Consider the following 70,540-nt stretch of genomic DNA (forward strand, 5'->3'; position numbering starts at 1 on the left):
GGAGGAGAAGATAGCTGAATCTTCTTCTGTCCTTGACTGAAAATTGACAACCCAGGAGTACATGCCACAGTATATGCCATGGTATATTCCACCCCTGACACCTGGCCTGAACCTAAAACAGTCCCATTCCTCTCCCTCGGAATCCTCATCAGCCAGTCTGTCAGCACAGAGTTGGGCTGCCATAAACCCTCACAAGAGATACAGACCCATTGCACACAGCAGTGCTTACTCAGCTGAAGTACCCTCAGGGTATTTTAGGATACTCACAGGTCCCACACCATGGGGAAGGGAGAATGATCTATTACCAAAAGTCACCATCAAGGTAGGAGAACTGCATACTTCTTAGCCAAGTAAGAGAGGAAGCAAGTGGGCAGGTTTTGTCTGATTTAGAAAAATACCTTCTCTTCATGGAGATCCCCATTCAAACCACTTTCAGATTTCCACAGACTGATGCAACAGGGAATGAGCAGAAGTAGAAGACAAAGTAGCATGTGAGGCTGTCCGTAAAACAGGGCTCTCTATGTGTGGATAACAGATTACCAGATGTAAAGGGCACCTCACCAGCCTACTCACTCCCCTCCTCTTTCTCTTTTTCTCATGTGCTCACCCACTCTTCCTCGGGCTGGGCACCTTCTTGGGCACTGAGACAAGTCAATTAAAATCAAATAAAATCCATAAATATTACAAATAGGAAGGAGACTGCCCTCCCAGCACTGACAGCTGCCGCCGCCAGCTGGAACTGCGCAGGGGCATCGAGTGCTGTCCCTGTTGACCCTCCCTCCCACTGGCTCCCGCATCTGCCCGGTCTCATGATGTGGAGATGTCAGTCTCCCACCACAGCATACAAACTCTTCACGAGAATGACAAGGCAAAATATCACTTTCCACCCTGTCTGCCATTGTGGGTGGTCATGTTGGTGTCTGCTTGCATTTGCACAATACTGGATGCCATGGAGTGTACAAACTGTTCCATACGGCATGTGGACAGAGAGAGCACTGCTACCTGTACATTACAAAACTGCATTTATGTCACTGTATACACCCCCTGGTCTGTATTTATTTCAGGATGTCTGTTATAAGGACAAATGAGAAAAATCATACTTCTCAGTTCATGAAAATGTAGGAAGAGTGACTATTAGCAAGACTGTGCCCTTCATCTTGGGATTTCTACCTGTCATTTCTACCTTGGTACTTGCCACATGCTTAATTCTTTTAAGGTCTTCATTGTTCATTTGAATAAATTTTACTCCTTCTTCTTAACTTTCTAGGCCACCTACTTGTTTATATCTGATCTTCTCCAGCTAATTAGTTGACTGCTATTTCTGAGACACTGTCAAGCTGTTTACCTTGCTGAAGTGACATAAGTTTCTCCCCCCGCCTTCCCATCCGCCCCCTGTCTGTCTGGTTTCCCCCCCTGTAGTCTAGCCGAAGTGACAAACTCTCTCCCCTAGCCAAACATTTGTTTTTACAAGGTATTTTTATACCATCATCTCTCCCCTGCATCTCCCCACCTACCCACCACAAACATATGCTGTGGTGGGAGGAAATACTGGTTTCATATAATTTGCAATGTTAAGGTGACAAATTTCCCCACCTTCAAGTCATTTTTTTTTCAAGATCTGGTTTGAAAAATGCAAATGGAAAAGGGTTAGTTTCTCTTTGCCTTTTTTACCCTGTACATGGAGATGTCCTCGTTTGCTTAGAAGTAGTCAGAGGAAGAGAAAGCAAAACCCACTTGATTTATATTATTCAAAACCTACTTATGCTATACAAAGATACAAAAATATACAGAAACAATATTGTCTAGATTGATAGATTTCATTTATTCATCCCAAGGAAGACAGAAATGATGACAACTTCTGAGAATGTAGGCAAATGTAATCACTCTACTGACTTAATTAGTCCATCACTCTGTATTTTTCTCTGTATTAAAATACACATGCAGTCACATTCACACAGCAAAAACCACCTCAAATGTTCTTAGCATTAGGCTTGGAACCATGGAAAACACATAGACTGTGGCCTTCATCATACCCAGTTAGGTGTGCTTGTACTCTGCAGTGATTCTGGTGTAGAGGATAAATGTCTAAGCCAGCTTTAAAGTAGGCAGGAACAATCTAGTTAAAACAGCACAGAGCCCAAATTGGGCTCAGTCACTCCAAATATTTACCCTACTCTGAGCTAGAGGTTGCAGGGGCACACATACTACTAGAGTGGGAGAACTTCCAGTACCTACCTTCACCACTGCAAAGCACGGTCTGATGTGCTAAACATCCTGGTCACTCTAGCAGCATAGATGCATGGAATGGGCCAAAGGAAAACTGTTTATGAAAAGACTTAGTTTACATGGGAGGATATCTGAGAAGGCCTTTTTGTAGGGAGACTACTCAACACACACCATTAAACTTTTTCAAATGGGATAAAGTTTTCTTCCTTGTCCTAAAACGAAACTGAATATTATTCCAGAATGTAGTCTGCATGTTAACTCCTATTTTATGCAGAACTTTTAGTGCAACACAAGACAATCAAAAAAAGTACACATCAACAATGCATCCTTGTTAATTTAATCTTGTGATTTTGTCTCATATAAGAGGGGCAAAGAAGATAAATTTGAAAAACAAAACAGAGTAGGTCAACTCACTGCCAGCAGCAGAGGAACAAAACAGAAAAGTATTAAACAGTGAAATTTATTTATACTGCGTGGCAACAGGCTTCAGAGAACAAATTGTTAGCAGAAGGAGCCACTCATAGCACATGCAAAGCTTCCCTCAAATCAAGCAGTTACAGCTGTCACTGTGGGCAGCCAAGGAGCAGAGAGAATGAAAGAGAGGAAAAAACTCTCTCCCCAGACTGAAAATATTTTGTAGTAAAGGGACTCAGAGTAGAATACGTGTAGCGCCTTCTGTTTCACTTTGGTTCTAGCAAGGTCATTTCAGGGAAATGTCTGCAGAAAACCACCAGGAGTGAGCTGAGCAAAGGATAAGGGAACAGCAACAGTCTCTTAGTAAAATGTGAGCAAGTTGGAAGGACATGAATGGGTTGTCCATTCCAAGAATTTTCAGAGATTTCCTCCTTTTGTATGTTGAAAAAAACTGAGTAGAGGAACACCAGACCATTGGGGAAGAACTACCCCTCATGATGGCCTGGGAATAGTGTGGTGAGGAAGAGCCCTCCTCCAATTGTCCTGGAGCTATCAGTTTACTGGACTCTACTGGAAACTGTTGAATCTGTAGGCTCTTAACTCATCACCAAACCCCTGGCATGTACTCTGAACCAGGTGATATTTATTTGGCAGCATGTTCTTTACTAGGAAAAGAACGTGAAATCCTTGCATTAACACCCTCCTGCTGGCTAAAGATACAGTCTTTTTCTGTATGCCCCTGCAGACTAACAGGTAACCTCTGGATCTCAAAATAAGCATCTAGTGATGTATCTGCTGGTCTATGAGGAAACTATAAACACACATGAAGAGACTACCTCTCTCCCTTCAGGGTCACTCGACATTTCCCTGTATTAAACATTATCTGAACATTCACTCAACCGGTAGACAACCTAGCCTGAACCTATTTTTACTAGTGATAGTTACTTAGATTTTCACTTTTCCCTTTTCTCTCTCCTCAGAAGCAGCAGTAGAAAAGAGAAATTTATCTCTGGGACTAGATTTTTGTCTTCAGTCCAGGTTGCCAATTTTTTTTTCCTCCTAAAAATAGGACAAATGTATTTTTACACTAAAGTGACCACAGCTCATGTGTATCTACCTGAGACAGTCTTGCAGAGGCCTCCTCAGGTCCTACTACCAATGTAGCTGCAACAACATGAGCTCAGCACCAGTTGCAGAAACCATCTATGGAGCTAAGGAAATGCACAGCCAAGTAGCCACAGCAGTACCAAACTCAGTGTAGGCTATATGGATGACAGCATCCAAAACAGGCAGTAAAATCCTGGCTCAAATACATCTGCAAACACTGGCATTAGCCTACTTTTGTTAACACTTTCAAAATGTTCAGAGATTTTGGGTGGAAGATGCTGCATCAGCACAAAAGCATTCCCACAGCAGTAAACACACTTGGCTGGAGCACTGCCTTTGCTTGAGCTCCGATTTGCTTCATGTAAATGCAGTCATTTATTGTATGTTTCACCTTCTCATGGAACATCTGCTGTCTGTGAGGAGCCAAATAGCAGACAGACTCCCAGTCCTCCTGAGACACCTTTGGCAAAGAGCATGCATAGCTTTCCTCAGAGGCCAGCATGTCACTGAGCAGTTGGCTTACTCTAAACCACTGCATGCTGTAGGTGTTTCCAGCTGCCTGTTGAGGCATTTGTGTCAGAACCCATGTTGCTGAGGAGCCTGTGCAGTCTTACCCATGTTTTCTACCTACTCCAGGAGCAGTGTTTCTTATAAAACAGTTCTTTCCATAGACAGAGCAGAAAATTAAGAGAAAAATTACCTTCTTTTCAGGGAAGGTCAAGAGTAGGGGCTTTAAGAGCTCGTAACTCTGCTCAGCTTGTGATGTGAGCATCTCTGGGTACAGGGTAGGATATGAAGAAAATTATAAATAGAGAAAGACTACAAGGATAGGGGCAAAGTCAGAGGATGCTGGACAGTCAAGACACACACAATGAACAAAATGCAAACACTGACTGCAAATGCACAGAGGAATTTACATTTCACTCAAAACACCGTGACCCAGTAAAAACGTTCAAAGGCAAAGGTAGATATGGCAGGAGCCAATGGAATTCTTGCTGTAGGACTGTCAGCAGACTGAATGGAAAGTAAAAAAAAGCAGGACTGCAGCAGGCTGTAGGAATATGGCTTCAGGAAGTCAGCTCTGAATTATGGTGCTCACCACGTAGGAAGCAGTGCTAGAGATGAGGTCTGAGGGCATCACAAAGCTGCAAAAGAGAGAGAAGCTGCAGCAACCCTTGAGATAGATAATACACATTGCTCCTCCAAAATATGGATTAGGTTAAGGTAATGCCTAGATTACATACAATGTACTTTTTGAGAAGGTGAGTCAGACTTATGGATTTAGACATCTGCAGAGTCTGGTTACTTTCATTGTCTGCAAAGGGGCTGCTCTCAGTTTACACCAGCTTAAACCCTGTACCCCCACTGCACTCAGGATTACCAGTCTTAGTTTTAACTATGTAACAGCTTCAAGATAGAGCACAAAGTCATACTAGTTCAGCCAGGAATTCCTCTGTGCTCCCTCCCATCCAATGAAGTTTTGGATATCACAAATAATGACAGATGGTGACACACACAGACACCTGTGTTAAACTAAAGTCCAGCAGCTGAAACACTCCCTACATAACTGAGAAGGTAGGCTCACATCTATTCCCCCATTTCAGTTTTTGAAAGTTTGAGGAGAAAGAGGTGGAAGGTTGGGGGTTTTGGTTGGCTGGTTTTTTGTTTGGTTGGTTTTTTGTTTTATCTTTAGTCAGGCTGTTTTCTTTTATATGAATTTGTTGTATTTGCCTGGGCCATTCAGTATAGATACAGGTTTCAGGGTTCTTCACCCTTCCACCCAACTGTCTCAGGAAGCTTGGTGCACTCTACGAAGAAACAGGATTGATATATTGGTACTTTTTAGTCAAGGCTGAACAATGGAAGCTACATCCACAAGGGCAAGATAACCCAACTAGGCAAACCATTATATTTGGTCTATATGACAAGCAGAATCTTCCCCATCATCACTGGGCTCTGCCTCTGAGTGTAAGGCAGAAAATGGTTCTTGCACCTGCACCACGTTGCCAGTAAGAACACAGTCAGCTTCAGGCTTCACACCACTAAGCTGAGCTCCAAGGAATGGGGACAAAGCAGAGTATGCTTAGGAGCTGATGTGATGAACAACATACAGAAGAGTGATTGTGGCTAAAGGGAAACTGTGGACTCTATGTTCCTATGTGTTCAAGAAAAATCTTTTACTCCTTATAACAGGTAGCGTTCAGTGACTGACTTATTTTGAGGATCACCCTTTCTTTTGGTAAGTGCATAACTTGAAATGTTTACAGGAAGCAAGAAGCATGGGCAGAAAGCAAATGTGGCCAGCAACCATGGCCATTCCTGTAGTCTGTACAAGTCTGGTGCATCGATAAATGCGTGAAAGTGACAACAGCTTTTACAGGAGAGAATTGGCGAAGATGACCCAAAGGCAAGTAAGGTGGTGATCTTGTCATTGGCACACTCTACAGGCACATGGAAGACTACCAGGGACTAAAAGCTGGATCCTTGACGTCTCCATGAGTGTTGTAAACACGTAACTATTGGCTAGTTTGGGGGAGGGAACACACATTTCCATATTTTTGCACAACAAAACCTTCAAAAGATTTGTTTTCATCCCTGTGTAAAGAAATCATTTTAAATCTCAGAATTTCAAGGAACAGGATGATTGTTTACGCTACATGTTTGTAAAGAAAATAGTCCAGTTACGTCAAAGCACATGATTGACCCCTACAGTACAAAGGTAAAGAGCCTTCAAACTAGACTGTTGAACTAAGAGCCAACGACAGCTACATTTTAACTTTGCATTCAAAAAAAAAAAAAAAAAAAAAAAAAAAAAAAACTTGACATAACTATAAGGAGGCCTACTTGCTCCATCTGCTGGTCAATGGGAAGACTGGATTTACCCTGCAATTAAAAGCCAAGGCCCCGATTCGGGCGAATTCTCAGGGTCTCATTTCTGGCTTTAAACAGATGCATAAGTGCCATTGACAGTAGCATTTCAGTAAGCACATAAGTGCTCTGCCGAGCCAAAGCCTGAAGATGATTATTTAGCAAGGCAGAAATAGGGTTATGATTTCTTTATGACCAAAGAGAAAAATGTATTATTTTCAAGGGAAATACTAGTGCAGCCTGTTCAGCAACACTAACTTGTTAACCATGAAAAATTAAACAAATATGCCTTTTCTTGTTCTGAAGTGATCTCAGGTAAATTAATGCTATTAGAACAGCAGCCTGCAGAACCCTTGTCACAAAGCAGCCATATGTATCGCAGCTCAGTAAGGTCATCACAAGGTTACCATGGTATCTTAGGGCCTTTTAAAATAAGTATTTGTTTACTAAATAGCAAGCCAGAGTCCCTAAAAGCTTGTTTACCTTATACTTTTCTTCACTGCATGCAGTGCATCCGTCCTTCCAAGGCAGGTCTATTCCTTCAGTGAATAGGCTGATGTCTAGAGTGAAAATGTAAAGTTTGGGTTGACTTGAAGAGATTTTTTACGCTACCCCAGGTAGGAAGACTTGCTGGATTTCTCACTTTTAGCACATGCCTCTCATCATGTCCTTTGAGGGCAGCACTGCTAGTACTGTAACATCCCTCTGCTCCACAACCTCCCATGCTGGTTGCAAGTTCAATCAGGTGTGTCTGGAGAAAAGCTGCAGCCATCAAAGGCCACTAAATATCCTGGTAGCAAGCTGCCCTCCAGGCAACTCAATGTACCTGCAAGCTGACCCACCAGGAGGTCTTACACTCAACCATGCACTCTTCATGTGACTCCACAAACCTCCCACAGTTTGCTTAGGCAGATACTCACTATCCAACTATATTTCCTGCAAGACGCAGAAGCCTCCTGCTCAAAGGACTTCTGGGTCTTGTAGATTCCAAGTGAAGACAGGACTATCAGCATGTGGCTCAGGCATGAAAGCTCAGAGAGGAGCTATTGTCGCACCACAAGAGAGAATGGGGAAACATCCTCCTCAGCAAGCAGAGCCCAATATTGCCATCAGGAAGTAGAGGTGCAACCATCCGCTCTGAGGAGCTGTGCTACTGGTTACCCATGAAACTCCATGAGAAAAAACTGGTCACAGCAGGGAATAGACTGTAAAGGAGAAGAAGGAACAGCACCTCCACTGAGGATCATTCAACTCAGGTGATAAATTTGAGAAGCAATTAAGACTACATTTAAACATATCATTTCTATAGCAGACAGGGAATGAAATAATTAGCAGTAGATCTAGACCTCCTAGTATACCAAGTGATGGGTTGTATATGAAATTTCAAAAAGCACATGCACTACTCTGAAGATCTTCACAAAAGGTTTGCTTAGCCTCCTTCCAGAAGTATATTTTATGATGAGTTATTTCTTAAGGCTATGTTCAAATGTTTCTAAAACTGCTTGAGTACAAACTGTATAATGTAAAAAACAATGGACAACAGTTTCTTGGAGTAAATGTTTGCACAGCCTCACAACTGCAGTGTAAGCTGGGATCCAGCATTCCTAGCCGACATGCCTAGAGGCCATAAAAATTGCCAAGAGATTTCTCAGCTGAATATCCAGCACCTCAGTTACCTAGGGACTGGGATAGAAGAAATACTGTCAGTGTCCAGAAGTGTCTGCAAGGAAAGCCCACTGAAGACAGACCCTGAGTTCTCCAAGCATCACAAGTCTGCTGAGAGACTCCCCACAGGCACACAACTACTTGGCATTCTTGCACTAGACATCAAGGGAAGCAAAGAGCTGACAGCTAAGGTGTCACCTGGGACAGTGCACAGAGATGTGGACTACAGGCAGTGCCCAGAACAGCAAATTGGTTTCAAAGGCAGGTGTGTTTGGGGAGTCCTGTAGCTAAGCACCCCTGACTTCTACAGCAATTCCTCAGCTGCATGGGACAAGTAGCATAACTTAAGAGTATTTCAATTCTTCAGCCTATGAAAAACTGAGTAATGGAAGAGGGGCCAGAATTTATACTTGAAAAAACAGGTGCCAACTCTGCCTGGGCCTGTGAATTCATGCACAACTCTCCATGCATGAAGACCCACCCAGAGAAACACTCAACAGCTCAGAATTCCTCTCTCCTGTGAGGATGTGCAGCGTTGAGCTCCCTAAGCAGCCACACCCACAGCAAAACTTGAACCCTGTCGTGCTGGGAGGACCCACTGAGAGCAGCTGGTCACCAGGAAGCTGCTAGAGAAGAAGCCATAACAGATAGTTGAGAAAGAGGCAACACTGCTGAAGAAAGACACTAAAAGGATGCCAACCCATTTTAATAGCCATGGACTAGTACCACTCTCAAAAGCAGCTCCACGGACAAGAGTCAGACTTCATTTATTCTCCAGTTCCTCATGGTAGAAACCCTTGACAGGCCAAGTTCTGCCTTACTAGCCTGGGAAAACACACTCCATTCCCTATGAGAGGCCAGGTTTAGACATCTGACTTACATCATGGGCCCAAAGCTTACTGTGTCTATCCAAACTGATAAATAATCCAGAAACTGGCAAAAGCAAGTGTTTGGCGAGAGCTTTGAATACAAACCAGACTTCAATAGAAAGCTACAACCATGACTGCAAATAAACCATTCAGTCTTTCTTTTGCTGTTGCCATTGACACACGTGAGGCAACCCTACTTATCCCATTACTCTCCAGTCTCTGCCCCATTACCAGTGTTCAGAAACTATCTTCAATTGTTCTTTACGTGGCATTTGACAGATCAAGAACTCTTTTTTTCTGCTTACAGAACAAGGTGAATCAAATGTTCTTGTTCCAAGTTGTGAATAAGTCTATAATTAATTATGTTAGTTACATACGATACGCTTGAGGAGGAAAATGTATCACTGTTTCTTTTCTGGAAGAATTTTCTTGGTTACCTAACAGAACTAAATACAATTTGTCTTCCCTTTTACCTTCTCCCTAGGAAAAAAGTCTGCATTCTTCAGTTGCAATCACTCAGGCTACTGGTTGGTTTGGGTTTTGTTTGTTTGTTTTGTGTATTTTTATTATTACTACTACTACAATAATTATAATAATAATGTACAAGAAGAGTACGAAGACAGGGTTCCCTAGAGACTCAATCAGGTATTTTATATAAAAAGAAAATTTGTTTCACTGGAAAATAAGCAGCATGGAAAATACCATATGAGAAGTTTCATTCTACAGTCAGACACAGAGTAGGCAATTATCCAGCTGATTAGTCTGTTTTGAGCATACCTATACTTTTAGTCACAGATATTCTAAAATTCAAGGCACAAGAAACAGGCAAAGCAGCTAGTATATCATTTCTTGCTACAACCACAAACATTAAAAATATTCTTAAACATGCCACTCACTCACCAGGAAATAAACATCAGGAAATAGAAATCACTGCTTTGCTACCACTCAGCTTTGACACTGTCACTTTCCACCTCCTTGCAAAAGTCCAGCAGCACCTTTCCAAGCACCACCTGCATCAGGGCACACTGTAATGCCCCACGGGATCAGCCAGCTTGCTTTGACATAAAACTAGGCACAGGTGCTGGAATCAGCCCAGGGGCCAAGTCCCAGCTGTCACATCTGAAATGACTTCTGGCCCAAGGGAAATGAGAGAGGAGTGTTTGGAAAGACCTTGTGTAGAGACTTTTCAAATGGTAGTAGCCTGCCTTTAGAGAAATAGAAATACTGCTTAGGCTGAGGACCAATAGGTGGTATGGACTCTTTAAGGTGTATTGGAGGGATGCTTCTCTTCTTGCCCTAGACTGGGCTGGGCTGAGCAGCCCTGATTCCTTTCCTGGTGAGCTTGACCGTGGTTCTTGCTTTGCTGGGTGGAGGTGTGACTACCACTTATGTCCCACTGCATGACTGCCTTCCAGCTGCCAAAGGCCTCTTGCCAGTAAGGTTCAAAAGGCAGTATCACTGACCAGTTCACCCAGAAACAGCTCCTCACCTACCCTCTGCAAACACCTCTCCGAAAGCCTATTCCATCCATACTCTCATTAGGAACCACTACCTCATCTTTGGTGAGAGAAGCAAATAAAGCTCTCTAGGAGTGTTCATTGAACAGGCCCTGAGCAGGTCAAGACAGACTTCATCATAACCTACCACTTCCTTAAAAGTACTGCAGGCTGAATAGAGCCTCCTGGTAAGACAGACCAACTCAGTCACTGGCATATAGATCTCAGTATTCTCAAGAGAGAATGGCGGCTTATTCTAGCATTTGTTGATTATGTCATCTAACTGACACACAGCAAAGGGGCAAAGGTGAACCCTTTAATCACTGTAAGGAGGTTTTTTTCTCCAGGGCAGGGATGCTAAGTCTAGAGATGATCAATACTACAGTCCCTGGTACAGTCTAGTGGACTTTGCACAAAAACACATGATGATACTTCCACCTGCATTTCAGACAAGTCGGTATTGATTCTGCAGTGCTCCCAGAGGTGATGATCTTCTGTACTGACTAATCCAAGCTCAAGAGACTAGCTGCAAAACAACACATATTCCTGAAACACCTTCACACCACATAATCCTTAGCACCCTGATCTGACTCTGGAGTCAGGAGTAGAGAATTAGACGATGTGCCATTTCCAGGATACAGTCTGTGATTTTGTGATACCACTGCTTTTGAGACAGCACATATGTAAAGGAATGATGGAAAGACTGCTTCTACCTCAAATTTGGGATTAGGGGTTTTCAGTTAGAATTAACATCATCCTGGCAAAGATTCTTGATGACCCTTGTGATCAGTGAAATGCAAGCACAGTGGAAAAACACTGGACAGATGCCTAACACTCAGAGCAGAGCTGTGGCATTATGCTTTGACCTTATTTGAGGCAAGGGTATCCTTTCCTATTCCTCTTCAAAATTTCCCTGTCACTTTCTACAACAGCAAAGATACAGAGCAATATTGTACTAAAGATAATTCCCCAGACGCCCAGTATCTGCAAATATAAGTGGATATGACCCTTTTTTATTTTATATAAAGTATCACTGTGATGTTTTCTACATTAATACAAGATGGCAAAACTATTAGAATTAAGAGAAAGACTTTCAGTATAATAGTTAGCATTCAACACAGATACACTCCTATGCAGATGACTGTAAAGAATACACATTTAGAATATGCAGCTAATTTTAAGAGTGGAACCCTGCCATGTTTCTGAAAGAGAGGTTTAATGGTAACAAGATAGTCAACACATTAGGTAGCACTAGAGAACAGAGGGTACAACTTATATTCCCATCCAGGTAACATCAACAAAGCAAACACGAATATTATCACTCCTCTTGTATATAGTAGAGGTAAGTTTTCATAAGGTTTTTCACACAAAGGTGGCTATTCCCCCACAACATGTTCTTGAAAATGTCAGAAGTTACTTTTAGATAGTTGGAGTACGAAAACCCTACTTGGAATCTATTTCAGGACAGATAAACAATGAGTGAAGAAGACTGCTATACTGCAAATAGGAACTACAATATTTCCATGGATTTATCTCAAAACCTGAAGAGTAGACAAAATTGCTGAATCCTGAAAGAATTAAGTGGTTGAAACCTCATAGCTGTTGTGGATATTTTCCCCAAGAGCCATGTACCTAAGCAAGGCAGTCCTAAATGTCTCTTTGGAGTGAAACTGAATTTGTGTTCATGCATTTCTGTACCACCAGCAGAAAACTTAACATGGACACTTCTGATACTAGAGCTGTCTGCCTGCAAACATAGATAGGAAAAATAGTCTAGAAGGTGAGAAGCCTTCCACAAATTAAGGCCTAGAATCAGAAATTGGTTTTGGAGATTCACGATAGTTTCAACAAAAAGTCGCACACAAACTTATTTTATCTTGGAAGACAGAAAGAAAGAGGAATAAAATATCTTTTGCTCTTCTGAGACTTAGAAATGACCAGAACTTTAGCTAGACCTTGCCATCATGACAAGATTCCTGAAAAAGGGTGGGGGGAAAAGTGACTGACCAACTAGGGAATGAAATGAAATTAAGACGGCTTTAGAATTTCTAGGATCCAACAGTGCATATAGATCATAATCCAAGTAGTTCCCAAAGGATGCAACAGTTCACAAATGAATCACAAAATGCCATCAAGTATTACCCAATTAAAACTATTTGCACAATTGAAATATTATATTTTTACCTTTACTTGTATCTCTTCTGTGATTCTTAAGGATTGAAGCAAAGGGAAACTTCTTATGTTTTTCAAAGCAATCATTTTCTGGTTGTCATGCCTGCCTTTTCAGGAACCTTTCTGAGCAACAGGCAACCAATGACCTGTGGAAACCAGAACCAGGTGTAAATCCTTCTGAACTCCCCTAAATAAGTTTGCTAATGAATGCAGATGTGACAATTCATTTAATCACATTTTGTCAACTGGGCTTGCTCTCTGCCTTTCCTCTTCTTCAAGTCTGAGGAGTAATGGTTTTTCTGACTAAATAAAACCAGCCTTGTGTTCTTGTACTGTTACAGCAGTTTTCTACTAGCCAAGACTAGTTGTGGTGACTCAATAATCAATGACAAAAGGATGAACATGAACTTTTGAGCTTTTGAAAGAAACTGATAGCAGCAAACATCTCTCCTTCCTGTCTGGGCTGGAAAGGCAAATCATTCTTGCAACACTTAGTACTTCTAACAGACACAGTCTTCAGTTTTATATGCATCATGATGCATCCAGACAGAAGAAGTATAAGAATATCTGGGTACTTCTTTGGAAAACATCTGCCTACCTGTTCTTCTTTCCAGAAAAGCACACAAGAATCGTGGTAAACTGTGACATAATGAAAAGTGGGGATATAAATGAAAATTCCCAAACTAGAACATGACAGAGTATTAATTGTGCTACCTAATCAGATAACCAGCTTGTCAACATGACAAAAATTCAAGGGATATATTCCCTCCAAACTTTAGCAAAGCATTTGGAATGATGTCATGTGGGAAAAAAATTAGTAGCTGCAAGAACTGTAAGCCAAGCATGGAAGTAGCTAAAGCAGAAATGATGAATGGGAAGTCATTGGCCTAGAGGGATTTTACTGGTGGCATTCCTCAAAGAACTGTCCCAGGACAAATTTAATGTAATTGTTTGGCACAACATTGCAGCATAATGAAATATTCTGATGAAACAACTTGGGAGGCAATGTCAGAGCAAAAGAGCAAAAGAATAGCTGGAATGGTAGCTGTGGGACAAAATTTAACTGCAATGAACCAAAAGCTTGTCAGCTGAAAGCAACCAGGAGGAATTCTGAGACATGTTAGTAGGATTGCCAGACTTCATGTATGCGAATGTCTCCCTCAGATCCTCATAGTTCCTTACAGGCTGCTTCATTTAGGGGTGCTCCTGGCATTGTTGCTCTGATCCAGAGGCAGAGAAAGGCAGGCTGGCAGCAGAGGCCACAAAATCACACAAGCCATGTTAAAAACATACAGAAAATGCAGGGAGAAGAAATACACAAGGTGCTTACATGAGACACGGCAATTTGGACCGAACTATGAGAAATTCTTTGTTATATGGAACATCCAGCAAGCCTGTGTTAGCACTCATAGGATGACTACAAGAAGAACCAGGGGAATGGAGCTTCTTTCAGAGGAACCTACAAGCAGACAGCGAAGATTCTTTTACTAATATTCCCTGCTTTCCAGGCTTCAGGGGACTCCTAATGGTGCTGTTCAGCCAGAAATGGCACAAGTTAGAGTTCTCGTATGAACCTTCCTCATATCTGTAGATGGGAGGAGTTAGAGATCTAGAGCTGGCCTGCTGCAATCACTGGCACCCCAGAACTCATATATAATACACAGGGGAGCAAATACTTCTGGTTAACATCCATTGTGGTTTCTCTTCATTCAGAGTGGAAGAATACATTCCTAAACTGTGCCTGAGCCATCCAGTTGTGGGAATTAATGGGTTGCTGAGAACTCCTCCTACAGGAATTTCTGCCAAAGCAACAGGAATACCTTCCTCCCCTACCTTGACTGGTATTGCTGATACTCACCTTTCTGAATTATGGGAAGATGCTGATAGCACAGGAGGCACCTTTCCCTGTGACCTGGGGCCTGAAAGTTACTTTCCAGCATGAGGTCCCCTCTAATACATGTTATTCTGATTTCTGGCCTCTCAAGGCAGTCCAGAACAAAGGACAGGTATATAAGTCCTCCTTAGGTGCTCTCTGCTCATGATAAGCTTTGCCTTGCCTAGGAATTTTCTTTAGAAAGGGTTGCCTCCAATCCGCTGGGAAGGAAACACAAAAGAGGGAAAAATTTGTTCTGGGAGCAGCAGGGCCTATAAAGGCTGTACCCCAGTGGATTTATGTCCTACGTCCCTCATGCTTCCATTCAAAAGACCAGTATCCCCTGTCTCCTTCTCATGTCCTGCACTCTTCATATCCAGCATTCTTCCCTGCGATGTCTCCAGTTGTTCCTCACCTCCTTTACCTGTCACCCAGCCTCCTGCTCGGTACCTGAATCTCTCTTAGAAGGCTTTCACTAACTTTTTTGGTATGCCAAGGTCAGAAGGGAGGACCCATTGTTACAGATGACAAGGGAAATGGCAAGTCTAAATATTGAAAATTGCTGAGTCTCACAAAGTTGCTGAGACACCTGATCCAGCAACAAAACTATTTTCTGCCTTTTTGTACAGGCGTAGTAACATTCATGTTGGGTTGAATTTCAACTTACATGTAGAAGTTTGTACTCAAATTTGGAGATCTTCTCAAAAATACTATTATTGAGAAAAACAGAAGAGTTTTGTTTGACTCTCAAAATACAAAATTTTCATACTCAGAACTTAATATTTCAGCAGTGTAAAGTTCTGGGAAATTTCAGTTGTTTTCTTTTGGAAAAGATTCTTCAAAACATTTTAAGCTTTTGGAATTAAAAAATCTGATTCCCACACAAATCCAGATGAATTTTTCCTAAGCATGAAGAAAACCTCTCAGACAAGAAAATGTATTCTAGAGCATCAAAAACCCCCACACTCCTGTATTTACTTTCAATATACGCATTGCAAAGAAGGGGAGCAATATTATGGCTATTTTACAGATGGAACTGAAGCTCAAAGGCTAAATTACTTACCTGCTTCCAGAAAAAGCGTGGTGGAACATGGAACTGACTACAACAGTCCTAATTTCCCAAGACAGTGTCTTAAACACTGCACCATTTTTCTTGCAAGGCCCACAGAGTCTGCACTATGCACAGACAGACCTCGGATCATAGGGTACTAAGCTTTGACCTGAACTTTGTTTTTTGCTCTCTCATGTTATACATTGTGCACATAGAAACCGTGTATATTCTGCTGCACTTTCTCAGAAGCTGGAAAATAATTTCCTTCCACTAGCAAACATACTTTGTGTTGTGTGGCACAACAGAAAAAGCCAATACAACTTTTAATTTATTGCTGTGTCTGCATGTTAACATGAAGGTCAGTAGGAGTGTACACAGTACTGAGAAAATGAGTAGTTAATTATTGCTAGCCTGCAAGAAGGGAAAATACATACTTTATTCTGGTTTAAAGAAGAGCAAATCACGAGAACAGCTTTTTCTGTACTGTTTTTTTATAGAAGGGCATACGTAGAGTAAAATTTACAATGATAACTGAAGGCTATTTGATATACGTTGAGAATTACTGATAACAAAATCCCTTCTCATCATTTGGAATGATCTCAATAAAGAAGTACAATATTCAGCAAGAAAAACCCCATTTGATTTTTCAAAATCCCATGGGATTTTTCTTGATGAATATTATACTTATTTATTGAGATTATTCCTTCTTGTTTGCATCACTATCTTTTGCCATATGTACTCCTTCTGAAGTGTTTGTACTTGAGGGTTTCATTGCATCTTTAACAATCCATAATGCTTCAAAACTAAGCTGTGTTGAGACCAAAATGCCAGATTTTCTTTCTGTGGAAAAATTTTTAATGATTTCAAAACATCAGCACACAAGAGGCCTAAACTTCATGCAGCCAGTTTCTGTTCAGATGTCAAAGCACTGCTTAAAACTTTTCTTCAGTCCTTCAAAGGCTGAACTTACATTTGCTGTTCATAAATAAATAGGCTAGAATAAATAGGCAAAAAGTATTCATATTACAGAATAATGGCTTTAAAAATATTCTGAGAAGGCATTTCTATCAAATGTTTTGTCTCAACCTTACAATCAGAACAAACAGAATAGGTTGATCAAAACTAGCAAATCTAGTTCCTCTGCAAAAGGCGGGCATAGGCCCTTCCAATTACTAAAAATCACATAAAATTATGTGTAATTATAAATACATTTTTGTGTGATTGTGTTAAAAAATAATAGCTGTTGGAGCCTACAAAAATAGCAAAAAAATCTTACTTCCAGGTAAAGTAAGAGTTCTGGAGAGCACACTTTGCTATACTGAACTTTATCTGTCATGGGATAGCTGGGAGGAGGAGAGGCTTCTCTCCAGCATCCACGAGCAGAACAAAGCAGTCTCAAAGCCATCTGCAGAATTAGGACTTATCACATGAGAACTGGGCAAGTCTCCAGGCAACAAGCAAATGCCAGAGCAATCAGAAAATTTCAGGGTAAATTCTGGATAATTGTTGCAGTACATTCCTTGTTGATTTAACAGTTTTATCCAGACAGAATAGCAAAGCTCCGAAAAGGACATTCGCTATCCTGATGTTTTAAAGCTGTGGCCACGCAGCTCACTTTATTAGGTGGAACACAGTGAGTGGCAAGTGATCATCATTAAAACCAATATACACCATTTTCAGAGTTCAGATTCACTTCATCAGTACTCAATGGGTAAGAACTGCTGTAAATTCTGTACAGGCAATTACAAAACTCGCCAAGTTCTTCTGCACCAGAATGAAATAGAGGTCATGACCAACTGACATATATGGTTCTATAAATGCTAAATAACAGAGTTCAGGTTACTCAAATGTTTTGCAGCAGTTAAGTACGATGAAAACAAAAGGCTCAGCTCTGCCACAACCACTGTTCTGAAATCATCTAACATTTTTCTAGGGCAGATCCAGACTCAGCAAAGTAAACGAGTAGCAAAGATTGTCTTACCTCCTAATTCCTTGATTTTCAGCTTTATTCTTCTTTTCCTAACAAACAGTGAATCAGTTTTGTGACAATGTTGTTCTGTGCTATGTAGCAAAACTTCAAATGGAAAGAGGATTCATTTAGATGAGATATGAGGAAGAAATTCTTCACTGTGAAGGTGCTGAAGCACTGGAATAGTTGCCCAGAGGAGTTCTGGATGCCCAATCCCCTGGAAGTGTTAAAGGCCAGGTTGGATTGGCCTTCGAGCCACCTGGTTTAGAGGAAGGTGTCCCAGCTCATGGCGGGGAGGTTGGAAATAGATTTAGGTGCCCTCCAAACCAAACCAATCTGTGATCCCTTCAGTAAATGTGTGCACTCATTCTGGCTCCAACCATGATGCAAAATCATCTGAGAATTCAAAGGAATCAAATACAGCCACATTCTCCCAGCAAGCAAACTATAATTCTCATGCTTAGTGATAATAGAAGACTAAATAAAAATGTAAACTCAGAGGAAGAAAGGTGTGTCTGAGTGGGAGAGTAATGAGGACAGATAGAAATGGAATAGCAAGTAACAGAATGGCAACTTGAAAATGAATGCTATAAACATTGTGTCTCCCATCTGTTGTCCCAGTAAAACAGTATGATGTAAAAAAAAAAATACTAACTAACATCTGCTAACTTTACAAATAACACTCACTGTGCATATATTCTTCAAAACATATAGGATCCAGCAATGGTCTTTAAAATGTTATGTATCATAATGAAGTGCTAAAATTAATTTAGAAAAAGAATATAGTATATTCAAGCTAAACATACATGCTACCTGACCTGTACTCAAGAACAGTATTTCTTAGGTTATAGACTTTAACCATAGAGTCCTAGAATATCCAGTTGGAAGGGACCCACAAGGACAATTGAGTCCAACTCCTGGTCCTGCACAGGATACCCCAAGCATCACATCATGTGCCTGAGAGCATTGTACAAAAGCTTCCTGAACTCTGTCAGGCTTGGTGCTATGACCACTTCCCTGGGAAGCCTGCTCCAGTGCCCATGGATAGCTTGTATGGGTTATAGACTATTTCTTTCTGAAACCTGAAAACACATAGTTTATTCAAAACCTATTATTAGACAGACATTCAGTTCGGGCGAAGATTTTCAAAAGGGGCCTTTACTTGCCTTTTCCAATGATCACTATACTCATCATGAGAAAGTGCTTTTTAAAAATGAGTCTTTGAAACATCTGCTTTTCAACCCCAACATCTGATGTTAAACCTTCCATGTCAGGTGTCCCTGTACAGATTTCAGCAGCAAAGAAGGTGGGCTACAGGAGTTACCCACTGTGGCCATAGGCAGCTCCAGCTGGATCTGCAAGAGCTCCCACACTGCAAGACACGGCTCAGCCCAGCAGACACGTGAGTAGCACCTTTGTGAAAACATCCACACAAGCAGAGGAATGAGGGCAAATTAATGAGGAACAGCAGGTGAACACCAGAGTCAGAAAAGAAGGTAGAGGAGGAGGTGCTCTGGGCACCAGAGACATTAGTCCCTTGCAGCCCATGGAGACCCACCGCAGCTGGGTATTTCCTGAAGGAATTTCAACTCATGAAAAGCCCACAAAAGAGCTGGAGAAAGATGGGAGGAGTAAGGAGCAGAAGAAATGTTCAGAACCGACTGTAACTCCCCCACCCATGACTCGGGGGAGGAAACAGGAATCAGAAGTGAAGTTGATCATGGAAAAAGGGAGGCAATAAGATGATGTTGGTTTTTTGTTTCTCACTATCCAAATCTATTTTAACTGGCAATAAACTACATTAATTTTCTCCAAACTGAGTCTGTTTCACCTGCTAAAGTAACTGCTAAGCAATTTGTCTGTGTTTATCCAGACCCACAACTTTTGTCATTTTGTTTACTCCCTCTGTTCTGTTGAAGAGCAGGAGTAAGAATGGCCAGGGGGACACCTGGCAGGTGGCCAAGGTACCTCCCACATCCACTTGCAAAACACATGAAAAAAGTACACATTAGTTTAAAAATTTTAATGTACAAATTTACACTATCCATGTTGCATTTTATGTACTGATCTCTCTCATTATATACTTCTACCACATTTTCATCATAAAACCACAGAAAGTAACTTTCAAACTAAGGAGGAAACTGCAGCATCTACATAATTTATTCCATTCACAATTTATTCTACAAGTGTTCACAGATTAAAAAAATCCTTTTCCCTTTTCTCAAGGAAATAAATATTTCACTTCTATACTCAACACTCATTCAGCTCTCTGTTAGTCTGTGAGCTATGCACCAGCATCCTCTGTCAAAATAAGCATGTTTTCATCTCTTGGGATTCCAATCAGTAGCCTTTGTTGCTCCTCATGTGCCACATGGCATATTCAGAATTCTTCTCCAGCGACACCCTTCACATTCCAGTGAAAGAAGAAGCTGCTGAAGGTGTCCATCTCTTCAGTTTTGCAATACACCCAGCCACCAATATTACTTTCTTCCAAATGGATCAGACCACACTTTTAACCCTACAAATCAAGTATGAGAATACCAGCAGATCAGAATTAGAACATTGAAGAAAAAAGAATAGGTCTGCTACTCAATCCTTGTGTATTAAACAGTAAAAGAATCCAAAAATTTCTGTACTTAACTCACAACTCTGCTTAAGCTTGCAAAAATATGTAAAATACAACCTCATTTTGATCTTAAGCTTCTGAAAATCTATCACACTTAAAGGTAAGGTGCTCTAATATTGTTGGATCAATCATCTAGAATTCCACCTTGCACTTAAATTTGTCTAGATTTTCAACTAATGAATCTTGTAACTTCTCATCAGCAGCTAAATTTAGATGAAAAATATACTGAGGACAACTGCTCACCAAGCACCTGCAACTTAGATAAATGAGCCAGTCCAGTCCTCTTGAATGTTTAGTAAAAAAGACAGGTTTACCAGACTTCTATTTCACAATACCCTTCCTATTCCTCTTCAGCATTTCATCACTTCCCAGGAAAGCAAGTCTTGCACTAATGATTTAACAGATATGTGTAATAAGGACATGGCTTTAATTCTATTTGATTTTTCACTGCTGCTGGTGTTAGGCTTTTTCAAAAATAGGAATAAATTACCCTTTACATACTCAGATATTACCTGTTTCATCAAGATAAGCACTCTCAAGTCGTTAATCAAGAAGTGCCAACCTTGCATAATGAACGGCCATTTCATTTGCCATTATGAAAGAGTGAACTATCAAGGACAGTCTGCCATACTTGAATTTTACCTCCCTCATATGCTTTTCTACGCCTTCCACTGGCAACAGCGGAGATCAAAAAGCTGTTAGCATGGCATTCCAAATTTTTCACTATGTGTAGTGGATTTCAGCACAGCCATCCCCCCATGAGGCTGGAAGGCACTGCCAAAGTGCTCATAAACTGTGTTCCAGCTGAGTTGTAAAGCAGTAGTCCACAAAACTAGGGTGAAACAATGTCCTTTACTGCTACAGCTCAGCCCACCCATGGCTCTTGTTTGCTTTGAGCTGGTTAGGAAGTGGAAACTGCCATCTATTTAAGAAATTGTGAAGATAAAGAAACTCTGCAACTTATTTGGCCAGTTATGACAATTTAAACTAAGTTTCATTAAAACAATAATTTTCCAGTGAAGAATTAGCCTGAAAAAATAATTTCATGTCAAGTTTATTACATATGTTTTCTTTGAATGTATTCTTCACTCCATTACTTAAATCATATAACCATTCAGGCCTTACGTCAAGAGGGTCTTTAAAACAATCAACGTAAACACACGAATCAAGTTTACCTCCAGGCTGAATATCCTCTTGAACAATACCAGCTCGGTTTATTGACTGTTCTTTCTCTGGAAAACAGAACAGAAAGGATATTACTAAAAAAAAAATCGGATATCTTGATTCCACCCAATAAAGAATAATCTTGAAAAATTTGTTAATTTTAGATCATACACAGTAAAATTCTGTTGAGTATCCACCTACACAATGCAAATGCAGCATTCCCACTTCACTTAGAAACTAACGCCTAGTCTGTTTTGAGAGACTACAAACAATAAGATAATAATCTTAAAACAATGATATTGTTTAATAAAAGATGCCAAAATACTTGCCATGATTCCAGCACACCAAGAATGACTAGCACTTTTATGAGCTATCACTTATATGCTTAACAAAGAACTATTCAGAAGATTTTTTCCCAGAATGAGTGATCTCCATTTTCAGGCCCTGAGAGATCTTGCAAGTAGATTCCATGACAGCATCTATGAAATTAGTGCTTATAAACTTTGTGAATTTCAGTATCAGAGGGATCTTTTTCCATAAATTGGGCCTGTCTCAGGCTTTTCTTTTTTCTATAAAAGCTTCAACCATTTCCAAGAAGAGAAATGGATAAAACTACACTATTTTCCCTTATCATATGCCCCTCCTTTTCTTTCACTTGCAGTTCAGCACTTCTCTGTGGTACTTTGGAGCAGTAAATCAAAGCTCAGCTGGATTGGCCTTTTGCCCACACCACTGAACTTCTGAAGCCTTTAAAAGATTGCAGGGTGCTCATTCTCAGTGGAAGCTCAGAACTAAGCTCACCTTAAAACTGAAATTTTTCAGCATCCTAACCCCCTGGGAATGCAGTGACACTACATGTTATCAGGCTACCTAGGTACAAGCCTAATGCTACTGGAGACTAGCAGGAATAGCACAGTAATTGATTCTCTTTGCAAGGGGGCAGGCACTAGAGGCAAATGCTGCTTCTCCAGCTCTGTTCACTGAGCACTGTAATTCCATTCCATCCTTTTTAGCAGACAAAATCTCAGGGAACTTTCTAATTTTAAAGGAAAAGGTACAAAGCCCTGACCATAAGAACAGAATAGATCAGGGCAAGGTATGAGACTTACTGTAGGACACGGAGGAGAAAGACACTTAGTCTTAAGTGGAAGTTAAGATCAGAAGAGAGGTAGGAACCAAAACGGGAATCAGTCTGAGAGGTCTAGGAACATACTTGGGTTGAACAGAAAGAGCTGTTAACTACCATGGGAAGGAAACCAGTGCATAGAAGTAATAGATGAGAAATATACACATAACACACAGAACAGTCAATAGGGAGACTGGTGTGAGGCCTGCAAACAACTTGGGAAAGAGCTAACCCAGAAAAAGGATGACAAGGAAGAGGCAGTCTTTATGAGAGGACAGCCATCTCACAGGATTGGGAAGAAGCCAAGTCTCACAATTCAGATAATCACAAAATTGGTGAAAATGCCCCAAGCAAAAGCTTTCAAACCACTGTTTTAATTAACCCATGGGAAAAAGGTCTGTGTTCAAGGCCTCAAAGTTTCATCACTGCCACAAAACTGTCTCACATGAGAAAACAGTCTTAGAGCTAGATACAGTCATGAAAATACCAGAAATATCAAGACCACAAACTGAGGTACTAAACCCCTACAAAATTGTAACATTTCTGTATGAAATAAGATCAAACGCCTTTACGCACAATTTATGGTTCATATTAACAATTTGATTACATACAGTTTTTCCAAATACCTTCCATTTGATTTGTTAAACTCCTAGGAAGTCCTCTGAAGATGCATGAGAACTGTGCAGAAAAGCCTTCTTTGTGAACACTAATGTACCTTATTTGTGTAGAATTTGGGAGATACACAAGAAGAACAAGATTGAAGAAAGAAAAGATAGCATTTCATGTTTACACAGGTGAATGTCTCTCCAGATAATTAAAATCCATTCTTGCCTTTTGTGTGATTACTATGTGATGCTAATGAAAATGTCCAACTTTCGGGACCCAGCATCCCAAAATACAGAAATACTCAGTATTCACCCCCAGATCAAGGCAACAGAGGGTGGGAGCTTCTATATAAGTTGTCATACAGCTTATCAGACTGTACTCTGAAAAATCCTTTGTACCCCAAAGGTTAAAGACTTCCACTCAAGTACTGCAACAGTGAACTTCCATGTTCTTGCCTAAAGGATTATGACAACAAGTTCTTGTGCTTCTCTCCTACTGCAGCGATGAGCATTAAGGGAAGTACATAGGAAATGAATAAAGGTGAGATCAGAGGAGAGTTTAGGAAGCATATAATAAGTAAAGCTTAGCATAAGCTATCAAATTGCAAGTTTACACACTTTTTAACAACTCATTTTATTTCCTAAATAGAGATTAAAAAATCCCTAACCTAATAGGGAACATCTGCTCATGCAATTCACAAACACAAAAGAGGATGTGGTCCGAGGATGTGGTCCACTAGTTCTGTCCTTTTCTTGATGCTGAGCCACACTCCTAATATAGTATTTTTGGAAAGTACAGCAGAAGCAAAATGAACTAATAAGGTTTTTAAGGGCATAGCTTCCTTAAATAAGAACTTGCTTGCAAGTTAAATTTTATTTCAGCTTTGATGCAGTAAGTTCATTATCCTTTTCCTTTTTTTCTTCTTCCTAGAAATCTTCTGTTGTCTTGGCAGATTAACCACATTCATCTTCCAAGTATCACCAACAGCTTGCTTAGTTTCATAATTAAAGCAAGGGGTCAGGGCTTGTTCCACCAGAACTTCCCTGTTTCCTTGGGCAGTATTTCATGTAAGTTGAGGAGTAACAGGTGCTCCCTCTACCACTCCAGCAGGATGGAGTGCCACCTGGAGCTGCTGAGGCTTCACACCTGAAGCTGCAGGTGCCTTTGAGAGCTCCCTGGATAGGCAGTTGTGGGCTTTTGGAAGTTTTTCGTGTTTCTGACAGAAGAGTGAGGTTTCCACCAGGAGTCAGTTTCAGCGGCTCTGTAGACTGAGACCAGGTCTAGGAAATCATCCCAACCCGTAAAAAACCTGTTATTATGTTTTAAGTTAGATTTTCGATCGTAGCTAGAGAACAAAGCTCAGCTTACCAAATAATTGAATAGTTTTGAGTTGGAAGAGACCTTTACAGATCATCTGGTCCGACACCCCTGCAATGGTGAGGGACATCTTCAACAAGATCAAGTGGCTCAGAGCCCGTCCCACCTGACCTTGATCATCTCCAGGGATGGGGCATGTACTGCTTTTGGACAACCTGTTCCAGTGTTTCACCATGAAAAACGTCTTCCTCCTATCTACTCTGTATTCACCCTCTTTTAGTTTACAGCCATCACCTCTTGTCCTATCGCAAAAAAAGTCTGCCCCTATCTTTCTTATGAGCCCTCTTCAAGTGTTGAAATGCTGCTCTAAAGTCTCTCCGGAGCCTTCTTTTCTTCAGGCGGAACAACCTTACCTCTTTCAGCCTTTCCTCCCAGGAGAGGTGGCTCGGATCTCAACTTTAACTGCATCTCAATCCTCTACAGTACAGCTGAAGGGCCTTCATCACGCGCTGGCTACTGCCATGAAACAAGAGTACTGCGAGTTTTATTATTTCGGGTTTGGGGTACATCCTAAGCGAGCAGAAAGCCCTCGGGAGTCACTGCCGAGCGCCACCCCCGGTCCTCCCCCGGTCCGGCACACTCCGGGCCCGGCCCAGTTCCCCCGCAGGCACTCACTGTACTCCTCCGGCAGCAGCAGCGGCCGCAGGTAAATGGGGTAAAAGGCAGCTCCCACCACGGCCGCGAAGGCAGCGAAGATGCCGATGGTGCGGGACAGCCGCGCCATGGCCCGGGCGGTCACGGCGCTGCCCTTCCGGGACACGCGGGAATGAGCGGGCCCGGCCCGCGGAAGCAGCGCCCCCGCGCGGCGGGCGGGGTGCGGTGCGGGGCCGGGGCCAGGGCCGGGGCCGGGGCCGCTCCCGCCGCGCTGTGAGCGCAGCCCGGGCAGTGCGGAGCGATGAGCCCCGCTCCCGCCGCGCCGCCCTAGGGCCGCCGCAGGGAGCCGCTCCGGGCCGCGGCCGCGCTGGCAGCGCCGCACCGAGGCGCCAGGGCGGGGAGGAGGACGGCGGGGGCCGCCCCGCGGGGGTCCCGCCCGGGCGCGCCGCTGCCGGGACAGCGCCCGGTACCTCTGGGACGGGGCTGCGCGGGGCTCAGGGGAGCGCAGCAGCGCGGCCGCGGCTCGGCTGCCGTCCGGCCCGGCCCCTCCGCACCTGCGGCGGTGTCGCGGGGCCCTGCCCGGCCCGGCCCGGCCCGGCCCTGCCCGGCCCCTCCTCCAGGAAGCCGGATCTGCCGCATCCTTGTCGCCGAGCCGGTCCCGCACTCCCGTCCGCGGTGGGCACCGCCGCGGCAGCAGCATGCGGCCCCCGGCCGAGCCCCGCCGCCCCAGTGCGCTCCTCGTCCTCCTCCTCACGGTGAGTGCCGCCGGCCCCGCACCTGCCCCGCACCTGTCCGGCGGTCGCGGGGGGTCTCGGCCGGGCGGGGCCGCGGGGAGGGAGCCGAGGCCGTTGTCCGGGTGCGCCGGGTCTCGGTGCCGGGGCCAGTGTGATCCAGCTGGGAACGCCGAGTCGTCACATCCAAGTGTTAAAAAGCTTTCTGTCCTGGGTGGCGTTAAATTTCTGGGGTGGAAAGAAAGGGCTTGTCTCCGACATGTGGCAGGTGAACCACTGAGCGTGGTGCTTTGTGGCGTATGGAAACAGCCGCGTTTTAGGGGCGGCTGCTGAGCTATTAGTATTTTATGCTGCTAAACAAAAGCTCCGGTTAAAAGCTTTGTATTCCTCCACTATATTGGTGCTGATTGATTGCCCCTTTGTCGTGTTGTCTCTTCACACATGTTAAAATGTAGCAAGGCGTGTCAGGTGTTCGCAGGTAAAGGACTGCAGTTATCTTCAGACCAGTGCAAACCTGCAGTTTCATGGGGTTATGTGGAATTTCTGCGGGAGTGAACACGGAGGGCCCTGCTGAGATCTGACTCCAGCGAGTGGAAGAATGGTTTCTCAATCGTTTCTGTATTATTACACTACAGAAAATGTTCAGTTTCTTAACACTTGTGATTGCCTCCCACAATGATTTTTATCCTAACATCTGGTGGGGTGACTTGGCTTAATTCATTCAAATTTAGCAGGCTTTAAGAAAAGAAAAAAACTTTTACAACTATTGTGGCTATGTTGTCCCACACAACAAAGCCTTTATGTCTGCCTTATTGAACTCTGCCTGCCTCATGGTAATATTTTGAATCAGCGTGGCTGAACTCTCTACTATGCTGGGAAACTTTCGTTCTTAAGTCTCCTAATCATGCTCAATGTGCAGTGCTTTCAGCCTTGCTCGATGTAGTCAGAGGTGATGCACAATTAGCTCTGCCTTGTGTGATATACCAGGCAGGGAAGAGCTAGGATTCTTCATCCAAGAGGAACATTTGGATGATGGGCACACTATGCGTTGCACCAGGGAGCACTTTGTAAGAGGCGATCAGGTGGTAACAGAGACTCAGCCGTGGTCTGGGAGTTTTTGGTCTGTGATCACTCCCATGGCTCTGTTGGTGTGGGGTTGCTCAGGGTTCTTTGCGCCATGCTCTTTACTGGATGAGCCTCCTGAAGTGTCTGTTAGGGTAGTGTAACAGCGGACCCAAATATGCTTCATGCCTTTTGGCAGCACACGCCTCAGGTAATACCCAGGGACTGACAAAATACAAAAGTCCCTTGAGTAACTCTCCAGAAGTCATTTATCAGAACAGGCACTAAGACCAGCAGGGCTGCAGCTAACCTTATGTATCAGCAGTCATGATGCATGGTGTTTAAGTGCTCTAGGAACATCATGGAAATTGTTCTACAAGGAACTGGCTTTGGGCTGCAGAGCTTGCTGCCTTGGGATCCCCCACCACAAAATTTCTGCCCAGTCACTGGAAATCAGATGGCCATATTCATACACTGCTGCATCTTTGCTAATGAACTGTGCCAAACCCAAACTGTCTTTACTGGAGGCCAGTTCCCATATCTCTGTATTGGATAATCTGAGAAAACTGAGCACTAGCTTGGTGTATTTTGACAGTTAATGTGGTAAGCACAAGGTGGTACTGCAATGCTTTGTAGTGTCTACCTGACAGACTTTTCCATTTTGTGATAACCATGTGGCATTGCTTTCCTAATACATTACCATCTGCCTCATGACACAGGCCCCATATCACAAGGGTTAAGCTCTTTACAAGTACTTTTTATTGTAAGATCAAGAAATATGAATTGTAACCATCAGCTACAAGAGGTTTAGGATAATTTGTTCTTGCTGCTATGTGCTTTTAATGCTTTTAGAAGTATCAATAACCAAAGAAAAGGTTCCCTCATCAGCTTTTTTCTCAGTATGTGTGCATGCATGTCATTCCAGGATATGGTGGACACCATACTGTGTATTTCAATGGGCACCATCCTTTTCAGTATGCATCCTTTTTACAGAATCTATAGTGTGGGAAACAAGGCACAGAGAGGAAGGCTGTCACTCTGATGACGGTACCTATTGTAGAAAGCCTAAATACTGACATTATGGAGCGTTTTACCTTTTTTATAGCATTTTATTTGTTCAAAGTGTATATCTTGGTGCTTACATATGTTTATCAGTGTTCAGCATCACTGCACATCTCACTTCCAGTGTCTCTTGTCAGGCACAAGAAGATAAAGAGCACTTGATTTCACTGCTGGAAAGTGGTTTAAGTGACAAGTTTAGAAGACCTAGAACCACTAAATAAATGTAGTCATCTAGATTACCCATCTGCTATCAATGATATTGAGCTTTCTCATCCAAAAGTTCCCTTATTCAGTTATGTCTTCCAGTGTCTGCCCTAAATAAAGTCAAAGTCTTGAAGCAAACAGTCCCCTTTATGTTGTGTTTGACTGGCAACCCCAGGGCTGTTCTATGCCTTTAAGAAGGCAGGGAACTGGGGGAAAACCAGCATTTGATCACATCCAAAATCCTCATCTGTAGGATGAGGAAGTAGTACAGGTAAACTTCTGATTTTTCCGAATATTTACATCTTCACAGGTTTTATAGGCATGATGTTTTTTCAGTGTAGCTCTCAAGGGATGTCAACTTAAGAAATACTCTTAAGAAATGAAGAGCAAGATAGTTTATCATTTGGGGCTTTTACTGATCCCCATATTGGATCATGGGCAAGGTCTTGTCATTCAGGTGGTGGACAGCACAGGATTTCTATGATTAGAAACGTGCTAATGATTATTCCAAAGCTTTTAAATATTTTGAGAATCCCAGTGAAAAAGCTGTCAATCCAAGATAGGTATCCAAGATAAAATCAATCTGTTTTGTTTAAGCTTAGCAAAGTTAAAAGTTACCCGAGACAGATCTCATTTTAAGCAATCTTAACAATCAGCTTCCTTGGTAATCCTAAGTGGCAATTCTGAATATTTTAGCCAGACCAGGGGACCTGACAGAAGTGCCATGCTGGTGGCTGGCCCTCTGAGCTGAGTAATCCCTAGTATCCTTGGCAGTGCATCAAGCCGGATGCTGACTGCAGGGCAGAAAGAAAAGAAGCTGTTTGAAGCCTTAGAGACAAGAACTTCAGGATGGAGGATAATCCTGGTGTATGTCCAAGCACTCTCTCTCAAAGTATATTACAGTGTGCATAGCTGTGGAGAGCGAAAGCTGCACAAATGCAGCCTGTTGTCTTGCTGCTCATATTTCCAAATGCATCTTCAGGATAGGAACACTGCAAAAAAAAGCCCCTAAGCACTTCATGAACATTAGTTCATTCTCAGGAAACTGTTTTGAGCTGCCTTGGTTGTTATTCTGCCCTTCAGATATCTGCATGACAGGTAGCAACTCCGTGTACATTCCTTAGGCCTGGTCCTAGGAACATGTGTAAATATCATGACGTGTAAGTTGCTATCTTAGACCAGATTCTGCTTCCGTAAGGACTGAACGATACACCCTGTAAATACAGTTTGTTTGTAGAGGCATGTGTAACTTTGAGAACTTGATGTCGGGGATATGAGTTGATGTGAGTATATGAGTAATCATGTAAACTTAGATTCTCTGACTAACATGTTTGTGGTTTGGGTTTTTTTTCCAGAACTTTGTGCCATCCTTTGGAAAAGAGACATCACAGACAACAGCAGTTACTCCACAGTTTGAGAAAAACATGGATTATGTGGACTTTATCCATTTAAATATTTTAGAAAAGAAAGTTCTTAACAATTCTGCGGTTTCAGTTCAGTATTTATGTTCTAAGCCTTGTATTGTCCACTTGGAAGCAGTAGCTTCCTCTGAGTTCAAGACTGGTGTACCAGTGTATAGAAGGAGATGGAAGGACGAGAAGAACCTTTATGTTAGCAGAACACGACAAGTACACTTGAAATTTCCGAGCATCATGGTTTACAGAGATGATTATATCATCAGGAACTCAATAATAGTGCATAGTGTGATATTGTATGCATGGATTAGTCACAAATCAGCCAGCAACTATGACGATGAGCAGCATGAAGACTATCAGTCTGCAGTTGCCAAGAATTACACATTTTTAGAGGCAGTTCCGCCTTTTGAGCGGCCGTATAAGGACCACAAAGTTTGTCTTCCGTGGGGTGCTGATTATTTGTGGATGCTTCAGGCAAACAGGATACCTCAGTGCCCTCATGAAAGTGGTAGGTGTGATGTTACCTTTTTTTCACCAGGGAAACTAATGGGACACAAATAAGCTGTTAAGAAGTGTCTGGTAGTAAATAGTAAATGTGAGATAGAATGGTTTACTTAGGAAACATTGTTTAACATGTTAGCTTCATAACTGTAAGGTTATGTTGCAAACAACTGAAGCCATCAAGGCCTCCAGCTTGTTTCATCACAGCCAGCCTGATGATTTGTAGCAGTATGGCCTTCTATTTTCTAAGTGTACTCAAGCAACTTCAGTCAAACCCCACTGATGTCAGTGGACATCATTCCTTTGCCTTCAGAGAGAGTTGTTTGTCCCTTCCTGCATTATTTCAGAGTCAGTTCTGCAGTTCATGTATACACAGTTCTCACACAGATAGTCTACTTCTGCTTTAGATGATGGCCTTACACTCAGAAAGATATTTAAAAGACTTTATAGTGCACTAAACTTTATAATGCATCTTCCTCCCCGTCACGCCAAAACCATTATGGACTACTGTTTTAAGAAAAAAATTAATAGTTTTAAATAAAAAAATCATGTCATGCCAACTGTATAGATTATTGAAACTCCTAACTCTGCTTTCTAGATTTTTTGAGTTCTGACTTCTTTTTCTGCCTGCCTACCTCTAGCTTTACTCCTGCTGGCAATTTTTTACCTTCAATGCATACTCAAAACAGAACTTAAAAGAGAAAAGATGATTTGTTTCTAAGTGATTCTCTTCTAGAAAATCCCACAATGGTATTTATGTCATTTATTTTGACTACCTTGGCATGGAAATGCTCTGAAGAAGAAGAGGGAAACAATGATGTTGGTTCCTTCAGCGACTTTCTAAAATACTTGCTGAGACAGCATGTCTTATCTGACCACACTGTGAAACATCTGTGTAACCTAATTCTATTACAGATGAAATCAGTATAACAGAAAATAGGAGGAAATAACATTTCAATTTTGTTTCTTAAAATAAGCTTGTGACAAGTTCCTCAGGGTTTGCTTTATTTTGTTGTTTTGTTGGTGGGGGGTTGTTTTTGGTTTTTTATTGATTTTGGAGTTTTTCTAAGCAAGCTGCTGATAGGTATATCATGGCTTTGAAGAATTTTCTCCTGGTTCTTGGAAGGGGTGTCTTTATCTCTTTTATTACAGGATTGTCTGTATCAGTTAAGAAGAGAATCTATCCATACATACAATATAGAGAGGTGCAAATGAAGACCAAGTCCCAGAGCAGTGGGGTAATGTCACATAGACATAACCAAAGATGAAATTAGATTTAAGCAAATTACATAAATGAAGGTTTCTTCCTTACTAACTGCTTTTTTAATATCTTAGGTTTAAATGAGCCTGTTCTTTCCCTGCTTCTAATACCGGCTGGAAATGGACTCATTTCACTTTCCATGCGTTATTTGGTCCAAGACTGTAATGTATTTATTTAATAACATCAAGTGAACTTGTGCTTAAGGACTTATTGAGGATCTGTGTTAATTTTTTATCTGTTTAAATCTTTGACTTAAATGTTTAATTGGTTATCAGTGCTTCTTGGGTGGCAAGATTAAGAAAGATTTTATTTTGCAGATGGGGTCCAGATTCTCGAATTTATATATGCTTCCAGTGGAGAAAAAACAGGAATCGTGAAGAGATTTGAACAATTTGAAAACAGAGAACTTGAGACAGCCAGGCAGCATCAGATTGATTATCCCATGTAAGTATAGGCAAATAATTGAACTGGACTGTACTTGGTTATTGAAGGCTATAGAATTGTTTAAACCCTTGGACTATACCAAAAATTGAAGGAATGCTGCCTACTAATTGGAGAAAGGGTGCAAAAGGAATCTAGTTAGCAGTTCCTTGTGATCTCTGTTTTTGATGGGATTAAGCTGAACCTCGGAAAGGTACTTGGAGTACATGTTAGTGTGGTGATGCCAATCGTTGGTGTAACTGGGTTAGGTACAGTTAGGAGGGTGAGTTAGCTGCTATGTACTGTCATGATCTGACTGCTTTCTCAGGACTAGCTGGCCTGGAGTTTTCTGCATTACAAACAGATCTGCATTTGAACATTGTTTGCAGACCAAGTGCAGAGTATGGTTTCTTGCAAGGCCAAGCAGCAGCTTTATCCCCATAAATTCACACTCTACTTTATTTTGCAGATGACAAGCCTTTAGTGATAGACTCCTCTGCCTAAATGTGTCTTTCAGCTTGAGCTTACTCTATTTCCTTCTACCATTGCTGTGTAAACTATCCTTCTTAGACAGCAGTAAAACTCCTTAGCCCCTATGCACTGTTCAGTTACAGAGGAATCGCTCTTAGAAGATCATCTCGCTCTACTCTTCTCCTCGTTCCCAAAACTGTCATGACTCTTCAGTCGTATTTTGCAACTTCAGAGGAAAAGAGATATATAAATATACCTCCCTTCCACCAGATGCTTTTACCCTGACAACGTTATTACAGAAGTAGGAAATGATTGGAACTAGAACTTGCTCGTTTGCATTTGGTCTATGACCACAAGAAGAGTGCCAAAGATGACTTGCCAGAGAGCACAGGTTGTGTGCAGATTACTAACCCTCACACTATAGCTCTGAAGCCCTAAGTACAGACCAATTTTTAGCTCCTGGTCTCTTCAGAATGGGTGACAGCCTGCTGCCCTTTGCTCACCAACACAGTTGTATTCTGCTTCTGGCACTGAGGTGCTCCAGCTCTGGCTAAGAATACGTGGCATGAATTTATGCAGCTCTTTACCTGCTCCTCACAGTTTTTGCCTTTGGGTGAAGTCTCCAGTACGTGTTGTGGTTGTGTGACAGCCTGGGGTAGCTCTATTAGGGAAGAGGAAGAGTTTTTCTTCAGTTCTCTGTATGTGATCAGTGGTTCCCCACTACACCAAAAGGTCAATAGAAGCAGATGAATCTAACTGAAGTTACTTGTTTGGGTTCAGTCAGGGTTTTGTAAAGAAAGAGAGCTGGAGATAGACAACTGTTATTTGAGGTGACTACCACTGGACAGCCTGCAGCAAGGATAGACTGGGACTGTACGAGACAGCTCACACTGTTTGGCATTCTGCAGCAATGGGGGATTTGAAATGAGTCAGCATTGTCCCCAGCTCCATCCCAAGAAATGTGTCCAGAACAAATATGGTCTCAGACTGGCAATCAAGGATTAAATGGAGACTGTGGCATTTGAGTTTCCTATATTGGCAGAGATGGAAGATAAAAAAAGTGATATATAAGCATGAATAGTATTTCTGGAAGCACAGAGTTTGCCTGTAGGTCATAACAATCAATATACAAGTGACTGTGATTTACAAAGCCTTCTACCTCACCCGTGTACTACCTCTGGAGGAAATGGTGTTATTAGCTATTTAAAGTATAGTCTCTACAGGGAAAACTTAATCACCCCTGCATTTTTTTCAAACAGGAAAGCAGTGAGACTGACACTGGTTTAGTTTGGGAAAACGTATAAGGTACTCATGTGAAGCAATTTCTTGAGAGAGAAGCAATGCAAGCTGACCCAATGCTTAAGTATTATAAACAAATATTAATTACAGAAATGCAAAAGTAGAGTATCTTCTTCTAAAAGTCACTAAGAAAAGTGAACTGTTTCATCAGATGTGATAATATTTGTAGTGCTTTGCTGGGTTGTACATTGGAGGTATGGGTTTTAAAGTCATTCAGCATTGGCCTAACTGCTATGACAATGTTACAGAAATAAGTGATCAAATTTCCTTTAAGAGCATGGAAGTAGATTTAGTCTGGCACAGAGGAACTCCTTAAAATTAGATATTGTTGTACAAGTTCAGCTTTTAGTGCCTCAGCCAGCTTTGTACAGAAATGTTGAAGCGTTTGGGGTTTTATTTTGCACTGGTCCATAGTTTGCAGAGGCTCCACCTTTATTTATCCTGTGATAGCTCTGTGACAGCTACTAATACAGCTATCTGTGCTATTCAGAGGTTGGATTAATTTTTAACTGCTTCTCCCAAGCACATTTTCACAATTCACTTTCAGTATAGAAGACACAGCTTATAGTTTTTACTGGCGTCAACAATCAGGATGACAAGACCATGCATCTGGAAATTTTGTACTGAAGCCTGCATATGGGAGGTTGGCTCCAAGTTGTCTCAGTTGTGTTTTCAGTTCCTTGTTGATGTGGGATCTGGAAGTAGCTCTGACCCAGCATTCTGGAATTGGTTCAGATAATGCTTCCTTACTGTCTTCTGTCATTACCACAAAAGTCTGCAGTTAAAAGGAGATCAAAGATTCAAGAGTCTTGTGTGGTTGTTCTGAAGTTTTTAACTGTAGAGGATGTGTTCTGTTCTGAAAATTACATGTGTGAAACAGGTTTGCTAAATTAAAGTGAAATACATGCATTTCAAACTATAGAGAGATATTTTTCATCAGGAGTGGATTTTCTGCTTGCTTTTGCTCATGCAGGTTCACCGTTTCAATCTGGCTGTATCTACTCCATCACTGTGAAAAGGATCTGTGTGGTATACTCTATTTTATTGATTCAAAAGAAATGTATGGTACTCCTGCTGTATTTCTAAATGAGGAAGGTAAGGGATATTATTAATAGCTTTCAGAAGGGCTCTAATACAGTCCTTATAGATCTGTATAACATTTATAACTACATATAATCAGACCTATTTTGTGAAACTGATCTCTTGAAAAATGCTTCTTTTTGACTATAGTATCCCAATAGGAGAGTAGTTAATAAATTAATAAGAGAAAACTGAGAAATAGTTGCATAGCATCTAGTCTTGGCTAACTTCAGGAAATGTCTGCTTTGTCAGGAGAATAGACTGAATCTCACAGTCCAGAAACATACACTGGGATTAAACAGTCCTACCTCAGTGAACAATCTTTGTTGTTATTTTTGAACTGTTATTTTACATTGTTCTTAATTCCTATATACATGCTACATGAATTTTTTTTATAATTTGAAGTAGCCTCACAAAAAGTCTTCTAAAAGATGCAAGGTCTTGCCTACATTTCAGGAGTCCTGTGTTCAGGAATCACAGTCTATTTGCCTGATCAGAAAAAAAAAGGTCTTAGTGACTTAACATTTACAGTAGAGGACTGTTCCTTCCAGAAGACAGCTGGGAACTGACTGGCTGGCTCACAGAGGGAAATAAGCATGCAGAGTTTTCAAAGTGCACACCTGGCTTTCTTATAATAAATAGATTTCCCCCCCTTCTTTGCAAGTTTCACAACTGATCTTTTCCCCTCTGTTATTTTTGCTATTTTCATTTTCTCTGTCTTGTAACCAATCTAGATATTTAATTTATCCATTATAAACTGGATGCTTTTCTTTGAAGAACAAACAAAAATGGAAGTTAACAGCTTGATTATGTGATTTGCTTGGACTGATTTTAGGGCCAGTTTTATTCTCAGTGTTAGACTAGATTACCCTACTAGCCTGTTCTGGTCTTAAGAGCTCAGGCCATGAGCTTCTGCAGGTCCTAGTAGTGCAGGGTAGAGTCATTGCGTACTTGATCATTGCACTCATGTGCCACCAGCTGAGCGTTGAGTAGATACCATTGTCTGCTGTTCCCTTCTGTTGTTTACCACAAGTCACATCTGCTTTCTGATGTTTGAGGTCAACTGTGGCAGCCTCCCTGTTTGCCGTATGTTTAGTCTGTTTATCCCTTGGACAGTTGGCTTTCATTTTGGGGTTTCATGTGGGAGCCTGAGCATTAGCATCCAAGTGGAGCACGTGTCTGTGGTTTTCTGTGAGAGCTGATGTATGGCTTGGTGAACATCCACACATCAGTTGATGATGAAGAGGAAAGAATCACTGTGAATAATACATTAGGAAACCCATTATTACTGTTAATGTTTCTGTGGTGTTTATTTACTTCTTCGTCCTTTGTTGCTGTCAGGTTATGTGCATATTCAGATGCATCTCATGAGGGAAGACGACCTTGCAGTGAAAACGAGCTTCAGCCTTCCTCTGAAGCAATGGTTTCGACTGGATCTCTCTTTTAAGGGTGGACAGGTATACTTGCTACCAAATTATAGGATTGAGGCTGAGTTTTGTCTATTTTGATTATGCCTCTGTCTCAGCTGAGACTCAGAGAAATACTGTAATTTATACAAGCTCATATAGCAAAAGAATGAAAAATCTAAAACTAGAAGTTGTTAGGGAACTATCAGAGCATTCAGCTTTGGGAAATCAACTTTGATTGATTGAGTTGGATTGAGTGTACTCTGAGCAAGTTTTCTGATGACCCTAAGCTGTGTGGTGTGGTTGACACAATGGAGGGAAGGAATGCCATTCAAAGGGACCTGGACAGGCTCGTGATGTTCAACAAGTCCAAGTGCAGGGTGCTGCACCTGGGTCAGGGGAATCTCAAGCACAGATGTGGACTGGGCAGAGAGTGGACTGAGAATAGCCCTGAGGTAAAGGACTTGCATCTGTTAATTGGCAAGAATCACAGAATCATTAAGGTTGGGAAAGACCTCCAAGAGCATCGAGTCCAAACTTTGACCAAATACCACCTTGTCAACCAAACCGTAGCACTGAGTGCCACATTCAGTTGTTTCTTGAATACTTCCATGGATGGTGACTTCACCACTTCCATGGGCAGCCTGTTCCAGTGCTTGAAAACCCTTTCAGTGAGGAAATTTTTCCTAATAACCAATCTAAACCTCCCCCAGAGCAACTTGAGGCTGTAATAAATGTACCCTGTAACATTTCTTCTATTATAATTAATATTCTGTATTCTTTTAGATAGAAGTGAGCAGTGTTGGGAAGAATTTGAAGAGACATCATCATCAATCTTTTATGTAAGCAGCATTTCCCCCTTTGTGGAGTAATATGTGTGTATGTGTTCAGATATGGAAAATGGGAGAAGGAGAGCACAAGTTTGTAACTGAGATTCCATTGATTTTCAAAATGTCTGTGGTCTTTTTCCACACTATGCTTTCAAACCCAGTGTGCAGTACTGTGCTTAGTGTGAGTGTGAGCTGAATGTTTTTATTAATGCCAGGAGCTGATTGAGTTAACATGGTGCATGTTCTAGTATTATAGTCTGGTAACACTCAACTAAAAACTGATTGCCAGGTCAGTGGCATTAGGATCAGTCTTCAAATGAAATTTTGGCCATACTGAAGTCAAGTTTTGCTGTTGCTGTGAGCTAGGATTTCACCAGTGAAATTGTTACCTACTTTGCTTTGTTAGAGAGCAAAATTTCTACCAAAAGCATTCTTGCTTTATTCTTTATTCTAAGCAACTGAATATTTTTTAAAAAATGTATCTTCAATTTTTTTCTTTCACTATAATTTTAGATTGACTCTTTCTTGTGTAAATAACTAAAAAAACTCACTGTTAATAAGGAAACTACATAACAGTGAACTGCATGGCAGACTTCAGTGTTGTTCCTTCTCTGCTGTGCTTTACAAACCAGAAACTGAAAATTTGTAGATAAGAACTGTAGGACATAACTTAAATTTTCATATGCTAGTTTTAGAAAAGTACAAGGGAGAAGTGAAATTGAGATCTTTGAGGTTGTGTAATGGTGCATAAAACATCAGAAGATACTTACATTTCAGAAAAATATGTTTAGTTTAATAGGTTTGTAGACAAGGATTTTGTTAAATTTACTCCAAAAATTCTTACACTAAATTGTAGAAGAGATTTTGAGAATAAACAAATGAGAAAAGAAAAAGATACTGGCAATGAGTTTAAGACTGTCAGTTACAGAAATTCTGAGATACTAATTTCTTTTTTTCTTTCACAGTAGCTCTAGATAGTCAGCTCACTTCTTTTCTATGTTCTCAAGTTTTAGGGAAGATTTCTATTATGATGATACTGCTGGATACTTTGTTCTTGGAGGCAGTGGATATGTAAGTGGTATTGAAGCATTCTTTGGACCTGTGAAATACTATCGTCTCAACATGTTGGAAACAGAACAGGTAAGCAAAAGCACTACTTGGAAATATTTAAATATTGGTAGCCAACTGTGGCTGTATTTTTTTTTAAACTGAATTTCTTACCAAGTGATAAACTAGCTATGCAGCATAATAGTATCAAAAAACATATATAATATATGATAACTTTCTGTTGAAATCTTGCAATATTGGTTGCCACTTCAAATGCTGAAAGGTAATACTTTGGGAAGTGAATGCATAAAACAATGTTCATAAATCTATATTTAATAAGGACTTATTTTCAGTGTTGCTTTGTTCCCGGTTTCTGATAATACTGTATTGAACACATTTGATTAATCTATGGTTTTGTTAAATTTGGTGGTTGAAGTCACACGTATTTGGTCAGTTCTGGAAATTCATCCATGATTTTTGGATTATGCTGTTTACAGTCAGTTTATTTTTGCCAGCATCAGGTTGTCTGACACTAACGTGTGATGTGCCAGATAAGCTGATTGTAGCGAATAATCTGTTTCCTTTTGTTATTTGCCTACAATGCCTCTTTGTAGCTGAGCATAGACAACAGATACAGGGGATGCCATTTATCCATCATTTGCCTTTTTATAGATTTCTAATCCTCTTCACGACAAAGACACAGTGGAACAAATTGAACTGTACTACGAGAGATGTATGGACATTCAAGAAATAGTTTCTGAGTACAGATACATTGTAAGGCAAGGCGAAAAAGCACACAGAAGCTGTAAGTTGATCTATGACACAGGAATTTTAAACTGTCATCTTCGGAGACCTCTTTGTTTTCCTTTTAAAAGAATCTGGATATCAATCATCAAAAGTAAACTTAATTTAGCCATAACAAGGAAAAATGCAATTTGAAGAGTTTAGCCTTGTAGCTAAACTGTGGTTTTGTCACTGCAAATACTTTTGTGCCATAGAATACAAACTTTAGTCATCTTGGTATGTCTTCTCTAATAAAACAGGTGCATAAAGGGATAAAGAAATACTTTCAAGCTTACATGTAGGCTATGCAATTGCCTTTCTTCCATTTCATTTTCAAAATGACTCCAAAGGCAAATTTATTTTAAGCCCTTTCCCCAAAATGGATGAGTTTTGAATGTTTCTGCCACAATTGCCTAAGCTTCAGTAATGAACAGGTTTATACCAAAGTACCCACTTTAGTAAAAGAAAAGTAACATAACTTAAATGTGTGCTGAAAACTTGCTTGTGTTTCTAATTAGAAGTCGATTGCATGCATTGTGACCAGAGTATAGAAGAAGAAATCTTACTGTAATTGTAAGCGGCCTGTGCTCGCTGTGTGAGTTTTTAGTACTGCTTTGTGTTAAGAATGTGCTCATCTTATCCATGACTTTTTAGTTTACTCTAGAAATGTCTATTTTTCTACCAGAAGCTTGTTTTCAAGGCTGGCAAAGTTCAACTTTCATGTCTTAAATATGTTGTTTTCTCTAGGTTACTATGAAAACTATTATTTGGAACTGATTCACAAATATGGAGAAATATCCAAATGCAATGCCTTCATGTGGGGAAAAGAGCTCAGGGAAAAGTACCACACTTTGTTCAAACTGTTGCAAGAGATAGATTTCAGTAGTCCAGATGGTAATTACTTTTTTTTTTAATTTTTCTTAAATAACTCCACAATATATGTTAAATGTAATTTAGTATCCTTTGACTTCAGTTCATGTGTTACACATTTTTTTTTCCCTCTCAGCTAACTTAGTAAAGGAGTGCCATGTGACTTATATGTTGATCATGCTGTGGATGAAAGGAATCATAGAAATACCCTTATGTTTTTAGTGGTTAGTTACTTTGAGACAGTCCTTTGGCTTTTTATTCACCCTTCCTGTTCAATAATACCTTGTATTTTGGTTGTCTGCATTGAGAGTACCATTCAGCATGGGAAATAACAGAATATGTCTCTGTCCCATTAACTTAAAGAGGGGAAATTGGTTCCCAATTTTAAGTCTTGTAATAACTGCACATCCCATGTTTTATTTTTATTGTTGCAAGATGGAAGTGATACAGTTGTAGAAGTTGGCCGGAGGATATTTGAGAAGGTTGTGAAAGGTCTGTCCAGTGCCAATGGCCTCAGCAATATGGGCTCCTCTGTCCCTCTCCTGATGGATTCCAGTTGTTGTGGATACCATAAGGCTTCCTATTTCCTTGCAGTTATATTTGAAACAGGACTTGGTGTGTCTGTCGATCGTATAAAGGTAGTATATTTAATATGTTTGGTTATGTCTGTGAAATTAATTATTTTTAAAGGCAATTTAGAAATGGGATGAATTTGTGATCTATTGAATTAAAAAAAATTAAAATGGCCTCCAGATCCAGGCAGTGGTTGAAGGGATTCCCCAGTAAATCTACTCATAAATAACTTAATTGCAGTGATGTCTTTATGAAATCTTGATGGTCAGAATCTTTATCCTACTCATCCAGAACAAGGAAAGTAATGGTTTAGTAAGACCTAAAAATGGTGGTAAAGGGAACAACATAGAATATACAGCTTTCCCTAGTCACTGTAGAGCTAGGGTGAGGTAATAGCCCTTGAGGCACTCACGGTCTTTTGTAGATGGGTAGCAAAAAAGTCTTACCTCAGGCAAATCTCCTAAAGTAGAAAGGCTGCATGGTAAAGTCAGAAAAGTTCCATTTTAGTGTGCAAAAATTTGGCATGACTACATTACGGTCAAATGGTTAAGGGTAATCAAAATAGAACAGTTTGCTTTTGGGAAAAAACTCTGTGCTTCAGCTGAGCAACTGCAGAGTATGTGAACTCCTGACCTTTTAGGCAGGTTGCAAATAACTGAAATGTTTCCATGCGATTCTGTTTCAAGGTCAAATAAAGGGAAGGTATTTATATGTCAGAGGAAGAGGGCAACACTAAAATTGCCAACAGATATTTCATTGTGATAGAATAGTATAATATAAAACACACATAAAAAGTAGCAGATCTGCCTGTTGTGGTTACAGGACACTAATTTGGAAGAATCTCTGAGAGGCCCATCAGAGACCAAGCTTACCTGCAATTTCTCAAACACAAGAAACCTTAGACAGGAACCTTTTTTATATCCTAATCAGGGAATATACCTAGAGGTAATTGTGGGGGCTAAGTCACTGGATCTGCTTCAGATAGTGTAGGAAGTAATTTAATATCCGGCAGGGATGGGACACCATTGTCTTTAAATCTGTGCAGGTGAGAAATAATAGTAGTGCTGAAAATATTTTTTGGGCAAATGTGCGGTACATAGACCAATTAACATGTATCTTAAGGGAGATTTGTGCTGAAGCCTTATCAGCCACAGGTGCCATCCTGCTAGTCCTGGTGCCATCCTACTAGTCCTATCAGATCCCCAGGGTAAGGTTCTCAAGGGCTATTTGTTAACTTCCATATGTTTCTACTGAATTCAATGTGAAAACCCGAACTGGCATCAGTGGGACTAGTTAAATCACTGTTGGGTATAAAAAGTGTCAGAGTATAAACAACAACACTGTAATAAAATTACATTAAAAAACTGCTTCACACTAAATGGTGGCAGAATAAGCTCAACACTTAAAAAGTATTTAGAGTCTAGTTTTTCATTCAAGTCTTTCTATACATAGATAAGACATTTTCACTATCTAAGTGCTGTTCTTCTTTCTGTAACTATGTTTACATGGTGTAGCTAGTATACAGCTACCAGTATGAACACTCTGTTCCCTGTAAATCTGAAAAGTGGTAAACTTGTGGGATGTGCAGTGAATTCACTCTTGTTTATGCCTGCTGATTTTTTCAGGGTCTGCTGTATAGTTTGGTTGGTGCTCAGGGGAATGAGAGACTTGCTGTGATGAATCTTGGTTATAAACATTACCAAGGCATTAATAACTATCCACTTGATTTGGAGCTGTCGTATGCTTATTACAGTAATATTGCAATAAAGACATCGCTGGATCAACACAATATAAAAGGAGAACAGGTAAAAGAGTTATAAGTGTATCTGAATTTGTTTTCCTGTGCAAATTATTTTTCACATATTGATATTAATTATGTGGCCAGAACATTTTTGTCTTGATTTACAAATATTAGCTCATCTGATTTTTGTCCTTGCCCATGGCAGGGATGTTGGACTAAATTATCTTTAAAAGTTCCTTTCAACCCAAATCATTCTATGGTTTGATGATCGTTATGAAATTCCCCAAATCATATGTAGGTATCATTACTGTATTTCCTAGCAAGGGGGAATCAAAATCAAAACTAGGTTCACATCCTCATAATTGCCTACATGCCTATCTTTCATTAAAGTTTCAGCTGTTATTCTTGGACCCTATAATTGGATGTGTTTATTAAGCAACTGATCTGCTGTTTCAATAGTCAAACATCATGAAGTTCATGCAAATGATGAATTGTCATCTCCATACTTACACCTTTCCTAAGGCAAATGTAATGACTTGGCTGTTAAATAGTTATCTGATAAAGTTACAATAAAATTATTTTAGAATCAGCTGCTAAACAGGAGGTAACACAACTTTGTCTGTAAAGAATACTCAAGGTAGGTTAGTGCCAGAATCCTGACTTACCAGAATGATTATTGTGCAAAAAATAGATGTTAATTGCTGAAATAAAAATCAGCAAACATACCATAAAGTTCTATGGAGCAGGTCTTCATCAAGCTTTCTGCCAGCCTTTTTTTATCTTTTAAAAGAGATTTCCATAGAAAAAGTCTTGAAAGGCTTAAATACATCTCTTTGTCATTATTAAGTGCCTTTAAAACTAAAAGATGGATTGGGTTGGGGTTTTTTTCAGTTGTTGGCAGCTTGGTATGTCTTTCCAGTGTAGTGGACTTGCAGTTTGTACTGTAACAAAGCAGTAAATTGTTTTTACACTGAATGTAAGAACAGTTCTTAATACACTGGCCAGCAGAGGAGTGATGAGAATTTAAAAACCCAGAACTGATCATGAATTTTTAGGGATAAGCAAGAAATGGACAACATTTTCATTTTGGTACGAGATGTGTAAATTCATTTTGTAATATTTTTTTTTCTATTCACCTACGCTTCAGGCATTTGTTGAAACTATAAGACTGATGGATGATGAACTGCTAAAAGCTCAAACAAAAGAAAATGGTGATGTCTTTATGTGGTTAAAACATGAAGCAACAAGAGGAAATGCAGCCGCCCAGGTATAAAGTAATAAATTTCCTCTTTCTTGGTTTTAGACACACATCGGGTATGTACATCTATAGGATTAGTAGGAAAGTTGTGGAAGGGAGTGAAGCACATAGACATTTTCTCTTTCCATCCAGAATTGCTTCTTTTTTATGAGCTTGAACTATTTCCCTTGTTTCTGTCTGATAATATCCAGTAATGATGCAGAAGCTTAACAATGATGCAAGGCAAAAGGGAGAAGTTGTCAGGTCTTGGCAACCTCCTTCTCTGGTCACTTGCCCTTGGTTTGTGTTTGATACAGTGCAATTACTGCTGCTGATCTGAGACCAGCAGCAATATGTGTAATACCAAGCCATTTACATGCATCGAATCTGTCTTTATCACTTATTTCTGTACTTAATCAGTGCAGACTTCTGTGCCACTGACAGCTGTAAAAATGACCCAGCTGTAGATTTAATATCAGTACATTCCACCACTGGGAAGCTCTCTGAATATTTCTGATAACCAAGGGTTTTCCAACTGTTGAGGAACTCTAACTACATATTCTTCATACATTTTAAAATGTATCTAAGCCTGCAAAAGTCTGCTCCTGCAATTTCAGTTTCAATACTAGCATGTATAACATTACTACTTATGTTGTTTTCTTTTAGCAACGGTTGGCTCAGATGCTGTTTTGGGGCCAACAAGGAGTGGCAAAAAATCCTGAAGCTGCAATAGAATGGTATGCCAAGGGTGCAACAGAAACAGAAGATCCAGTGTTAATATACGATTATGCCATTGTGTTATTTAAGGTAAGTCACGTTTCATGTTTTCACTTCAAAGTAATCATTCCTATGATATGATGTTTCTAAGTTATCTGCAGTGACACACTGGAAGAGTGTATACAAGTGGTTCCAGATTTACTCTGAAAATCAATCAATAAATAAGAAGCTAATATTGATTTTTACCAGAAAGGCACAAAAAATTTTAAAAAGAGAATCATAGAACCATAGAATTGATTGGGTTGGAAAAGACCTCCAAGATCATCGAGTCCAACCCTTGGTCCAACTCTAGTCCATTTACTAGTTCATGGCACTCAGTGCCACGTCCAATCTGCGTTTAAAAATCTCTAGGAATGGTGAATCCACCACCTCTCTGGGCAGCCCATTTCAATGCCTGATTACTCTCTCTGGAAAGAATTTTTTTCTGATACCCAACTTAAATTTCCCCTGGCAGAGCTTAAGCCCGTGCCCCCTTGTCCTATTGCTGAGTGCCTGGGAGAAGAGACCAGACCCCACCTGGCTATAACTTCCCTTCAGGTAGTTATAGACAGTGATGAGGTCACCTCTGAGCCTCCTCTTCTCCAGGCTAAACAACCCCAGCTCCCTCAGCCTCTCCCCATAGGGCTTTTGCTCCAGTTCTTTCACCAGCCTTGTTGCTCTTCTCTGGACTCGCTCCAGCACCTCAATATCCTTTCTGAACTGAGGGGCCCAGAACTGAACACAGTACTCAAGGTGTGGCCTCACCAACGCAGAGTACAGGGGAAGGATCACTTCCCTGGTCCTGCTGGCCACTCTATTTTTGATACAGGACAGGATCCCATTGGCCTTCTTGGCCACCTGGGCTCACTGTTGGCTCACGTTGAGCTTCCTGTCAATTAGTACTCCAAGGTCCCTTTCTGCCTGGCTGCTCTCCAGCCACTCTGTGCCCAGCCTGTAGCGCTGCAGGGGGTTGTTGTGGCCAAAGTGCACTTGGCCTTATTGAATTTCATCCCATTGGAATCAGCCCATCTCTCAAGTCTATCCAGATCCCTCTGCAGAGCCCTCCTGCCTTCCAGCAGGTCGACACTCCCTCCCAGCTTGGTGTCATCAGCAAATTTGCTGATGATGGACTCAATCCCCTCATCTAAATCATCAATAAAGATGTTAAACAGGACTGGACCCAATACAGACCCCTGGGGAACACCACTGGTGATGGGCCGCCAGCTGGATGCAGCTCCATTCACCAGCACTCTCTGGGCCCGACCCTCCAGCCAGCTCTTAATCCAGGAGAGGGTCCACTTGTCCAAGCCATGGGCTACCAGCTTTTCCAGGAGTATATTATGGGAGACAGTGTCAAAGGCCTTGCTGAAGTTAAAAGCAGTTTAGTCACTTTGCTTCTAGCCAGATTCAGGATCAAATCAGAGAGTCCTAGTTTTTCCTAATGTCTTCTCACCTCAAAAATCCAACCAGCTGGTAGGCATAGGCCTTGTTGTAGAGATGTAGGTAAAAGTTGGATCCTTTCATAGAATGCCCTTTATTAGGTCTCTGCGATTTATTTGGTTTTTTAGTTGGAATTAAATTGTTTCTGCATGCAGTTAGTTTTTCCCTGCTAGAAATAGTAGACAACAGAGGCTAAACTGAAGCATAACCCCACCTGAGTCAAATAAGGTGTATGAACTAAGGAGTGTCACCCATAAAACATTCAAGAGTACTAAAGATTGGAAATATTAGTGAAGAATCATTAGGTCTTCATTCCATTCCTTTGACAGTGGAGGACTATTCTCTACAAAATGCTTGCTTTGGTTTTGCTGGTGTTGATTTTGAGAACCCATAATCTGTTTGACTTGTGTTTGGAATTAATTTATATGGACATCATAAGCATGATATGAGTGTATTTCCTCCAGAATCACTTTGACATCATTTTCAGGAAAGCTGAGAGCTCTTACTGCCAAATTGAGAACAACCTGTACCCCTTTGAATGCTATTTATTCTTGCTTAGTTGCCAAAAATTCAAGATCTGTGAAATTTACCCATAAAAATAACTTGAATATACCGGTAAAATAATTGTTCCTTGACTGAATCACTGAGATTTTTGTAAAGCTGTGAAGGAAGGATGAACACAAAGCTGCTTGTTTTGTTGCAACTTTTTAAAGCCAAATGACACCTGGTGAATAAATCAATGCTAGAAGGCATTTTGAATGTGCAGAAGTGAATTTTTATCAGTCTGCATTTGTGAACAAGGATTGTTTCATTTATCCATTTCCTAGGGCCAAGGTGTGAAAAAGAACATGAAACTTGCATTGGAATTGATGAAGAAAGCAGCAGCCAAGGTAAAATGCAATAAACATTTTATTGTAGATGTCCTATACCAGGTGCTAATAATAATAAACTCTGATTTATATAAAATGCTGGTTACCATAATTCTGTGTCAGTACTGGTTGCTTCTTCCAGTGTCTTCACCATGAATGGCAAAAGCCTTTTTTTTTTTCCAAACTGGAGGACTAGACCACTCAAAATTGGTCAAAATTTCCACGGAAGAAAAGAATTCTCTCTCCTTACATCTTTTGGAACTTGATGTTAGTTAAGTGGCTTACAGAGAGAGTATTTGATCCAGGAGTATGTTTTTGCTTCACGTTCCTAAGCATTTTCTTCCAGACAATAGTAGGTATGTATTTTCATAGGCATGTCTACCAGGCTTGAGCTTTAGAGACGATGACCTCTGCAGAGTCAGGTGATTACTGCCGTCTTTGAAGACCCATGCCAGCAGGCTTTGCTGGAATAACAGAGGATCTTTAAATTGTAAAGTGAATGAAAAAGAGGTCTGGATTGTACTTCCACAGTCAGCGCTGAGGGATGGTGCATTCCTGCAGCACAAGAGCTGAATGCAGAAGGGTGGCTTCCCATTCAGCTGTGGTGGTTTATGGCTAGTTCTCTCTGCTTGGAGTTGGAACTCCACCTGGACGTGCTGGCAACTGGAGAAAGGCTGTGTGTGCTCTCTCTGGCCAGCTCTCTTCTACTGCAGGGAGAAGACATGGGTGTCCCAAAGCCTTCTGGTTTTTACACAGTAGAATGAAACACTGACAGGCACCACAGAGCAGAGCAGCCTCACTCCATTTAATAATCTAATACAGCCAGATTACCCAGTCCATGATCTGGTCCTTAGAATAAGAATGTGAGAGTACGTAGAACTTGCGTACATTCCTAGCTCTTAGAACCAGAACGAGTTAAATTGCTGAAAATAGCAATGGGACTTCATTCCTGACCACCACTGGAAAAGATCTGTGCCTGGTCTATGATTTCTGAGAAACAGGAGAGATTACCTGTTCTACTGCCTGTTTGGGAAAGGTTTGAATAAACTGAGCTGCTTTCATACTGTGATCAAAATTCCCTTGCCTCAGGATCTGAGGAACAGATTCAAGGAAGAATCTTAGAGACATCAAATTCCTTACTACCCTTGAACTCAGAAACTTAGGTTTTTATGCTCCACAGTACATTTTCTATGCAAAAACAGTACTGTAATGATTGAAAAGTGTAACTGCCTTTGCATTTTAATGGATAAGTTAGCTCACATACTTGCAGTCCCATATGATCCACCAGTTTATGCAAGCAGGTGGTGACTCATTGCAACAGAAATAAAGACTGTCTCAGAAAGATTTTCTCCTCTTGATCCATAATTATTGATGCAAAGATGCAACTTGGTAATAGCAAGTAGCAATATCTTAAGCAGGTCTGTATGATGTTGTTCAAATGAATTTTGAAAGTAGCATTACAAAGTTATGTGTTCATTGCTTTCTATTTATTCTTAAAGAAATGTTCTAGTTTAAAAGAAATGAAGTATTTTGATTGCTAATCCTGTCAACCAAATTCTGGGAGTTCACAAAAATAAGTGTCCTGTTTTGGCTTTATAGAGGAAACAGGTGAAAAATTTGTCACAATTTGTTCTTGTCAAGAAGTGAAAATCTGAATGCAGAGACAGCTGAGACTCTGTAGAATAAGATGACACTGAAGTCTTATTCCTCAGTCTAAATATGAGGCTGCAAGGAAGAGTAGTGGGCAAAAACAAGTTATCAAACCTTTATAACCCTTAGTCCCAGAAGTGACCCAAAGCAGAATAAAATGTGTGACCCGACACTGCTCTTCTCCTTCCCCAAGGGCTTGCCCCAGGCAGTGAATGGACTGGGATGGTATTACCACAATTTTAAAAGAGACTACAGAAAAGCAGCCAAACACTGGTTAATTGCTGAAGAATTGGGAAATCCAGATGCATCATACAACCTTGGTGTCCTATATTTAGATGGGATTTACCCTGGAGTATCTGGTAGAAATCAAGTGAGTAAATACTTAACAGTACTATTTCTTACATTAGGGCCCAGTTTAGAAGTTTGCTTTATTTGTGAGATTTCTGTGTTCACTCTGAGTTGGATTTTGATATCTTTTATCACAAAGAACGGTTTTACTGGGGGATTTAGTCAGATTGCATAGAGATGTTACTCAAATATCACAGTCAACATTATGTGCATGTGTTTGTACTTCTTTAATTTAGAAACAAAACAGATGCAGGTTTTGCTCCCGTGACTGCCTCTGCTTTCATCCTTCCAGTGACAGCAGCCAGGAATGATAGTGTGTGCTCTCACAACATGTGATCATCTGCTTTCTCTCAGTTTTAGTTTAGTAACTGAAAGCAGCACCACCTTTCCCTGAACTTGTGAACAGCTATGCTACATTCACACAGCTTCTGTGAACCTCAGAACTGCAGTGAAAGGCCTTCAATCCAGACTTGAAAATGTAACTATTTATTACAGTTCTGGTAGGCTGCAGTATTTTGTCTTTCTGTGTCACAACCCATTAACTCTTCTCATTGATACATGCAAAATAAATTTTCCCCTAATAGGAAGGGTCTACTTTAGCTGCATCTCTTTTAATAAACTAGGTAGTTTATGACCAACAACACAAATATAGTGAGGTAGGCTGAAATAAACGCAGGCAGACTTTGTGCTTGGAGCTAAAAGATGTTTCCAGCTCTGTGGTCTGGGTATAATCCAGACAGTGAGCATTTCTGCTGCCAACAGCAGCAGTGCTTGACATGTGCATCTGGCAAACACATTTTCCTTCCCCAGGGACTAAAAAACACATTTCAGAATGTGCCCAGGTTTTTTTATTCACTGAACCCAAGGGTAAGGAGAAGTTTCAGCTATGATAGATACTTTGAAGTTCATGCTCACTCACAGAAAACATAAATTGATTGTTAAAAATTTCCAGTAATAATTTTTTTCAGTCTGTTTGTGGTTTAATTTACTTTGCAGATTACTGTTTCTGAGGGTAAAACATGCAGAGTCGCTTCTGGCCCTGCTTACTCCATCTGTGTTATCTTTTATAAACCAGTTTCAAAGATTTGAGCACTGTGATTGTGAACTGCTGGAAATATTGAGCAGTGCTGCTGCTCCACAGCTTTCACTTCGTGTCACCAGCACAGAAGTCCTGTTCTCCAGGATCCCTTAATAATCTTTCTGCTAGTGAATAATTTTACTTTCATGAGTGTGTACAAGACTTATGATACCAGGTGTTAGTTACACTTTTAGACACTTTTATATTTGACATTCTGTACATTACCAGAATGTTTTTCAAAACTTTTTCTAGCCTAAACTATCAAAAAGTTAGAAGAAAGAAGTTCAATTCATCTAAGTAAATTTAAAATAGCTTAACTCTCTTACCCTCATGAGCCAATTGTCTATTTTAATTCCTTTGATGAAACAAGTCCCAAGGAAAAAAAATCTCTATAAATATTAGTAATGCAGAGTGTCTAATTGTCTCTTGTTTCTTCACAGACAGTTGCTGCACGTTATTTCTATAAAGCTGCCCAAGGAGGACATATAGAAGGGACTTTACGGTGCTCTCTGTACTACATCACAGGAAACATGGAAGACTTCCCTAGAGATCCAGAAAAAGCTGTAATGTAAGGAATGAGACCAGTTATTAAATGAGAATATATTTCTGATGTTAATATTTTCATGACTGGTGATTTTTATGTCCATAGTCTAAATATCTTGTTCTTCTTGGTGCTTACCTCCTTGACAAAAGGTTTTTCTGCAGTAACGTTTGATCTGCATAAGTATGTGTTTTATTTAAATGACCAGTAGATTTTGAGAGATACTGAATACTTTTAGTACTTTTTATTTTTTCCAGTACAAATAGGAGAGATTGTATCAAACAAAGTCTTGCGCTTTTTTGATTTTCAAGAAATATCAGATTCCTGATGTGGTAGAACTGGTATTTTGCATCAAAGAACCAGGCAGATAATTATTGATAGCACTTACTAACATATGTTAGTTTTCTCAAAAAAAAATTGCCAAGATAAAGGCAGGATGTCTCTAATACAGTCATAGAGATGAATGGACATCATGTTCTCATTCAGTCAGTTGTTACAAGACTGATGCAGCAATTACTGTTAAATCCCATAGTTTGTCTTACAGAAGAAGGCAGATCCTATATCCTTTTGGTCTTTTGAGTCTGCTTGAGTTTGGATAACATTACTGGAGCACAGCTGTTCATTTCTTGTTTGTTCTTTTCCACAGCTGGGCAAAACACATTGCAGAGAAGAATGGCTACTTAGGTCATGTAATCAGAAGAGCTCTCAATGCTTATCTGGAACTTTCATGGTATGTTTCTCCTGTTCTCTTTATTTTCTATTTTTCACTTACTTGTAGCATGGCAAAATAATTAATATTGGTGATCATATCAAAGAAAAATAGAAATAGCACCACTGAAATTAATTGCAAAACATCCATTGACATAAAGAGGAGTTGACCTGAAGTATAGTTCAACAGTTCTGACAGAATCAAGGGAAAAACATGGAGTTCGTAGAGGGAAATAGTTGTATCAGCTGATCATGGTTTTCAACCCATAATACTGTGGCATGTGATGTGCACTGGATTAACTGGAGGAACAGCTTTCACTTTTAATATTCTCTGTTCCAAACCTCATATTTTGCTTTCTCTCTTCTGTATAATTCCATGTCATGAAAACTCAGTCTACTGGATTAATTTGTTCATTTTTCTGTATATGGTTATTATTTTTTCTGTAAATAAAATAGGAGGCTACAATATCCAATGAGCCAGTTGAGAGGTTTCAAAGTAGCCTCCGGGTTAATGTTCCATCTTTGAAGCATCTGTAGACATGAGCATCAGATACTATATGTGCAGGTATCAGACTGTCATACGTGATTGGGAAAATGGCTCATTTGGTCCTGCAGTGTTCCCCTGCAAGTGTACAGTGGATTGATCTGGAGTAACCCATTCCTTGAAGTGTCTTTTTACTCAGTCCATCACAGACATTTCTCTTGAGGTTTGAGCTCACTTTTCAACACTAGAAAACTCTTGATACTTTTGTAGTATGTTCTTTTGTACAAACCTGTGACTCTGCTCAGCTCACTTTGCAGTCACATGAACGTCCACAGATAGAGCCTTAGGATTCCAGAAAGTCTGGGCTGAACAACTAGGAGGAAAATTCTGCTGGAGCACCACTTGAGATGCCAGTGATTGCGAATGTGTGGGTAGTTACTTATAAATACTGATCCTAGTAATCTCTGGGGTTAGGAGTATGTTCATGCTGAAATTTTTGCTTCTGAACAATTCTTCATATCTTGCATAGGTGTAAATTGTTACACTGCCAACCAGACCAAGTAATATCTGTTCCTCAGTTGTTAATGTCTATAGACATGTTCTACACATCTATCAGTCATGTAGTTTAGTCTTCATGGACTGATCGAGAGGTCTGAAATGCAATTTCTTTTCTGAATTGTTTTTGGAGACCTAAGGATAAGGTGAACCAGTTTCCTGGCTTAGGTATCCTGATTTCCTTCTGTAGTCCCAGGTCTTCCTTGTCCTAGATGTTTTTACAGAGCAGGTACAAGCAATAATTTGTAATCTTGCAGAAATAGTTGGGAAACAGGAGGTTACACCTGCTAATTTTGTAAGGACAACTGCTTTCACAATTCTATTTAAAGTTTCTTTACTTAAGCACCTGCTTGTGTAGTCAAATGTGTATCTGACCATATTTGCTTCCAGTATAACAAGCCATTGAAACCTTAAACTTGCCATGGTTTTAGCATTGTGTTGTGGGGAAAATAGTTGGAAACATGGCCCTTTAATAGGAAACTTCAGGAGGAAAAAAGTACATCAAATGTTTGAGGGGTTTTTTATCTTGTAATTTTAAAACTATGCACATGATTTTAAAGACTTCCTCTTAATTTTGAATGTGTAGTCTTCATAATATAGTGTAGATGAGTGACAGAGAATATGAGAGATGCTCCCCTCTAGTATCAGAGTACTGAATTGCTGTACTGCAAATGCAGTATTAGCTTGTTTTACAGTCAGTGAGGTGCCTACAATCCTTAGAGGGACTGAGACTTGTTTTATTAACACATTCAAATACAATGAGAGACAAATGCTGTTTCAAAAACCCCGTAGTCTAAAAAGACAAAACAAAACAAGTCATACAAATAACACAGTAAAGCATACCAAAGAAGTACTCAGATGAATGTTAGACAGCTAATTGTGGATTTTTTTATTTTTTTTTAGAGAAGAGTCTTTTAAGAATGTTTTATCTGAAATATTTAGATAAATAATTGGGCTTAGTATCAATTCTGTTTTATCATCAGTCTGGCGCTTGGAGTGAACGCACACCGGAGCTATTGTAGCTTCAATGCAAGAGGGAAAAGGCTGCAAATTTTTGTGATCCATCATGACTGGTTACACCAAGTACTGCCAGTATATGTCGCTGTTGCATGGGTTTCCCAGCCTCTTGCTCTTTGTGCCAAAAATTTGCTTGTAGGTGATTTTATAAATTTATTTAGTGCTTTCAGCGTTTTTTTCAGCTGTAACTGAAATGCATGTTATTTTTGTTAGAATTCTTGTTAGAAATTTTTGTTAGAATTTTTGTTAGAATTTTCATTAATATATTTTATCTAACATTAGGCATGAAGCTCTGCTGCATTATGTTTTAGCAGCTGAAACTGGAATTGAAGTGTCACAGTCCAATTTAGCACACATCTGTGAAGAAAGACCAGTGAGTAAATGTATTCATAACTTATTATCCTGAAAGTAACACTTGTTAATAATAATGTGATGCTAATCTCTAACTTGTGCTGTGAAGGAATCAATTATGTTTTTTACAGGACCTAGCAAGGAAATACCTAGCAACTGATTGTGTTTGGAGATACTACAACTTCTCTGTTTCTCAAGTCAATGCTCCGTCATTTGGTATGTATAGGGAATTCTTTCTGAATTTAATTTACTTTTTTTTAATTTCAAAAACTGTGTTTGTCACAACTTTTATGTGACTGAGAAAGTGAAGGGGATGTTAATTCCTGCTAATCATGCATTTTCTTTTTAATGTTTTGATAGGAATATCGGGGAGAAAAGGTAATTCAGGGGTTGTGTTTCAGCACAGCTTTTCTGAAAATTTCCTTTATATGGCATTAAATGGATAAAATTTGAATAGAATAAAATAAAAAAAAACTAAGCCTGAGAAGACACTAGATATTTAGGAGTCTTAGCAGTTAACTCAAAGTTTAAGGAAAAAAAAACAGCAGTAGACTTTAGGAGCTCATGCTGTTTAGTTTATCAAAGGGGAAATCCAAAAGCAAATATACTTCCATATCGTAATTGAATCATGAGAAACTAATAAAGGCTAAAGGATACCTTATCTAATTTATTATTAGTTTTCCTGTTAGGGTACAGAGTTTATCAATGTTGGCAGAGCTTACCTTGAGGAACTAAAAGATTCTGTGTTAAAAAAACAGTCTGTAAGTTGCATTCCTTAGGCCTTGAATTTTACTACTTCTGTGACTTTAGTAACTTAGTCATTCTGGTGCCTTTGAAATCATTACTGAATATTTGGAAACATTAATCTGATTGTTTCACAAGAGCATTTAAGTGGTTTGTAAGAAGTAGGTGTAAAAGTGGAGTGTAAAAATAATTCAAGATATTCATTTAAATACACAATGTGGAAAATTTAAATGTGTGGAAACTTGATACCACGTGGATACAGCTGAAGGCACAGGAGCTGACAAACCCTTTTAGCTTTCCTGAAGAGTTCGTAAGACACCTTAGCAAGGTGTAGTTTGGTTGACCCTTTGGTAGATCCACTGGTACAGTCTTACACTAGAGAAACTTCGCAAGGTCATACTCATGGAGTGGGACTATGATTCTATTCAAGTAAAGGAGAGAAGACTTGCTGGGTTCAACAGAGGTAGAATTTTATTACTTAATCTCTTCCTCACATCAGTAACATAAGGGAGTTTTATCTCAGACCCTTCTCTGCAGTGGTGGAGGATCAAATTCCCAGTGTAGGGCCTGGGATGAAGTCTAACCCTGGCAGTGGAAATTTCCATGGCTACCTTATCAGTGCAGTGCAGGGTGACCTCAAGTCCACTGCCTGTTGCAGAGGGCACTCCAAGCCAGGCTGGAATTATGCCCTTGGTTCAGTTGAGGGGATCCCTCTTCTTGATGATTTGCTACAGCATTTGCAGCCTTCCATTCTGCATCAGTGCCAGCCCATCCATGTAGCCTTTCTGCCTTTGCTGTTGGGTTGGTAACTAACTTGCTTCCTGAAGAGCTCTGCATAGTCCACTATAAATGCAGGAGAGGTTTCCAGATAGCTGCTGTAGGCACCCAATGCAAGGTGTAGAAATGCTTCAAAGCAGTTGAGGAAAGCTTAGGTCAGACAAGTGTAGACATGGTCCTGGGAGTTTTTAAACTCCTTAACAGAGATTAGTGCAGTGTTGTGCTTGCTCCTGCCTGGGTCAATGCCCTCTGTTTTGACACATTTCAATACTGTCCAGTATCCCAGAAAAATGTTTGTAAAGTATTTCCTGGGCATTGATTCCTTCTAGACCATGAAAATTGTATACCTACTGTTGTCCTGGGTTGGGTTGGGTGTGAAACTAATAAAATTATCAGCAAAGCTCTGCAACTTTTGGGAAAGGTTCAGCCACCACAGTGTCAGGTACAGAACAAACATGTAGACAGCATGTTTTTAAACCTCATCAAATTAGTAGGGCTAATCTGACTAATAAGGCTACAGGTTGCCTTAAGATAGATGGAGCAAGTGAAGAAAGAATGCAATATAAAGTTTCTAAGTCTCAGTTTTTGTAAAAACAGCAAAATAATGCACTAAATTCATTAAAGAGAAACCATGAGAAATGTCATCCAGGATAAATATTTTCAGTGGGAGGCTGATGTAAAGTAGCCACAGAGACAACCAGAAAGGGTACCTTTGTCTTTTAGTATTGTGCTTTAAATATAATTACCATTAACTTTTCCATCTCATTGATAGTTGGTTAATTCTATTCCTACAAATAGTCTAAATGATCTTCTACTTGTTTCTTCCACAGCTTATTTGAAGATGGGTGATTTCTACTACTATGGTTACCAGAACCAGTCTAAAGACCTTGAGCTCTCAATGCGGATGTACGCACAGGCTGCATTAGAGGGAGATTCACAGGTGGGGCTGCAGTTGTGAACTATTTATAAAACATTGGAGTTTAGAGCAATCTGAGAATTTAGCTGAGGCTTGTTCTTCTGCTTGGCTACATCTTCACTGAAGAAACCTGCTAGAATAAGTTGCAGTTATTTCAAAATACCTTGTGAGTCAGTAGTTGTTGGTTCATGATTATAGAAGGTAAACTTAACATAGATGGATAGTCCTAGAATTAGGCTGTTTTGTCAGCTAAAGGTGAATGGCCTAACTCAGTGCTACATACCTTGGCATTTTTGCTATTGCAAGGGAAAGAATTAATAGACTGCTGAGTCGTATTCCAGTCCTGTCCTCTGCCATTTTAGGATATAAAAAAGACTGGCCTATTTCCCTTGGTATGTTGAGGAAATCCTAGGGTAAATTTTGTTCACCACAAAGGTTTCATCTTAAAATGCTTTGTAATTAAAAGATTCACTATGTCACATTACCAAAGACACACAGTGTTTCAACACTGAGTATCCTGTCCTCAGGCCCTTCTGAACTGTCCCGGTTGTAATATTCTGTTCTCCCTGTCCCTGTGGCAATGTTCCCAGACAGTATCTTCTATGTGAAATTATCAGAGGTAGCATAATTGGGTTCTGCTTTGAGGATATTGGGACAAGACATTACTGCTAAACTAGCAAATGAGAGAAGAGATGCATGAACAATTACATTAAAGTATGAAAGCCAAACTGATGGGGAATCCTGTAATATATCTCATGTATGTTTGTTTTCATGGCTCTGAAGAGACATAGGGATGCATAAGGCTTGTCCAAGTAAGCAAAGCTGTAAGATTAAGGGGTTAAATTGTCTGGAGGAAATTTCTGCTCTGAATTTTGCTGTTCAGATGCAGTTGATCTACAGAGCTTGGTGGAGGGGAATTGAACAGAACAGAAATGCATTTCTGATTTCAGTCTATATTTTCATAGTAGATGAAAGATGACAGTTTGATATGGTGACTGTGCTTAAAGAGCAACTAAAAATAACAAAGCTCATATGTTTTTCAAGGTGGTTTCTAAGAAAATAGTGTCACAACATCTGAACACTTCTTTTGCATTTTCAGTTGGTGGGTGTGGATAGGAGAAGAGGCTCTCATAATTCTTCAATGAATATCACGTTATACTAAATGATTTTATAGAAGACAGTTTATAATTATTTAGATATTTGATGTCTAAATATACACATGAAAATTCATGTTAAAAAGCATGCATGCTCTTTCTACTGTTAGGGTTTCTTTAATTTGGCCCTTGTCATAGAAGAGGGCAACTCCATACCTTCCTACATTCTGGATCACTTGGAAATTGATCAAGCATTGCATTCGAGTAATACATCACTTCTTTGGGAACTTTATTACAGGTGAGTCTTTTTTCCCCTTATCAGCATCTTCTGATTTTCCACAAAAGTAGCATTTACTCTGGAGAACAGCAACTTCTGTAATTATTAACTTTGTTCACTTGTATGATTTAAGGCATGTTAAGGTCAACATACTCAAAATGCGTAAATTCCCTAAATATATTTCAGTTTATGCCTGTTGAGGAGATCTGATTATATGTGGTTACTTGGAATATCAGGAACTGGATTTAATGATCCAGGAGGTCTTTTTTGATTCAGTATGTTTAATTTCCTAAGTTATGCACTGGCAGTTTGTATGCCATTCAAACCAACATTTCAATATGACATAATTTAATACAGAACTTTAAAGCATGTAATTGGGATAACAGTGGTCCTTCCTCTTGATTCTGCAAAGATGTTCCAGCCTGGTACAGATATTGTGACACAGAATATTAGATTTCTGAGAAGGTTGCAGGTATATCTAATTTTAAATGAAGTCCTACTGCTGTTGAATCATGTTAGTAAACTTGTACTCTGACTGTTTGCCAACTGTAACCTGGATGCTTAGACCCATTGTTGACTAATAATAATATAAAAAGTACACTCCTCATATAAGGTATTCTGTGCTTAATGAGTTTAATCTGCTATTTCTCTGAAGTTTTGCTTCATCATCTGAAGTGGTGATCTGAGATAGTGATGATGATATTTATTTGTTTTTCTGGGTTACTGAGGTTTTCTGCAAACCCACTTGAGATTCCAAGATGATTAATACCCCAGAACTGAAGAGCAGGATTAATGAGTTGTTTTAATCTTCTTACAGGTGTTGGAATAACAGTAACCAAGAATCAATTAGTCCATGCTCATTAGCATTGCTTTATTTTCACATGAGAGTTATGTGGAACAATATTTTACACTCTACTCTGGTATGTATTGCTCTTTTAATACATGCTCAGCTCATTTGGAACTCTACCTTGGCTTTGCACTGCTCTAACCGTGTTTTTAAAATTCCTGTCACAGATATACTTCATGGGAACCTTTCTTTTATCAATTCTCGTTGCATTTGCAGTGCAGTCTTTTCAGTCTTTATCTGGTAAGTACGTGTCATAGTAGAACTCTGAAGAAAGAAGTGATCTTTTTATTTCAGTAGCAACTTCAAAAATAAAAGCAGGAGTTCTAGATTTGAGAGAGGAACATCTGAACAGTAGTTTCTTTGACATGAAAGTAATTTTTTTAGGATTGAAAGGAGGTGGATGAAGCAAAGCTTAGCTTTAAGTGTGTTGGTTTCTGAAGAACTTCCCTTGATAAAGGAGATTTTTAATAAAGACATTAACTATGTGAGATTATTTCCCATCTCTCAGCATGCAATATTGTTAGAGTAATTATGACTTTGATTTCCTCTGTCTCCACAATGTGCAATGGAACTGTGTTGTCTGTTTGATATGACTGGATCCATTCAGATACAAGGTGGGAGAAGAAGTAAGGTTCCAAGAGCAGGTGCTTTGGAGTAATTTGGGAAGAGTCAGTTCAGCCTTTTCTGACCAATAACAGAATCAGCAAATGCATTTAGTCAGGCATTGCAGACTCCCTCCTGTCATAAGCTAGAAAGTTTTGCTCTGTGTTGTCTTTACTGATGGGATGGAGAATATTAAGGGGCAGAAAATCAAATGCCAGACTTCAGTCTAGTAAAACTCCCATCTTTTTTTTTGCCACATTGAAAGACATATCAGAGGCAAAACAAGATTGCTGATGAAAGAGAAGAAAACCCCTACCATCATATACAAAAATGATGAGTCATTGTTTAGAAAGCATTTCCAGCTTCAACCAAGTGTTTCTATTCAAAACACAAGACTTGATCAGGAAATCGTGGAGCGAATCTGGCCAATTATGAAAATAATTTCTTCCACTAAATGCAATTTTTTACATTGTGTTTTAACCCATGTAAGGCAGCTTACACCTGTGTCAGAAAATAATGTTTTCTGACATAAATCTGTAATAAAATGCAGAAAAAATTACTTTCACATTGACAACCTACACCTATAGCAAATAGTATTAAAAAACCCCCAACACTATTAAATCAAAATATTATTTGAATTAAGACATGTAGCTATGAATATGCTGAATATGGAATTAATGCTGAACTCCTGCTTTTTTCTCTCACTAGCTATAATTTATTTAAGTTGGGGATCATTCAACATATGTATAAAGTATATAATTGCAGATATTCTTCTTTCACTATTTCCTAGCCTTTGAATATTATCTTCATATGTAATTTTATATGCACATAATGTTTAAATATTGATCAATAGAGTTCCTAGACACAGAGGCGTTTTTTTTAATAATTTCTTTTGATATTTTTCTGAAGCTCATAATTCTCCTGGAAGAAGATCAGAACCACTGTCAGATGATGTCCCTTCTTCCTCGGGGAATGGCAATGATGATGCTACCAGACTTGCACAGCAAGATGAAAGTACTTTTTCAAACAATTTAGCACAGCAGGAGTCAGACCTTCAGAATCCTCTTGTTACAAGCTGAAGTTTAGTTTTCTTAAGGTTGACATCCATTGGGAAAATGGGATATGAACAACTACAAATCTAAGAACTGACAGCCAACCCATACATGGCATTAGTAATGCCATCCAACAGCTGAATTTGTAGGGAAATTCACTGATCTGATTTCTCCATTATAGAGAAAAAACGTCCTTATAATTTATTTAACACTCCAAACAAATAATGCATAGTATCTCACTATACAAAACATGTGATCATACTGTTCATGGAAGGACCCAGAAAGAAACATGCAAAGTCTTTGCCTAATGGAAGAATGAGCAAACAGTCCACAGGTTTTGATGAGTAAGTTTTACTGACAAATCTAATCTCTTATTAAATTGCCTTTACTGCATTTGAGCTTATTTATTGGTGAAGTTACCAAAGTTTTCCAAGTTGGAATCATGGAAATTACATACAAGTCATCAACACTTCCTGAGTTCCGTGGCACACCATCCAGTACTTCGTACATGCAATGGTAGCAACTAGTTTTTTGACATTTGATATTACATCCTAATTTTTCAATGTGAGAAATGTTTTGTTTTGAAAGAGAACACACCAGGAATATTTGCAATATGGTCATAACATGGTAGTTTTGCTGGCTAAGCCTTAGTCAAAGTTTTACAAGCACCAGTAGTTCCCTGATGGGCACAAAAGAATATTTCCTTCCCTGCCAAGAGCCACTGATTAGTGACAGTAGCTCCGCTAATGAATAAATAAAAGAATATTTAAGTGTGATCAGGTGACACAAAATGAACAAACAAACTGGTTTTGGATTCTTCCATAGAAAATGCTGATTTATTTTGTGTTCTGCTGTATCTCTAAAAGGCACCTATTTAAGTGACAGTTCATTTGATAAATGTTGGATGGGATCTATGGACAACATGTATGGAGTGCAAATGTCTTCTGCCTGATTTAAAGCTCTCTGTAAAGTGACTGTAGGAAAGGTCTAACCTTTACAGCATGTGGTTAATCACCTCTGCAAAATGATGTAGATCACAGACTATAAATTGCATAAATCTATGCATTATTGAGGGTTAAATCCACTCGTCTTGCACTACATTATTTACTCTTGTAAATAAAAATATTTTTCTAATTCAGCCTGTATGAGGAGGAATTTCTTTTAAGCCACATGTTGGATGAAATAGTATCTTGCAGTTGCAAATTCTCAAGATCACTGTTTACATGTCTGTTTTCTTAGCTTCAAATGGGAAAATCAGCCATACTTGCTTTGAGGAATACAGTGTTCTCACAGAGCAGACCTGGAGGAGTTTTTGTTTTGTTCTTTTTAAGTGAGACATAGGAGGTTTCAGTAAGAAAAGAATGATTTAAAAAGAAAAAAGTTCTGACCTTCAAGAGACATTCATATATGCATATATATAAAAACATCTATACACGCATGTAACTGAGACATGTTTCACATGCTGAAAACTGAAAATTAAAAAGTGTTGAGAGAAGAGTTGATGCTTTGAGGTAGCAATTCCATTGCCAAGTCATGGGGAAAAAATAAGATATTGAGGCTGCCTCCCTTGCCCCCCCTCCAGCTGAGAAATTAAATTATGGGCCATGGTACTGAGGTTTTTCATTTACTTAATCAAGAACTGTGTGCAAAGAGTATTTCTTGTTCTTAGTACAGTTGTAGATTATCTTTGGTTCTTATGTATAGGTATGTGTTACAAAGGAGCTTGACTTACATACTAAGTTGGTGTTGACTTGCTGGAGTTTAATGCTGTGCTTTTGATATCCATTGCAAGTCTATCCCCATTATTTTTGAGTCTGAGTTTCAAAAACTTGTGCATCTAAATTTGATTATATCAAATTCCTTAACACAAATGTATGGATATTTCAAGAGCTCTCAGCTCTTATCACCTAATAAAGGAAAACAGTGTGCATCTGTATTAAAACTGAGACTGGTTTAGATGGTAAACTCAGAGGTATTGCTGAAAGTCAAGTGTAGGTCTTGAAGACAAGTAGACAATGCCACAATATAGTCACGGTGTTAGGTACCAAATGGCATGTAGAGTTAGATGGTTACAAAAAACCTATTTGGACATGCATATGTGAAACCTTGGTGTAGTTAGCTACACATGCAAGGTGTATTTTACTACAAATGTTACATGTAGCAAAATTGAAGCCCCTAGTGAAATATTAATCCCATGGAGTTTGTCAGTGGTGTTGTGGTTGCAATCCATGTGTTGCAATCCAGGAGTTCTTAGAGCAGCAGCAGTTTAGGTTACATACAGGTCAGAGTTAAGTGTTAGCAGTCAGGCTGATTCCATTTTCCTCTCCAAAGCCAATGTTCTCTACTGTAGTAATTAACTAATTTGGGCCTGTCTGCCAGAAACATGATTTCACATCTGTATTTCAGAAGGTAGTTGCTGAAGCTGCAATATATTTCTTGACGCCAGCAGTTAATAGTTCAGTCTTTGTTTATTGTTACCTATTACATCACAAGTTCTACCAAAGTATACTTAAAGTATGTTAAGATAAGCAACTCTTCACAATAAACTGGCAATAAACTTAAGGCTAAAATGATAAGTTACATTATTATTATCCTTTAAGATTCAGGGGGCTATTATTTGAAAATCTAGAGAATCAACCAATTCTCAGAAAGTTAAATGGTTAGTTAAGCAAAGTAGCTATGCAGTTCTACTCCATCCACAAGGAATGTGGGTAGGGAAGGGGAAAAAGAGTTGCTGTATCGAGAATTATTTTTCATAAATTGAAACAAGGTCGCTGAAGTTTATAGTGTCTTCAGCCTGTGCTGAGTGGTCAGGATGGGAATAAGGAAATAATAAATTACAGCTAAAGAGCTAAAATGCTCTATACAGCTTGCTTATACACATTTGTTAGTATTCCAGTCATCTGAACAACACAGGCCACGTGTAAGGCAGTCCAAGTGATGGCCATTTTTCTCTTTCTCCCTTGGTTCAGCCCAGAATCATCTTCAGCAAATAAATTAGAGACAGCAAAGAATTTCACAGTGGTTATTTACAAAGTAGATTCCCAGTTATCTAAAATCGATGCAGTTTACACCAAGTAAATGGATTTGCAGGTTACAGCAAGTGACAAGGGAGAGAATTAATTACATATCATGTATCAAAGTGCTGTAGGAAGAAGGGACAATTAGATATGTGAAGATAAGCTGAAAACAACAACAAAAAAAATCAATGTTGAGTACTTAACGAGGTTATGAAGTATACAGTTCAAAACAATTATGAAAGATTGGCAACTATGTTGAAAAGTTTGTTCACCTTAGAATTGTACAGTATGGTAGTAGCAGGACAGCCCCGAATGGAGAAGAGGGCATTCTCATGTGGGTGACTGCAACCACTGACTGCACAGTGCTGCTTCCCAGGTCATAGAGTGCATTACATCCCAATGAATAGGTACGAGAATGGACTCAAAGTTCTATTTTAATACCTTGCAATAGAAATGTTATTCAGTGATAAAGGGAATTAGTCCTGGTGTACTGAATACCTATTATAAGTATAGCCTTTATTGATATAGCTCCCATTTGAGCTACTGGGGAAGCATAGATGGTATTTAAAAACCACATGTGAAATATGGATTATCTGTGAAGAGAATTGATTTATAGCAGATTCTTGTCTGTGTAAGCTGTCCCCATTGACTAATGGACTATGACATTTAACACTAGCTGTTGACCCTTATCCTGAGTGAAAGACAGCACAAAGGTACGAAAAACGTTGAATAAGCTTTGGCTGGAGAATTCCATCCACATACCCTCTCCTTCTTTCCATAAATGCAGGAACTGCATTAAAAGACTGGGTTGTGGGAAAAGAACAAAAGTAAAAGAAAAGCCTGGAATTTTTTTAGAACAAGTCCAAGGATAAGGAAACTAAAGAATATCAAGGGGAGTAGGAGCAAGGTGTGGGTGACAGGAGCAATTGCTGAATAATCAACAGAACACTGTGCATGAAAAAAGAAAAAATGCATCACAGGTTCAATGTTTATCTAAATACCTAATTTCTATGCTATAAGACCAAATTATTATTTTCAATAAGAAAAGTAACTGTGAGTCTATGCCTAAATAGAAGGTGTCTGTGTAAAAGCAGCCACATACAGATAAGTGAGCATCAAAACTAGGCAAGATTAGGGTAATGAGTAACCAAAATGGAAAGGAAAAGATCACTTGCATAATTGCAGTTATTACAGCGACAGTAAGCATTACATATGTATATAAAAAAAAAAGAACCCGAACCCAAGCAAAACCCCAACCACCTGCAGCAGATTAGATATTCTGAAGCACTGTTGTTCCAAACTTAAATTGCTCCAGCAGTGCTATGTGCCCATTGACTTAAGGGACTTGGGTTGTTTGGCAAGTACTATCAGATACCCATCCACCTTTGGGCATCTTAATAACGCCTTCGAAGAAAGCTGGCTGTAACAGGTTCATTTATAACTGTGTTCAGTGTTCAGTGATCTTTCTGCTAACATATTCCTTGACCTTGCTTCCCTCCCTGGTTTGCATTTTCTGATTTCTGTTGTTTCTTTCGTTTGTCCCCAGTGACCTCTCCTTAATCACTTATCAAGTTTCTAGATAGCTCTTCATAACTCAGCATTGCTATTTGCTCTTGCCTGTTCTGCCAGGTGAGCAGGAAAAAGCACAAGTCCATTAGCAGAACCCAGAACCCTTTTATGACAGACTGCCAAAGCAGGAACCAAGATACCTGCTTAGCATTTTCTGTCTGTTCATTACAGCATTGCCAGAGTAATGGATTTACACAGCAAGTAATTGTGAAAGTAAAAAGCAAATCTCCCTGGCTAGATATATATTAATGAACTAGTCAAGGTCAGGTTCTGCTGTCTGGCTGCAAGGAATTAAACTCTTCCTGGGAATTCGTTTACCTCATCTGTTGCTTGATGGAATTAGCCCTGGTCCATAAGATCCCTCTAATGGTGCCTAGTCTTTGTTTGTCTAGGATGATACTTTGCAAATGGGCCAGCTCCGGTTGTACATGAATAGCTCTTCCAATTTAATTTTTGAGTCAACTGCAGCACACTAGTTCAGAAAACAAGTTAGCCAGTGCTGTAGAGTTCATTACAATACCAACAGGGGAACCCAGATAGACCTGCTCTAATGCAGAAAACTCTAGACTATTTTTGTTAAACAAATATAAGAATTTTTGGAGGATCAGGCAGCCCGATCAAGAGGACAAAATGGATGAAGCCTTCTACTGTTAGAGAGAAGCAGCTTCAAAGTCACAGGCACTGCTTCTTATGGGGGAGTTGAACTACCCTGACATCAGCTGGAGAAGCAACACAGCAAAGCACTAACAGCTCAGGAGATTCCTGGAAAGCAATGGCAACTTGCTGGCATAGACAGTGGAATATCCCACAGGGGAATGTGTGCTCCTCAACCTCATACTAGCAAACAGGGAAGGCCTCCAAGGTTGGCCATGCAAAGGTGGGGACAACTTTGGCTGCAGTAACCATGAAATTGTGGAGTTCAGTATCAGGTGAGGAGGAAGAGCAGGGCAGCAAGAAAGATTGCTGCCATGGACTTCGGGAGAGCTAAGTTTAGCCTGTTCAAGGATCTTCTTGGAAGAACCCCAAGGAAACAGGCTCTGGAGTGAAAGTAGAGCTGATTGGTATTTAAGGATCACTTTCTTCGGATTCAAGAATGGAGTATCCCAATGAGCAAGAAGTGAGTCAAGGGGAACAAGAGACTTGTGTGAATGAATAAAGAACTCTTGCCATTACTCCAGCATAAGCAGGAAACAGGAGATGGAAGCTGGGTCAGGGCACTTGAAATGAATGTTGTCAGAGTAAATAGGAAGGAGACAATTCCATTTAATCTGGAATTAAATCTGGCCAAGGATGTCAAGGCCAACAAGAAGGACTTCCTCAAATACATCAATAACAAGAGGAAAACAAAGGATAATGTGGGCCCATTACTAAATGGAATGGGGACTCTGGTAACAGAGTATACAGAGAAGGCAGTGTTATTGAATGCCTTCCTTGCATCCGCCTTCACTGACAAGAGCGGCCCTAAGCAATCCCTGACCAGGAGGCCAGGGTAAGCAAATGTTGAAAGAAAAAATTTTCCTTAGGTCAAGGAGGATTTGGTTCAAGAACACCTGGGCAAACTTGACATCCATAAATCCATGGGCCCTGACAGAATGTATCCACAAGTGCTGAGAGCTGGCAGACACCACAGCTAGGACACTCATAATCATCATTGAAATGTGAAGATCAGGAAAGATCCCTGAAGACTGGAAGAAAGCAAATGTCAACAGTCCTCAAAAAGGGGGGTTCCAGGGAATTACCAGAAATCAGCTTCACCTCAATCCCTGGAAAGCTGATGGACTGCCTAATTCTGGAGGCCTTCTCCATCCACGTGGATGACAAGAAGGGGATCAGGAGTAGTCAGCAAAGGTAAATCATGCTTGGCCAACTTGACTGCCTTCTATAATGAAACAACAACCTGAATGGATGAAGGGACAGCAGTGGATATTGTCCACCTTGACTTCAGCAAGGCTTTCAACACTATCTCTCACAATATCCGCAAAGGCAAACTCAGGAAGTGTGGTTTGGATGATTGAGCAGTGGGGTGGATTGAGAACTGGCTAAACAGCAGATCCCAGAGGGTCATAATCAGTGGCACAGGGTCTAGTTGGAGGCCTGTCATCAGCAGTGTCTGCCAAGGTTCAATACTGGGCCCTATTGTTTAACTTGTTCATCAGTGACTTGGATGAAGGTGCAGATGCCTCCTCAGCAAGTTGATGGCACAAAGCAGGGAGGAGCTCTGGGCCAATATCCCAGAGGGCTGTGCAGCCCTTCAGAAGGACCTAAACAGGCTGGAGGGATGGGAAGAGAAGAACTGTCTGAAGTTCAACAAAGGCAAGTGCAGGGCCCTACACCTATGGAAGAATAACCCCATGCACCAGTACAGGCTGGGGGCTGACCTGCTGGAAAGCAGCTCTGCAGAGAAGGACCTGGGGATCCTGGTGGACAGCAAGCTGCCCATGAGCAGCCAGTAGTGTGTCCCTGTGGCCAAAAGGGCCAATGGTGCTCTGCGGTCCATTAGGAAGAGCATTGCCAGCAGATTAGGGGAGGTGATCCTGTCCCTCTGCTCAGCCCTGGTGAGGTGCATCTGGAGTGTTGTGTCCAGTTCTGCACTTCTCAGGACAAGAGAGACATGGAGATCTTGGAGTGGGTCCAGAGGAAGACTAAAAAGATGATTAAGGGACTGGAGCATCTCTCTTACAAGGAAAGGCAGAGGGAGCTGGGCCTGTTCAGCCTTGAGACAACTGAGAGGGGACCTTCATCAGTGTCTGTGTCAGAAGGGAGGGTGTCAGGAGGATGGAGCCAGGCTCTTCTCAATGGTGCCAGGCAATAGGACAAGAGGCAAAGAGCAGAAACTGATGCACAGGAAGTATGAGGAACATGAACATGAGGAAGAATTTCTTTGCTGTGAGGGTGACCGTGCATGGAATTGATTGCCCAGACTGGTTGTGGAATCTCCCTCACTGGAGATATTCAAGAACCATCTGGATGCAATGCTGTGCAATATGCTCTGAGATGACTCTGCTTGAGCAGGGTGGTTGGACCACATGACCCATTGTGGTCCTTTCCAACCTTTCCCATTCTGTGATTTTGTGATCATAAACTTTCCCTTTAGATCTTTTTAAGACTTTACTGGTCAGCTCTATCTGATCCCAAACAGTAAGTTATGTATAAAATCACCAGCAGCCATCAGAAACACCAGTAGGCTGATACTTAGTAGTTAATTTACTGACCCGAGAAGCTGCCCTTAGTTAGGGACACTAATTCAGATATTCATAGTCTACAGTATTTCTGGCCACATTCTTCAGATACCCAGTTCAGACTAACAGAATTAGAAGTGGTTGTCTGCAGTGATAAAAAGCATGTCCTTACAAAGCCTGAAATCCACAGCAGGAGTGACAGCCCCACAGAGATAACTATGGCAGGCGCAAGTGCAGGCTCAGGGGCTCTTGGGGACAGGGGCCAGAGGCTGCCTGGCAGCCATGGTGCTGCCCAGCCAGTTTCTGGGGCTCTCCTGGGGCAAGTTCTTCTGTCTCATGTGGCACTGCACTAGTGTGCTCTAAACATACCCTCTGTGCCTTTCCAATGTTAAAAGGAGATAAAAAGCTACATTTTCATATCTTCAATATCCAGTGAGAATACACAGGATATCCTTGACACTTGGATACTATCAGTCCTGCAAGGGCTTGTGTGGAGGAACAGTATGACATATTGTTGCTGATATTAGGGATAAAAACCACCTTGTTCAGCATTTTGATTAATAGTGCACCTATGCCCCTTAAAATACCTATAAAACTTTCCAAGAAAGTTTTGTTACCCCACGTCATAATTCAGTTACTAAAAGAGAAAATTAAGACAAAGGAAAAAGTAATAAGAATCCAATAAAAGTATTTTCTTTGAAATATTTAAATGTTTGCACTAGTGTTAACAACTACATGCCTAGGACAAAGAAGTTCAGCTTAAAATGTGCAACTTTTGAAGATACACGTTATCAATATTACTTAACTAAAGGATAATTCATCTGAAATATCCCAGATATTTGTCTTACTCTTGATCTCCCTGACATATGTTGTGGTTTAACCCCAGTGAGCAACTAAGGCCCAGGCAGCTGGGATGAGGGAGAGAACTGGAAGAATAAAAGTGAGAAAACTTGTATGCTGAGATAAAGACAGTTTAACAGGTAAAGCCAAAGCTGTGCACACAGGCAAAGCAAAACAGGGAATTCATACATCACTTCCCACAGGCAGGGATTTGTTCAACCATCCCCAGGACAGCAGGGCCCACAAGGGTGACTTGGGAAAAAAAAAAGCTATCACTCCAAGAGTCTCCCCCTTCCTTCTTCTTCCCCCAGCTGCATATTCTGAGTACGATGTTATATGGTATGGGATACCTCTTGGGTCAGCTATGGTCAGCTGTGCTGTTGTATCCTCTCACAAATCCTTATGCACCTCTAGCCTCCTTGCTGGTGGGGTGGGGTGAGGAGCAGAAAAGGCCTTGCCACTGTATAGGCACTGCTTGACAATAATGCAAAGATTTCCATATTACAATACTGTTTTCTGCAAAAGTACAAAACATGTTCCTGTACCAGCTACAATGAAGAAATGAAATCTACTCTAGCCAAGACCAGCACAACACACAAACCCATTATATCAGAGTCTGGTGCTTTAAATTGAGGCTAGCTATAAAAGAAAGCCATTTTGTTTGGCTGTGAATAAACTAAAGCAATGAAAAAACAAAAGGGACAAAGACACACCAAAACCTCCAAACCCAACAGTCACTGGAGTCCTGAGAGTCTTCCAAAGCCTTTTACATCCTCCATCACTCTCCTATCCAGAAAGAAAAGAGCAGTTCTCTGGGTCTATTGCATTTTTCTGACAAATACAGTGTCTTTGTTTACAACAGCACAGAAGGGCTTAAAATATTCTCCTGAAAGCCTATGTGCAGCATAAGTCAAGACAAAGTAGTTCAAGAAGGATTGATCAGTGTAATTCCTTGCATGGACTACCCCAAATGCTATTAGGAAGTTAACCTCCACTCTTGAGTGCAAAGATAACAGTTCCCTTTCATCCAGCAATAATGGGTGAAGTCCAGGCTGCAATAATACTTGAACCCAACAGGAGATCATAAGCCATGTTAGATTGCTGACTTTTAGTGGCAGTGCCACAGGGATCATCACAGAGTTTGAACATCCATAACTGGTCCAGGATGTGGGTGGACTGTGATTTGGTGCTTGTAGCCTGTAAATTTTCCATATTTTTGGCCTTGACATAGTTTCTGTGCCACAAGCCCCAGCACATATCTCAACCCCCAAAGGGCATTCCACACCAAGGTACATTTACTGGCACAGGTGAAGTAAATTCATGAAGTGCATAATCTACATCAGAACACAAATTTATTTTACCTGGATTAGATTCAGAACACAGAATGACTCTTTTAGTGTCCTCCTTCAAGATTTCTGCTTGCTGGAAGTATATGTATCAGCATGTCCTCAGAATTTGTGTCCCACCAATAAAAAAAGTAATTAATTAGATTATCTGCTTGGACATTTGACTTCCAGATTAAATATTGCATGCAACCAACAGGACAGTTTCTGATAGAAATGGATTATTGTTGCAGGAAGACTGGACTTTATACCATCATGGAAATAAAAGTGTTCCAGAGCAGTTCCCCTCACTGTAGAGAGAAGTCCTTGTGTTATGACAGAAAACTGCATTACTCTGCTAGACCTAATGGTAAACATGAGCCTTTACAGGTATATTTTTCCTATTCAAAGACCATAGGAGAAAGCCTACAGGCCTTTGCAAGCATGAGTATTCAGGAGTTAAAGTACAAATTTGGGAGGTGGATATTCATCTTCATTAGAAATTAACATTTCTTACACTTTCTTTCACACAAAGGTAACAGTCAATTTTAACAAATTCAGAGTAGTTAAATTCTCAGTTCAAGACTTTTTCTGCCTTACAGCTCAAATTTAGATACCTAATTTTTGTTAACCTCTGCAATTATGAGTCCTCAGATCCATTTGAAACACCTGTGCATATTTTTGCCTAATTTGCTCCAACCCTCTTGAAGACTCAGAGAAATAGCACTAAGGAACTCAAAACTCAGAGACACTTGTGATACATCTTTCTGACTATCCTTGATTACAGTCTCTGGTTACTGTAAATATGAAAATGTCAGTGTGAAGGTACCCCAGTACCTAGCATGTCTGAGAACCTGCTACCCTATTGCTACGTTTTTTAATATGTTTATAAATAAACTGTGTATACCGAACACACTGATAGGGCTGTGTGATTATACTACTGTCTTTGCATTAAAAGCCACCTTTTTAATTATTAAAAACATCTTTGTGACTGGAGAACCTACACAGGATGAAGCAGAACTCTAGAGGCTCTTAGTCCAAGGAGTTTCATGTCTTCTCTCACTCCACAGAAAACAGCCCTACCCTACGAATTAGATACATTAGAGAGAACTATGCAAGTCATGGCAATGGCACCTGTGTTTGTGCCACAGGAATATGAATGGGAGCTTGACTTCACAGTGTGCCTATTCCTTAGGCATTATAAGGGATTGTTTTACCCTCCAGTGTTATCCTAAAGCAGAGCCAGCATTTTGAGTACTGCTGGTAGTCATTTTCTCAGTTGCTACAAGGGAACCAATATAGGGCTA

General features: G+C 40.2%; 2 protein-coding genes across 4 annotated transcripts; one reads left to right on the forward strand and one right to left on the reverse strand.

Moving 5' to 3' along the window:
• Positions 1–19,852: 19,852 nt before the first annotated feature.
• SMIM20 (small integral membrane protein 20) lies at positions 19,853–26,076 on the reverse strand. 2 transcript variants are annotated; one of them, XM_071556684.1, is made up of 3 exons: positions 25,225–25,795; positions 21,512–21,568; positions 19,853–20,228 (listed from the first exon to the last, which is right to left on the reverse strand). In XM_071556684.1, exons 1-3 carry the CDS (start codon positions 25,331–25,333, stop codon positions 20,191–20,193), a joined length of 204 nt encoding a protein of 67 aa, XP_071412785.1. In that variant the 5' UTR covers positions 25,334–25,795; the 3' UTR covers positions 19,853–20,190. The 2 variants fall into 2 exon arrangements, 1 of the variants encoding a protein (XP_071412785.1); XR_011697939.1 differs by lacking the exons at positions 19,853–20,228; positions 21,512–21,568 and adding exons at positions 24,647–24,660; positions 24,963–25,065 and having other exon boundaries at positions 25,225–26,076.
• Positions 25,415–60,441, forward strand: SEL1L3 (SEL1L family member 3). Of its 2 annotated transcripts, none has more exons than XM_071556682.1 (24): positions 25,415–25,958; positions 29,618–30,185; positions 31,757–31,883; positions 34,603–34,724; positions 36,051–36,166; positions 36,902–36,957; positions 37,953–38,085; positions 38,665–38,797; positions 39,523–39,669; positions 40,072–40,283; positions 41,844–42,023; positions 43,107–43,226; positions 43,863–44,003; positions 46,220–46,282; positions 48,105–48,281; positions 49,778–49,905; positions 50,525–50,608; positions 52,925–53,015; positions 53,125–53,209; positions 55,345–55,454; positions 56,695–56,822; positions 57,619–57,721; positions 57,816–57,888; positions 59,161–60,441. In XM_071556682.1, exons 1-24 carry the CDS (start codon positions 25,902–25,904, stop codon positions 59,328–59,330), a joined length of 3,324 nt encoding a protein of 1,107 aa, XP_071412783.1. In that variant the 5' UTR covers positions 25,415–25,901; the 3' UTR covers positions 59,331–60,441. The 2 variants fall into 2 exon arrangements, with proteins under 2 accessions (XP_071412783.1, XP_071412784.1); XM_071556683.1 differs by having other exon boundaries at positions 40,081–40,283.
• Positions 60,442–70,540: the final 10,099 nt, after the last annotated feature.

Source organism: Pithys albifrons, chromosome 5, assembly GCF_047495875.1.
Source record: "Pithys albifrons albifrons isolate INPA30051 chromosome 5, PitAlb_v1, whole genome shotgun sequence".
Taxonomy (NCBI): Eukaryota; Metazoa; Chordata; class Aves; order Passeriformes; family Thamnophilidae; genus Pithys; species Pithys albifrons.

What these genes read in the sequence shown, in the direction of transcription:
- SMIM20 (XM_071556684.1), bottom strand. Translation starts at nt 25,333, where the DNA reads ATGGCGCGGCTGTCCCGCACCATCGGCATCTTCGCTGCCTTCGCGGCC. An exon ending in GCTGCTGCCGGAGGAGTACA is followed by an intron (nt 21,569 to 25,224) that starts GTGAGTGCCTGC and finishes TCTGTTTTCCAG; the next exon opens with AGAAAGAACAGTCAATAAAC. An exon ending in AGAGGATATTCAGCCTGGAG is followed by an intron (nt 20,229 to 21,511) that starts GTAAACTTGATT and finishes CTTGATTTGTAG; the next exon opens with GGTTAAAAGTGTGGTCTGAT.
- SEL1L3 (XM_071556682.1), top strand. Translation starts at nt 25,902, where the DNA reads ATGCGGCCCCCGGCCGAGCCCCGCCGCCCCAGTGCGCTCCTCGTCCTC. An exon ending in ACATGTTGGAAACAGAACAG is followed by an intron (nt 38,086 to 38,664) that starts GTAAGCAAAAGC and finishes GCCTTTTTATAG; the next exon opens with ATTTCTAATCCTCTTCACGA. An exon ending in TGAAGAAAGCAGCAGCCAAG is followed by an intron (nt 46,283 to 48,104) that starts GTAAAATGCAAT and finishes TCCTTCCCCAAG; the next exon opens with GGCTTGCCCCAGGCAGTGAA.